Source organism: Anabas testudineus, chromosome 3 (assembly GCF_900324465.2).
Source record: "Anabas testudineus chromosome 3, fAnaTes1.2, whole genome shotgun sequence".
Lineage (NCBI taxonomy): Eukaryota > Metazoa > Chordata > Actinopteri > Anabantiformes > Anabantidae > Anabas > Anabas testudineus.
Window position 1 is genome coordinate 13,252,760 of NC_046612.1, and position 60,448 is coordinate 13,313,207.

Genomic DNA, 60,448 nt, shown 5'->3' on the forward strand with positions numbered 1-60,448 from the left:
GCCTGTGTCCTCGGTGAAGTTGGGATATACTGTATAGGACTAGACTACTTTATATAGACTGAGATGTTGAACAAATTTAAGTGGGCACCTGAAAATGACACCAACTACATGTAGATTGATGTTGCATCTGGTTTCTGCAGGAATGTTCCCCTGTTTATCCTGAAATGGATGATGGGCAATGGTTTGGTGTTGCTTTCAGACCTGCTAATCCCAAAAGTGCTCATTCACAGAAAATGGAAACTATTTCTTTATTGCTAATGACATTGTTATGTTGAAACATAGAAATACACATCCCCGTGGTGTTGTCAACAAGTTGAACGCACATTACTAACTTTGTTTATTAAAATCAAGATTAGATGGAGGTACAGTAGGGACCCAAACAAACAAAAAAAAAAACATAACAATGGATGTATGTGGACATGATTGTCCTTATAACATACTTTATAGCATCCTTTTATATTTATTATCAACTTATATAGGCAACATTTTTCTTCAATGCTCAGCCCTTAAAATTCCCATGATTAAAACTATTAAGTTTCAGGTCAGTAAAGATTCTCAGTCATCCAGGAGAAGTTATGTGGACGTGGAGTCATGGCAACAGAAAGTTTTCCAACCAGAAAAACCTGAAGTTGGTGTGTGAATGTAAAAAGACAGCAAGAAAAGAAAAGAATTTTTATTAAGGGAAAGAAAAACCACCGTTGTTACAGTACTCTAATGATTTACAAGGCCCAAGTTTTCCTGGGAGACTATGACGTCCACAAAAACAGTTCTACGGTCTGACAGGACAAAAACTGAGCGTTTTAGCATCAGACTAGATGCTATGATTGGTGTAAACCAACAACTGCACAACATCACAACAAGGGAAGGGTTGTTCACTCACAATCTCCATGACAGCTTACCTGACATAGCTTTGGCACTTTTGCAAAGTACAATAGGAACAAGTGTCCAGATGTGCAAAGGTGATTGAGCCCAATCCACACAGGCTCCATGCTTTAATTACTTCTAAAGCACATTGAAGGAGGTGATTACTTATGCAATCACTTATTTTCTGTTTTGTTCATAGAATTCATATTGATCACTTTGTTTTCAGTTAATTTTTTTCTGTTGACCATTGTTAGAAAAGACAGTTTAAACAGACCATGATTTAAAGTTGTAAAAAAATAAAAGTGGGTTGAATATTTTATAGGCATATCACAGAATAATCTCAGAAAAGTGCACTGTTGTGCAATCGTAGTGTAATAGACACATTCTCAATCATTTTTTTATGATTTAGATTTATTTTTTATGGTCTGTTTAGTTCCTTTAGATAAAAGAAGACGGGGACACTAATCTTTAATTTAACTTTACTCTAAAGGTCAACGAACCTAAATTACTGTTACTGTCCTGTCCAAACTGTGCTATAAAGCAATGATTTTAGTATTTTTACTACCACATTGTAGAAAAACAAGTAAAAGTCCTGCATTCAAAATGTTGCAAAGGAACAAAGATACTGGAAGTAACAAAAATAAAAGTGCTCTTTGTAAAGAATGGTTTATTCCATATGATTGTAGATTTAGAATGAGTTATAATTATTGTATTATTTATATTTATTCTAATTATAATAAGTTTATAATTATGAGTAAATCCCTTTAATATTGGTAATGATTGAGCCTATTTTAATGACCTTAAAAACATTTTACTGTCTAAGGCCATTAAGTATTGAATTGATTTTTATTTATCATATTTTGAAAAGTAACATTATAAATAATTGTAGTGGGGTGAAAGTACAGTATGGAAACAGGAATTAGCCTAATTGAATGAATTTTGGAGACTTTGCTTAGAGTCACAATAAATAATAATAATAACACAATAAAGTCACTACTAGAGCTGATGACCTGTTGCAATGATTTCAGCATTTTAAATATTTAATTCATGTGTCAATCATTGAGTTAATATTTACATACTTAAACAGTGCAGTCTGGTGTCATCTGGACATTGCAGTATTGATAATGTTGCGTGATTTCCAATAACGTGATAACACATTGTAGATGCTCGACAAGAACAACAACAAATAAACATCCCTGGCACAGAAACTTCGTTATTGAACAGTGATATGTTTCGTTTCAACCCCGCAGCAGGAAATCGTTCAAAGTTCAGGAGGCGTTGACTCCATCGCTCCGTGTTGAGTGGATGAACCATCAACTCTCCCTGAATCCTGATCCCTGATCTCTGGGAGACTCTTCGAGCAGCAGGACGCACGGATTGCGCCTTAGGATGCTTGTTTCTATCCTCCTCGCCACTCTTGCAGGTTTGGCACTTGCGCCTTTGCTGCTTTGCTGGAGAAACCCTCATTTCTTTGACGATGTCAATTACGCGCTCACCACCATTCAGATCGCTCTGCGCCTGAACAAGTTCAAGAAGGGGAAACCGTGTTACAGCATTTTGGATCGTTTTCTGGACAGCGTAGCGAGGCAGCCGGATAAACAGTTTCTAGTTTTCGAGGACAGCTCCTACACTTATCGCCAGGCCGACCAAGAAAGCAACAAAGTGGCCAGAGCTCTGTCGCAACATGCCGCCCTGAAGGAGGGCGACACTGTGGCCTTGTTCCTGGGCAACGAGCCGCGCTTTGTGTGGCTCTGGTTGGCGCTGGCAAAGCTGGGATGCACAGCTTCTCTGCTCAACTACAACATCAGATCCAAATCTCTGCTGCACTGCTTCTCCTGCTGTGAGGCCAGGGTCCTGATCGCTGGGCCTGGTAAGGAATCCTCCACTGTGAAGTGCATTGGATGCTTGTTTATTGCTGTAGTGTGACTACAAGTGTGCCAAGTGAGTTTGTCAGTGATGTTGTCAGACGCCAGTTCAACAGTAGTTAACTTTTAATCCAAAGAAGTAATTCAACATTTCATGAGACATGTGAGTGCAGAGTTATATATTTATATATTAAATGATACTTTTACTTTAGTAATTAGTCTGAGCATTTATTCCACATGTGCTAATTAGAGTAGACATATGTGACACTTAAAGTCATTTCTTTTTAAAGATGACATGACAAATACAGTGTAGTTTATATGGGCTTTTAAAAGTACTCATTCCCTAGTACTAAGGCTTGGTGTGCACCGCTCCAAATTGTGGTCAGATGTATTCTTTTTGCTTTAATTTTTCTTTTGTGTGTCTAGAAGATTTGAGGCTCTCGGAGGCAATTGCATAGGGGCACACTGGGTATAGTTTAGCAACACACACACACACACACACACACACACACACACACACACACGTTTTGTTTAGCTGTTAGCAGCTAATTATTATCAACTCTGCTTTACCATTATTATCTTTACAATAAAACCTTAATCTTGTTGGTTATGATAGTCCAGCCCCCGACACAATCACTTCTTAATTCTAGACAGACCAGATATCCTGGCTGAGGTCCAGTTCTTTGGCTGTCAAAACACAAAGAACTAGTTCAAAATTTAGCACTTGCTTCAAACCAACAAGTCCTGGAACTCCCTTGGCGAAAAAGGAATAAAAGATATCAAAAGGTCACATGGAAGTCTCTGAACACCCCCCCCCCCCCATAACCATTTTTGGCAAGGCATAAAATGTTGAACTCTAACCAGCATGCTGGGGATGAGTTATCTTTTCAGTGCAACAATGGTCCAAAACATACAGTAAAGACAACATGTGAGTGACTGCAGTCTCCTCATGTTTCACTTGTCTTTCCACTGTATTTTCTATGTCTCTCTCAGACCTAAAAGGAGCTGTAGAGGAGGTGTTGCCTTCTTTGAAACAGCAGTGCATCCAAGTGTTCATCCTAAGTGAGAACTGTGATGTCGAGGGCATTGAAAGCCTCTCTGATAAAATTCAGCAGGCCGGAGACCAGCCTCTGTCGCGTCATCTGAGGGCCAACATTAACTTTAAGAGTCCCGCGCTGTACATCTACACCTCAGGAACCACAGGTAATCTGACAGGTTTATCTGACCTTCACCTCTTATCTGTGTTTGCATTTTTAGCGCGCAGGCCTCGGGTGACAGAAGGAGAAGAAATAAAAATATCTTATCTTTTAGGGCTTCCCAAGGCAGCTGTAATAAACCACGAGAGGCTATGGATGGCATCTTTTCTGCAGACTATTGCTGGCGTACGCTCAGACGATATCATCTACGTGTACCTGCCTCTTTACCACAGTTCTGCCTTTTTGATGGGACTCTGTGGAGCCATAGAAAGAGGTAATACATGAGTTTTTCACATAAAATCCAATCTACTTTACAGTATGCTGCAAAAGCATCATAAAACTACAGAATATGATTCCCATGCTAGATCCCGATGATGACATTTCGTTTATTAAAGGTTAAACTAACTGGTATATGACCTCAAATAACAGGCAGTTTGGCTCAGATTTTTCCTGTTTGCATGTCAAAGTCCTCAAGTTCATGCGTTTACAACAGTCTGAACCCTGAGTGCAAGGTTAAATATTGCTGTAATCTCTTCATTTGTAGGCATCACCGTTGTTCTAAGACGTAAGTTTTCTGCATCCCAGTTCTGGAATGACTGTAGGAAGTACAATGTGACCATCATTCAGTACATAGGAGAAATTATGCGCTACCTCTGCAACACACCAAAGGTAAACCTATTTTTTACATTACACAAAACACATAAGGCCATAACTCATAAAGTCTAAGGCAGTGACACTAAAATATGTTTTATTATCATCATAATAAACAACCAGCACCTGCAGCAGTCCGACTCACTGTTTGTACTTTAAACCAAAGGTGGGCATAATGTGTTTATTATCCCAGGCTCATCTCTCCTTCACTCTCCTCTAGAGAGACAACGACAAAGATCACAAAGTCCGAGTGGCTTTGGGGAATGGAATAAGGGCCGACACATGGGCTGAATTCCTACAGCGGTTCGGGGACATTCATATCTGTGAATGCTACGGAGCCACAGAAGGAAATGTTGGCTTTGTCAACTATATTGGGAAAATTGGAGCGATTGGCAAAGAGCATTTCCTGCACAAAGTAAGAGGAGAAAAGGTTTTGTTTTAATTTTGAAGAGGTCAACATTTAGCACAATAAGGTGAATGAGCAGGATTCATTGTGTTGAACTATGTTTCAGATGGGATGTCCCTATGCCCTCATAAGGTACGACACAGAGAAAGAGGAGCCAGTCAGAGACTCCAGAGGATTTTGTATTGAAGTCGCTAAAGGTGAGTCCATCTCCTGCTGAAATACGGCTCTCTCTTGACCTTTTGGCTCCTTCTAACCTGTACCTTGTGCCTGATAATTTCCCCCCAGAGGAGACTGGTTTATTGGTGGCAAAGATCGGAGAAAGGACACCTTTCAGCGGCTATGCCAAGAACAAGCAGCAGACGGAGAAGAAGAAGCTGAGAGATGTGTTTGTGACGGGAGACCTCTACTTTAACAGTGGTGACCTTCTAAAGATAGACAGTGAGGGATTTGTCTTCTTTCAGGACCGCATTGGAGACACTTTCAGGTGTGTGGGTGAAACAAACTGGACAAACTGAAATGTCAATAATAATAAAGTCAAAAGGCTCACGCACTGCTTTAGACGACACTATCACAAGTCAACTGGTTAGAAAAAGATCTATGTATGTCTCTTATACAGATGGAAAGGAGAAAATGTGGCAACCACAGAGGTAGCTGATCATTTGCTCATGGTGGACTGTGTTGAGGAGGCTAATGTCTATGGTGTGAAGGTGCCAGGTAATAATGACATTATTATTATCAATGATTTATGATTTATAAATGACATAAATCATGAGATAACAGTTATTGAACAGCATATCTCCTAAATGTGACCCTGTTTGGTGTTTTAACCTTTGGGAAATAGATAACTTCAGAACTACCACCGTATGAAACACTGTAAAAGCTACTTATAAAAATGTGTATATTCACGTCCTGAAATGATTTGTCTTTGTCTTGATAAGGACACGAGGGAAGAATTGGAATGGCATCGCTGAAACTGAAGGAAAACATGGACTTTGACAGCAAAGCTGCATATGAACATGTCAAAAACAGCCTCCCCAGCTATGCACGACCACGCTTCATTCGCATACAGGTAAACAAAGCCCGGCACTTTGTAATCATAGCTAATCAAAGCTAAAGGTGATCCAACAAAATATGTGTGTGACCTTTCTTTTGGACGGACAGTGTCTTACATAACCGTTTATTTACTCTGGCAGGATTCTCTGACAGTGACTGGAACGTTTAAACAAATGAAGATGAATCTGGCAGAGGAGGGCTTCAACCCTGCCGTCATCAGGGACCCTCTGCTCTACCTGGAGGAAAATAAGGGCTACATACCCATGACCCAGGAGATATTTAACTCCATTGCTGAGGGAAGAATAAGGCTGTGAATGAGTTCAGTGTTTATTATAGAATTGTGAACCTTAAAATGTACATGTGATTGTTAGATATTGATTGATACACGACTCTGAATAATGCTAAATAAGCTGCACATTGAGTGTTTTGTGGAGCACATTTTATGAAGTACTTTAACTTCTGAGTGGAATATTGTGTACTGAAATATTTCAAGGAATCTAATTTAGTTTGAAATACTTTTTAATAAAAATATTTTAAAAACATGATTGTAAATGAGCAGAGCCATCAGAAATCATTGACACGTTAGATATTGACATTGAGTTTGCCAACAACTGACTGGAACTGGCTCAGGTCCAACATGGCCAGTGCAGTAGTTAATTGCTTGGACTACTGTAACCGCTTTCAGGATCATTACAGGAGCGTAGGTGCAGTGACAGCTTCCACTGGAGGTGAGGGAGCTGTGTTAGCTACAGGAGGAGAAGCCATACAGTTCATTCTTCTGCAGGTGGAGGACAAGTGTTTTTGAGCTGCCTGCGAAACCTTCAGGGGGCCGCAGAGCTGGTGCCGACCACACTGCACCCACTGGTTGCAGAAACTGGGTACGCTGTAGAACTTGGTCAGCTTTTTTAGTGCCTGTTTACTGAGAAGATTCGAAGGGCTCTCTGTAATCGTGAGCATAGCACCGGATCCTGTCGTCGTTGGTGTGGGGAGAACACCTGCAGCATCTTTAATACTAGGTCTTGTTTCAAAGTCGTAGCCGGACAGCGGCCCGACGTAAGTGTAAGGCAGAGGTTCACTGTTGCAGCTAAGAGAACGCATTGGTCTTCTGGATCGAGTCCAAGCTTTGTCAATCCACAGCTCCACTTGAGCTTTATCCAGCATGGAGGCAGCATCTGCTTTCTCACCAGACCTGTTGTCTGAGTCAGGGTGTTGGTTTTCTGCAGCTCCTATAACTTCATCTTCCTCTGATTTTGCTTGGTCTGCATTGTTCACAGACTGTGTCTCAGCCAGAAGAGTGGAAGCTGTTTTGGAAATGATGCTCCAGTCCCGCAGGATGTCATCTGCGGTAGTGAACTGTGAGGTCACAGTAAATCGTATGATACGCTTGGTGTGAATGTCTGCAGGAATGAGATACATGGTGCCTGATCGGGTCAGTCTCCTCAACAGCTCCTGGGTTGACGCATTTCCTCCCTAGAATAAGAAAAATATTCATAAAAAATGACATTAAACGTCCTGGAACTTAAGCATTTTTATTTAAACCTCAGATGAGTGGTTCATATCTATTTAGTAACTACTGACACTGATCTTCCATTTACCTGTGCTTGTCAAAACAACTTTACCTTGTTCAAAAACCTTTGAACGAGGTGTGACTGTGACATTTGTACATCTCACTAATGATTAGCCAGAGGAACACATGCACATTGGTAAAAGCTGACCAAACAAACATTTTTATAGCTCACTGTTATAGATAGAACGGATTAGCGCTTTGTACTTTCAGACAGAAGACCACCAGGCCAAGGTGCCGCTCAGCAGGAACCTCAAAGTTTGGGTCACTCTTTATGTGAGACTCCAAGAGCGTTGCCATCTCAATCCCCTAAAAAACAACACAAAAAAAAATAGGCCTCTGAAATTCTTAAACTTTAAATATTAAAATCTGTTTCACATTAACACATTTTCCCTTCTGTAAAAACACTCAAACTCAGTTCTAGTTCCTTAATTGGATGATACAAAGACAGCTCAGTGACATTTACATTTCTGATATGAGCCTGAAGGTTTTTCAGTCCGAAGGAGCGCATGGCAAACCAGAGTTTAAGAGAACGGAAACGTCGGCTGAGGGGAATCTGCCAGTGCTGGACAGGAGTAAAAAAAGGTATTGGATGAAATAATCCACAGTGAAGGTTGAATATTTAAATTGTGGAGACATAACATTATCATACCATAAAGTCAGTGGCTGCCTGCGAGTTTTCATGCCTGAGATAAACAGGATCAACGTTGAAGGTCTGTTGAAGCTTATATTTATCCTTCACCCTGAGAAAACAAAGTTCAAAATATATTTTTTCTCTCTAGAGGTAGAAACGTGTGTAGAGATATAAGGTAAAACTTCAGTGTTGGTCACTCACCAGAAAGCTGTGCAGTCAAAATGGACCATCATCCACTTGGAAGGGTTGAAGACAAAAGAGTCGGCAAATTCAATGCCCTCCAACGACCAGCGCAGCTCAGGACAGAAGTAGGCTGATCCAGCATAAGCAGCATCGACATGGAGCCACAGTCCCTCTTCTGCACCTGCAAATATTGCAAACACTCCTAATGACTTTCCTGATGCACCTGCATGGGACTGCACAACATTTGCTTATATAAACACATTATTGGTATTAATTCTGAAGACGTACACGCTGGCCCCAGTTCAGACAGCTTGTCGAAGGCACATACTCCTGTGGTTCCCAAAGTTGCACACAGCTGAATAACAGAGAAAGGAAATGTAATATTTAATGCATTTATTCTTATTTAGCTCGTCAAATATAATATTTATAGGATACCACCGACCGTTTCTTTTCTTTCATTTCATTTAAATCATTCATTTCTTAGCTCATTTCTTATTTTATTATTATTTCTGTTTCATTATACTGTGACAGTGAACGTTAAGCTATTTGCAATTATTAAAATTATTATTTTTTTATTATTTAAAAATGAAGGTATCATAAGTAGTGGCCTGCAGTGACTTTTCTCCTGACACGCATATATAATTGTATATGACATTATTCTGAAATACAGTAGTGAATGTTTTCATTGTTGCATAAAACAAGAAAAACACTAAACCCTCATGATACGACCAATCCCCCAGTGTCAATACCTACCATGAAAGGGACCAGTCCCCTCCTCCTATCCTCTTGTATGGCTTGCTTCAGAGTGTCTCCCCTCAGAGACAACTGCTCATCAGTGGGAAGAAACCTGATCTTCACCAGGGAGATCAGACCCGCCTTCTCAACCGAGGAGTGGGCCTATAACAACATTTACTCCAAATCAGTTTCTTCGCGCATTTTATCTGATTGATATCTGATCTTCAGCTCACAGTTGCATAAAAAGTGATAAGACTGACCTGATCTGAAGCGTAGGCCACCAGTCTTGCATTTAGGATCGAGTCATCCACGTCCTGGTTGAGCTCCGCTCGCAGCTGCAAAATTTTGTCTTTTCTGGCTGCTAGCAGGGCAACGAGAGTGCTCTCACTGACTGTGCTCTAACAGGAGAGTCAAGTAGAAGAGGAAGAGAATAAGCTCCCAGGTACCACAGAGATCACTAAATACTAAACTGTATGCATGAGGGTGTTGCAAACCTGCAGTATGCCTCCACCTCTGCTGTCTGGATGGTGATGCAGGAAGAAGGAGGGCAGCCCTAGAGCTTTACACAGCCAGTCCATCACATTCATTTCGAGCTCTGTACATGCTGGGCTAGAGGCCTGCAGAGAATATGATTTATCAGGAATGAATGTGTTCTAGGAAGTGTAGTAGGGAAAAGTGCGGGTTCCCTGCTTACCCAAGTGAATCCAACACAGTTGATGGCATCGGCCAGCATGTCTCCGAGCATAGATGGCCATGAAGTCAGACTGGGATAGTAGGCATGCATATGAGGACTCTGCCAGTGAACCACCTGGGAAAAAGAAAAACTTGGTTTCTTGTCATGCTTTCAAATTGCTAATATGATGATAAGTGACAGTAGGAACCTACTCCCGGCATGATGACTTTCTCGATGTCATTGAAGATACTCTCCCAGTCCTCCGGCTCAGTTGGTGCAGCGTCAGGGAGAAGCTCCCTCATGTATCCTGGCTTCACATCTGGAATCACCCTCCTCTCCCGGATGGAGCCCAGGTACTGTGTGATATAGTCCACCAGCTCCTTACCTGATCAGTAACAGACATTGTAACAGCTGGAATCATATTCCTATTAAAATGTGTTATACATGTTTATTCTACTTATAATTTGTTATTATTGGCAGTGAAACACGTAAAAGACACAGTGAGTTAAAACTGTAAAATAGAACCTATATTTACCTCTGCGATTGTATTCCTCAGCCTGCATTGTTTTTTTTAAGATGAGGAGTCTTTGAGTTAATTCGCCGTGACAGGTAACAGCAATGGTGGTCTGTGTATTCAGTAGCAGAGATCACACAACTATATAGACCCTGCTCAGAGGAACACGCCCTTAATGACGCACTTAAACCACAAAACAAACGCTCTAACCCACTGACTCTACAATTGTACTAAAGATTTACTGTACTCTGATACCAATGAACAGTAAACTGTACATCTCTCTCTATCTGGAAAAATGTTATGCATTATGAAATATATCAAGTATATCTTTTAAAACTACTGCAATTTCACATAATAATTCTATTAACATTTAACATATTAATTAATGGACCAGGCTCGGTATAAGTGCCTCAATCTACCAATCTACTCATCTAAGGATATCAAACAATTCTGTTCAGTATATTTAAGGTTTGATCTGAATATTTGACTAAAATCATTAATGTTTAGTAAGAACTTGGATTGCATTGAGTAATTATACTTAAATAATACACTTTTAAAACAGTTTTGTCCTCTCAGATGGTAAAAACAACAATAATATTTTCGTCACGGGTGGCAACCAGTTACCATTCTCTGCTATTTCCTCTTTTTGACTGCAAATAAATATTTATATTAGGCGATGACTCATCACAGACTGTTAGAGAGGTCAAGTACAGGGGACATTAAAAAAATTAATTAGCACACAGGTAAAGTAAATGGTATGATGAGGGGAAACTCATCGATATTATGGTTTATCGCTGTCTTTTTAAACTCAGACAAAAGCTTCAGCACCACCTGGACTGTTCCCACGCTGTACTGTTTACTGTACATTGTACTCGATGTACTATATCTCTTCTGTATCTGGGGAAGCTAGTGGTTAGACGCATAATTCAAACATGCTAAGCACACATCAGTGTTATTGCAAAGAGATGATGAGGCAATCAAATCATTCTACTGACTCAGTGAAACTAATAAAGAACCAGAGGATGTTTGTTCAAGCCATTTGAAACCGTACAGTAGTCCTGTTAATTTATGTAAAAAAAAATCAGATTTTTTACTGTTCATGTTGTATATTATTAATTAAATCACACAGCTGATCCACTGGACAAACTTTAAATATTGTTTTTGTCCAACACCTGTAATAACCAGTATAATTTTTAATGTATGTTTTTGCCTTTTATTTCTTCACATGCATCGTATACTGGATTAAAACAACTAAATGTTTTAACACATTGGACACTTTCTACTACAGTCTCCATTGCATCTAAATTCCAAACTATCAAGTTTGCTGTAAACTAATCACATTTTAAACCATGGACACTATGATTTTTCCATTCTACGTGATTTAAAAGTTTATTCTTTCACATGCTGTGAATCACATTTGAACTTAAACCAACAACTTCTTTAAATCAGAGCTACACTGACTTTTGATCTGACTGAAGGCAGGAAGCCCAGCAGCACGCAATTACTAGTGGTAATTGTGTGTGTAGTGTAATACAGAAATAAGTGTTATGTGATATGGAGCAGAGTACACAGTGACTATTGTGCGCCTTGTGTGCCTTTATGTCTGGGAGCCTGAGCCTGATGAAAGGAGGTTTAATCCTAATTGCGCAACTGAAGTTCGTACTCTGGCTTGTGACATCAAAGTCAGTGTTCATGATGGATCCTATTCTGTTGATTTTATTCAACAAGCTCGAACAGCAACATGACGTCAGCCTATCACATATAAATCCATGGGCTTAGTAATTTTAACCAAAAGTCAGAAGCAATTCATAAAAAGAGAATATTGGATAGAGTTTGACAGAGTTGGAGTGGAAGAGACTTACTAACCATGATGAGACCATGTGAATGAAGGTGTGGAGGTGTGTGAGTGTTAGAGCGGCATTCCTCCAACACCATTTCTCTCTCTTTACTATGGTCTTTCACTTTAATCCATGCAGCACTTAAAGGTATGCATAAAAAGTGCTTCAAAAAGCTATTAAAATACAAAGTTGTGCATAGGACCTGCTCCTCTGAGTGTTTTATACCCATTCTAATATTCTATTTGTCACAGTGCTAAAAAAGTACTTTAGCGTTATTTAGGATTTCACATTGTGTCATGTGAAGGTCAATAAAGGAGAAAACTAATTAAACTGAGAATTTGGTTACTGGATAAACAACTGTGTAAACATGATATCTGATATATTGAAGTGCTGACAAAAGTAATGTATTCTATTTATAATGCAATATCTTTGAATGCTTATGTGTGACTATGCAGTATTGGCCTGTTTCTCTATGTGGTTTTCATCTAGTTATTTCATTTATTTGTGTTTTAATGTTGTTTAACATTAGAATGCACTGATTGCAGGTGAAAACTAATAATTAATTGAATTGTCCCTGGTAAATAATTGAAGTGCTATGATGCTCCAGTAGGTGGCAGCAGTGGCTGCACAAAAAAAAAAAGAGAAGAAGAAGAAGAAGAGGAACAAGGAATCAGGAATCAGCTGTCAAAAAAGTAGCCAAAGTCCAAGCAACGGATCAGAAATAGGTAATTTTTAGGTTTACGTTGTGCAGTTAAATAATTCGCCTCTATATACGTGGGTGGTATGACTTGATGACATCTCCTTACGGCTGTTTTTGATTATAGCTTTAGCTACCTGTGCCATAGCTTGTTAAATAGCCTCCTGTAGCTAGCCTGGCGTTTAGTTAACTGCGTGAGCTCAGAGCATAGCTTGCTAACCAACGTAGCTAGCTGGCTAGCTAAAACTCGAAAGGTTACGAAGCTAAGTTAACATTTAATGAACATATTGGTGTTTGTTTCAAACCAGTGGGTGGTTTATGCTGTGTATTGAATTGAGTTGTCAGTTAACTGGGCAGCAGACAGTCCAGTCAAGGCTGATGGTTGCGGCTAACGTTAGCCGGAAAACTATTTTTGTTGTTGTCGCCAATGTTGACATGTCCTACACCAGCTGAACACAACCACAAGCGGACTATTGTTAGCTAATGCGCTAACAGATAGAGGTAGACGTAACTTAGCATAAACATGTTATGTTTTCAGCTTTCCGTATCTTAATTTTAAGATCTGTTTTAAACTCATAACGATAGTTAAACAGTTAAACGAAATTCTTTCAACACGTTAAGCTACTGATATTTGTAGCTGAACTGTAGCAGGAGCTGGAGTGTTAGTGTTAGTGTTAGCTAACGTTATTTTGTAGAGCAGGCATAGTTGAACAGGGTGTGTTTACTTTATTTTACTGTCACAGACATTTTCCAGAGATGTCCGCAGCTTGTGTACACCACTAACTGGTTCTCTGCCTGTGAGCCATAACTGATCACACCCGCCAAGATGCCTGCAGTATCCACAGGGGTCAAAGAGCTGTACCTGTCCACATCTCTGGGTGACCTGAACAAAAAGGCTGAAGTTAAGCCAGAGAAGACAAGCACAAGAAGGTAACACCAATTACACCAGAATTATAATACATTCACTTTAGGTTGATTATGATAAAACAGCATTAAATCGTCACATTTGAATGCATTTCATTGTTAGTCTTGCAAGAACAAATGGATGAAAGAGAATAAGAAATGACTGAAGTGAATAATTGTTTATTATCACATGACAGTTGCTGCCAACATTTTATATACATAACTTTTAATCTAGTTATTGACTAATAGTTTATTCATGTTTTGTGGTATTAATGCAGTATGACATATGTGACACATATGTGATATAATTAACTTTAAACACACTCATAACAGTGGAAGCACTTTTTTAGCATCACTGAGTGAGGGGAAAGAGGGATGAAAGTCAGTGGAATCAATGACATTGCAAATACACAGTGTTGAAAGTGTTTTGTTGTGTTTTCTTAAATTTTCTGTGTTGCAGCTATGTTCAGAGTGCCTGCAAAATCTTCAAGGCGGCAGAGGAGTGTCGCCTGGACAGAGATGAGGAGAAAGCTTATGTGCTGTACATGAAGTATTTAACTGTATATGACATCATTAAGAAAAGGCCAGACTTCAAACAGCAACCAGTAAGTTCATAGTTATCAATAAGCTAAAAGTGCACTATTTCTGATTCAAAGACTTGCTGACGAGTTAGAATGTATGAAGAATTCGCAGTAACTCTTTTCTATTCCTTTGCACAAAGGAGTATTACATGACAATGCTTGGGCCAACCAGCTTTAAGAAAGCCATTGAAGAAGCTGAGAAACTCTCTGAAAGCCTTAAACTCAGGTTACTGTTTTTGGTTGTTTGAAATTGGACACACATAATTAATGCATGGCTACACAATAGGACATCAGAGCAAGGGTATATAAAAGCGTTTTACTCTTAATCTGTACACAGGTATGAGGAAGTTGAGGTTCGAAAAAAACTTGAGGAGAGGGAGAGACAAGAGGAGAAAAAAAGGCGAGAGGAAATAACAGAGAAAGACGGGGGTCGAGCCTCTCCAAAAGCATCATCAGTAAGCGAGGACAACAAAAAGGTAAAATGTCAAATAATCAATGATTGTAGAATTTAAAGTTAAGCTAACTTCAGTGATGATCACAAAACCTGTAGCAGAGAATAAGTGGTAAATGTTTAAACTGGATGTTCAGATTGCACATTGTTCTGTGCCCTATGAAACCTGATTTAAGCTTTTAAACTTTTTTCTCTGCCTTTATCAGTCATTATAAAGCACATTATAATAGAAATAAATAGTAATAACAATATATTGAATTTATAATTCAGTTATTTTAGAAATATTTAAATTAAGCCAGTTGGAATCAGTCAAGTTAATATTATTAACTTAAATTACTGCATTGCTGGTGTATAACTGTGCCAACTAGTGAAGTTATAGTTTACATGTATGTCTGTCCAGACTCATGCTAAAAAGTTAAATTCAGTTAAAGTCAGTTAAATTTCCCTTAGGGCATTCCTGAGATTTCACATTCTCTGGAATTCACATGTGGTCACAGTGACCATGACTTTTGACTCTTGATCGCCAAAATGTGGACATTTGTGCCAAATTTGAAGAAATTCTCTGAAAGGTGTTGTTGATATATCACGTCTACAAGAATAGTATAGATGGGCTGATGGGTGGGCAACCCGAAAACATAATATAAGAACATATAAATATTATTATATATTTTATATATTAAGACATGATACCAAGATGACTGTTTAACCAGTTCTTCTTTGTGTTTGTATGTCAGGTAAAAGGTGAGCAGTATGAACTGAAGAATGCAACCTCAAAAGGTAAATAGAGAAACACAAAAATGTCTGCCATCCTTTTATAATCCTTTATGAAATATTGGTGAAAATCACCCCATAAAAAAGCAGTGTGCTGCTTTTATTATTATTATTAATCTTAATAATCGTTTTAAACTTGGGATGTATTTTTGACACAATTGTTTTTTACTTTTTCCTTAAAGTCAGGGTAAAGCAGTAAGAAATTTAGGCATCACCAAACTGTTGGTTTTGTATTTGACATGGTTTTCTAGACTGATTAAAAAATTGGTTTCAGGATTCTAGCGTCTAAAAACGGTTGTTCATGTGTTTAGGAAATCAGTGAAATTCTGTGATTTTATTTTGATGATCTTGTCTGATAACTGCAGTTCCAGCTGGTGGGATCACAGCTGAGAAACTTTTTCACATGATGAAGGACCAGACGATTACAATAATTGTCATGGATGCCCGCAGTCACAGAGACTTTGAGGAGTCTCACATTCAGGTGCCAGCCCAGACCTGCATTAGCGTGCCAGATGAGGCCATTAGCCCAGGGTGAGAATGAGATTTGAACCTTAATACCTTGGTAAAGTTTTTTTTAAAGTTTACAAAAGAATGAAAAATGTTGCCACATCTCAACTGGATTGTCATGACTTCTCAGAATTACTGTGAACCAGATTGAGACAAAGCTGCCTGAGATTTCCAAAGAGCACTGGAAGCGAAGAGGATTTGTGGACTACATCGTCCTGCTGGACTGGTTCAGTTCTGTCACTGATCTTACACTGGGCACAACCTTGCAGAGCCTCAAAGATGCCCTGTATAAGGTAACTGTGTGTGTGTGTGTGTGTGTGTGTGTTTGTTTGTGTGTTAGTTTGAATAGCAACAGCTGGATTATGTATGTCATTATGTATGTAATGTCTTTTCGTATTCCACAGTGGGACAGCCTCACCATCCTGCGTAGTGAGCCGCTGGTGCTGGAGGGGGGTTACGAGAACTGGCTTTTGTTTTACCCCATGTTCACAACTAACGCTAAAGTTCGGCCGCCTAGACAGAATATCATCAGCACCCTCCCACAGTGTGAGTGTCACCCTCTCACCTGCGCAGCCTTCCTTATCCCTTTTATCCCTTTATCCTTTTTATTTAGTCTTATTGATTTATTTATGTTCTTTGTGTATTGAACAGTGAACTTCAGCTACCCATCTCTAGAGGAACCAAAACCTCTGATCCCACCTCAGCCAGAGCCTGAGATCGCACCCGAGCCCCAGGAACCCTCACCTCCTGTGCTAGTGAATGGAATTGCACCAGCAGAACCCCCGACATCTAAAACTTCCATGATTACAGACAGATTGCCAGATGCCGTCGACCACCCTGTTACAGGATCCACAATTTCTGGTCCGGACCTTAATAAGAAGGTACCTGCAGCAGGGACATCCAACCAGTCACCTGCAACAGCCAAGGCCTTCCCACAGGTATTGTGTTTACTCTGATAACTATTAAGCTTTAGAGAATATAAGTATATTGATTAGAGAATATAAAAATACTTGGACTTAAAGTATGTGTAAACATCAGTCACGTTTAGTTTCATCTTCTTGTTTTCTTGTCCTAGTTTGACCGTAGAAAGAAACCCAATGTAAGGGTGTCAGATGAACCTAAGCCCAGCCAGAATGGGACAGCGAAGGACTCCACCCAGAACGGCCCTGCTATTCCTGACCGCTCCGCCAAACCACCCTTCATGCCCAGCGAGTCTTTGTCTAAAGAAGAGCAAAGTCAGATACACTCTGAGGTGTTGGCAGTGAAGGAGAAGTCAAGACAGGAGCAAGAGAAACGCTTACAGGAACGTCATTTGGAGGAGGAGAGGCAGGAGAAAGAACGGAAAGAGAAGGAATTGAAAGAGAAGCTAGAAAGGGAGGAAAGTGAGAAGAGAAAGAAGGAAGAGGAGGAGAAAAGACAGGAGAAAAAGAGACTGGAAAGGCAGAAGGCAGAAGAACAAGAAGAGAAAGAGAACCGGGCATGGGAGGAGAAAGAGAAGAGGGGAAAGGAGCAGAACTCTGACATGCCCTCAAAGAGTATGTCTCTGGATTCACCTGCTCCCAACCATATTGTTAATGAAATTAAGGTGAGTCCTCTTTTCAGTGACTGTTTAACGTTTCTGCTTTTGTTAGTCACAACTAGATCAGATTCTTAAGTCTGTGGCTAAAAGGAAAGTTGTGAAATCCTTCGCAGTCAACCTTTATTAAAGACAATGAGGCCACATGTGTAAACATGCAGTTTACACTGCTAAAGGAAAATGGAAGTGGTCCCAGGTTCATTTGGGAAAATAAACCAGAGTTTAATTCAACCAATGCAGGTGTAAAAACATTCTTATGACCCAGATCCACATTATGAACTGTTTAATGGATAAATGCTACTGTGCTTTGTTAAACTTGAAGTTGAACTGGAAACAGTTATTGTTTCTAGACATTCGGTCAGCTTTCCCTTTTAGTATTGCTGCTACCTCACCAAAGGATGATTGGTAAATTAGTCATACAGTGACATTTCTCTCACAACTTTATAAATACACATTTTGCCTCTTACTCTAACCATTAAACTACCTCTGAATTCTTTTTGCTAAGAACTTGGTATTGAAGCCTGTGTGTGTTTCCTCAGAGGGAGCCACTGACCAGAGCAAGGAGTGAGGAAATGGGTAGGAGTGTACCAGGCCTACCAGATGGCTGGATGAAGGTAACAGATGTTTAACCCTGAAATAGTTTCAATCATTTAGATTTTTTGAAGGTAAAGGTTGAATGAAAAAAGATCGATACTCTCTATCCATTTCTGTATAGTTCCTTGATACAGTGACAGGAACCTACCGATACTACCATTCCCCAACCAACCGAGTCCACCTGTACCCTCCTGAGGTCACTGTTCCCCAGACCCCACCATCCACACCTCCAACAGCCAAGCAGAAACCACCGCGACCAGCTGAGCCAGACACAAACTGTGAACGAGAGCGGGAACAGTCTAAACTGAAGCGCTCGTACTCCTCCCCTGATATCAGCCAGGAGCTGAGAGAGGAGGTGCAGAAGAAAGCCACTGCCCAGACCACTGCTGCTGTTGTACCCACCATCAACAGAGAAACCAAGTAAGGCAGACAGATATTTTATGATATAGTTTATCAATATAATAATCACAAGTCACCTTTTAATAATAATAATAATAGTAATAATACTTACTGAAATGTGTAATACTGCATATTAAAAGATATATGTGCTCAATGAGTTCAGCATCCAGTTAATTCCAGGATTTTTCAGCAACTGTGATAGGTTGGTTTCATTTGGATGTAGTACGTATTTCTGCTTTAGTTTCGTATCTGTAGAAATGTGTCTGCTATCTTCTCATTGTGCTCCTCTGTTTGCCAGACCTGCCAGTACAAAAGTATATTCTAAAGTGGATATTGTGCGGCCTTCAGCTGCCAAAATTCGCAGCCTGAATCCTGCGTTTGGAGGTCTGGGAGCATCACTGACTGGCCTTCGCAACCTGGGAAACACATGCTACATGAACTCCATCTTGCAGTGCTTGTGTAACACTCCTGCAATGGCCGATTACTTCAACAACAATTACTACCTGGAGGACATCAACAGGTCAGGACCTAGATAAGTGGAATTACTTTCCATAAATCGGGTACGATGGGAACTTTACCATCTTTTTCTGTTCTCTCCATCTGCCAGGTCAAACATCCTTGGCCATAAAGGGGAAGTGGCCGAGGAGTTTGGTGTGATCATGAAGGCCCTTTGGGCTGGTTTGTACAAATGCATCAGTCCACGGGATTTCAAGATTACCATAGGCAAGATCAACGAGCAGTTTGCTGGCTACGACCAGCAAGACTCTCAGGAGCTGCTCTTGTTCCTTATGGATGGGCTCCACGAGGACCTCAACAAGGTAGGGCAGCGCTTTTATTTTATAAACACCAGTATGGCATAAATAATGTCTTAACCTAAAGGTTTTAATATCTGCTAGGAGCAAAGGAAACAAAAGAGAAACATTTACAAATAAAGAAAAAGGATGCAATAAATATTAATATAAAAATATTACGTAAGTTAATTATCTCTAAGGCTTGCCTTCTAATATCCCTGTATATTGTTGCACGTTTGTCTGTTAACAATAAAAACTAGTCTTTTATCGTTTTCCTTCTTTCTGTTTTTTCACTGGGTTTCATTTTGATGGCAAATTAGAGAGTAAGTAAATAGCTGTGTGTCCTTGGTCCTCCTGCAGCAGTGTGAGTGTGGTGTGTCTGCATCTGTCTGGTCTGATGCTCTGTCAGAACCTCTGTGCATGTAGACCCAAGACATGCCTCATTGCCTGTATAGACTGATTTTACCAGCTTCATGTGCATTTGAATGAGGAACAACCATGACAAGTTGTTAAAAGATAATGTCTAATCTAGTTGTTTATGTTTTTTTTTTTTTCAATATGCCTAAAACATCAGAGCTTGATTGTTTTTACTAGTGAATTCTGGTATTTAAACATCAGAGGACATGTTTCTTAGACGAACAGGGAGCTTGGAGATACTGTTACAACTGTCTCCACCTGGCGATTGAGTTGAAGTAATGCATCCACCTCATTTTATCTGTACAGATTTAAAGGTTGAGATGCCAGTTAGGGTTAGACAGCTGATGCATTTCTCATGACACACTCTCCATCTCATTGCGTCCCTTTTGTGTGATGTTCAGATCTGTCTGCCATAAGGCTGGCCTGGCCCCAGTCCATTCTGTTTCTTGAGCCTAATCAATAATTCAGCCAGACTCATTAAAGAAATATTAATTAATTTAAGTGTTAATCTGCCTCATGTTCTCCTGCACACTCATACTGAGAGTGAAATGGCTGAACTGCATGTTAATGAAGCTGGCAGAGATTACATAGTAATGATTGCGCAACGTATTACATAGAAATTCTATGTTTGGATCTCAGAAACTTCTGTTTTTTTTTTGTGCCAACTGCCGTATTGTAACCACTGTATTCTGTATCTTCTATCAAACACCGAGCTCCAGTTGCATCATGTCCTTTTACTCTCTCTGCTGTCAGGCGGACAACAGGAAGCGGTACAAGGAGGAGGAAAACGATCATCTGGATGATCAGACGGCAGCTGACCTGGCCTGGAGCAAACACAAGCTGCTAAATGAGTCCATCATTGTTGCACTGTTCCAGGGACAGTTCAAATCTACTTTGCAATGTCTGACATGCCATCGCAAGTCACGGACATTTGAGACCTTCATGTACTTGTCTCTGCCCCTGGCCTCCACCAGCAAGTGCTCACTGCAGGTGAATAAGACTTTAACATGTGCAGAAAAGTGGAAGTCAGTTTTCTCAGTTTCTTATCAGCTTGTCAGAACAAGCCAGATTTGTCTTTACTGAAGCACTCATAGTGCTTTGAAAAGCTTTATTTTACAGTACTCTGATCCATAGTTGAGGTCAGCGGAAAACTATTTTCATAAGGTTTAATGATGCACAGCACATCCACATTAAAGTGAACAGTAGTACAGTACACCTTTTTTGGCTGTGCAATATGTAACTAAATGTTTTATATCTGTTGGTAGGATTGCCTGAGGCTTTTCTCCAAGGAAGAGAGGCTGACTGACAACAACAAGGTGTTCTGCAGACACTGCAAGGCCAACAGAGATTCCACCAAGAAACTGGAGATCTGGAAGGTCCCACCCATTGTCTTGGTGCATTTAAAACGGTCTCTAGAAAGTTTTACCTCTTTTTTAATTGTGATGTCACAATACCAGAAATGTAGTAGCTGATATGAATTCATTTTTATTTATTTGTTTATTTATTTTTTATATCAAGCCTACATCCTGTTTTACTCCATGGCAAAAAATAATCTCACAAACCACTTTATTAGGTATAATAATAATTAACTGCTCATTAACGCTAAGTCTAATAGCGAATAGCAAATCAGACATTAAAATGATAGCAACTCAGAGCATTAAGGCATGTTGACGTGGCCAAGATGATCTGCTGGAGTTCAAATGAAGCATCAGAATGCAAAAGAAAGGTGGTTTAACTGGTGTAATGGTGTGGAGGATATTTCAGATCTCAGTCCAGTAGAACACCATAAATGTGCAGGTGACAGTAGCTGTGTGATGCTATCATGTCAATATGGATCGAAATAAAGGTGCAGCTGTTGCAATTCACAAACAAAAATTCCTCCTTTGCTTCCAAAAGCTCTGAGACACAGACTTTTTGTAGTTGATGACTTGTACCTGAGCAGTTGACTGACTATTTTAAAATTTTGCAATATTCAGTTTTGCTGTTTGGGAAATATTTTATTTATTTATAACATTTTGGAAATTTGAATCTGGGCTGATAATTTTGGTATTTAACTAACTGTGTTACCACATTGACATTTGCTTTCTTCAATCTGTGTAATTCTTTCAGATTCTCCTATGAAGGTAGATGGAAGCAGAAGCTGCAGACGTCTGTTGACTTCCCTCTTGATAATCTGGATCTGTCCCAGTATGTTATTGGACCCAAACAGAACCTGAAGAGATACAGCCTTTATGGGGTTTCTGTAAGTAGAAGTGATATTGATTATATTGCAAACTGTCTCTATTACAAACAGTACAAAAAACAAACCACGAGGCTGTGTGCTTACATAGTAGAAACACACTTAAAAACAAGTATGAAAAAAGAGATTCACACAAAATACAATGACAGTATAATAAAAACATTTATTTTTTTCCACTACCAGAACCACTACGGAGGTTTAGATGGCGGACATTACACAGCCTACTGTAAGAATGCCCCAAAACAGCGTTGGTACAAGTTTGATGACCACGAAGTCTCGGAAATCTCCACCTCCTCTGTCAAGTCCTCTGCAGCCTACATCCTGTTTTACTCCACCTTGTAATGGAGCCATAGGACATTAAGAGAGAACACTACAGGCTGTTTTTTTTGTTTGTTTGTTTTTCAAATCACAGCTCTGAGGACCTGGTGCACTCAGTAGTTGCAGGTTAACTAGCCGCGTGTGTGCACACGAGGGCGTACTCGAGCAAGTGGCTACAAGATCCTGTCTGTTCCAGATCGGAGAACTGGAGAACAGCAGGCACACACTGTGCAACGCTTGAGCTACTAGAGGACCCTATAGCTGTACGTAGAGACTAATCAGATGCTCCTTCTACTCTGACTTCTCCTCATTGTTGGTTGCATTGTAGGGCTAGGGACAGCTGGTTCAGATGCTCTTCACTCTCATTTGCATTGCACTCATTTGATGGCCGACTGCCAGCTTTCTTGTACTGTGTATACACCAGGGTTAACAGTTAGATGTCCATACCTACCAATGCTGATGTTGCACATTCAGAAATGTAAATACTCGAGGGCAAGTTGTTTATCTGTTAAGTGACCAAACTATAATTTTTTTTTTTTCTCTGAAAGTAGCAGCCATCATTAGCATGACCATATTCATGAAAACAAAACATGTGTTCTAGGAGTTTGAACTCTATAGCCTTCTGATGTTTAACATAATCTTAAAGAGGATGGGTGAGACTGTGAGTGATGAATTTTGCATTCTTTCTAAAGAGAGGAGAGACTTGAGATTGTTGCTTGTTCATATTAGCCACATTTTTGCACTTAAACGATATGCAGTCAATTTAAGTTGTTTATGTAGAACACAGTGTTTAACAGCAGACATTAATTACTCAACTCGACTACTCGAATGCTTTAAAGATGATCCTGATGCTGAGATCTTGTCCGTCTTGCTCGGTCCAGCTAGTGACAGCTTCTAGTTGTAGACTCTATTCTCTGTTGCACATAGTTAACTCTTTACATTATTATACTCAAACCAAACAACTATTTACAGGAATAATTACCGGGATAAGTCGGCATCTTCTACCAGTGATGCTGCTTCAGTTTCCAGGAGCTGGAATTTAGATTTGTCTGATTTGATTTCTGTGCTCAGTACTGACCTGAGGGAATATGAAGAGAAATTACCTTAATAGCTTTCACAAGAGTGTGTTGTGTCAACATTTGCTGTCTGTCTGACTGACTGACCGACTGACTGACAAGAGCAAGCACAAAGTAGACAGATATTTTTTTCCTTGAATGGACCACAGATCTGAGGTGACAGGATTTGACACTCCACTTCAGTTTTATTGCCTAGCATGAGATCATAATCTGTTTTCTTTTTACTTGTATGTGACAATTTTATTTCTTATCTTCAGTGCGCTAAAAAAAAAAACAGTTTCAGACATAATGATTATATTAACCTCAAAAACTCAACTATTTATTAAAACTGCTTCAGATTAGTGTTTGTGACTGAGTGTTCAGTGTTGCAGCGTGTTGTTAACTGGCTGAATGAAGCCCTTTCTTTCCTGAAGTTATGAGACAATACAGTGGACAAACATGACACACAACTCACTGCTACATCTTTTAATTTATTTGAAGTACATATATGGAGAAGCCCACAGGAGAACAAGCCTCGTCTGAATGCAGGTCTGCTGATGAGGAGTTCTAATCTTCATTAAGGATGGCTCTGATCTTCTGGTTGGACATCTCAGAGGCCATTAATCTTTGGCTTTTGGAAAGGCTTCCGGCTGTACATCAGCATATATGCATTTGGGGATTGCACATGGCTGTCATGTACCTCCATAACCGCTGAGTCGTCAAAACAGTGCCAGGTCCCGGTTAGGGCACTGCGGCACAGAGCTGTGTAGTGACCCATGTTCAGGTTCCCTGTATGGTTCTAGAGAAGGAGAGGGTTCATATGCATGCTGTTATTATTCTATTCTGGTATAATGCATTCTTACTTTGGCCAGCGCGATATAAAGCTGCCATTTGTGTGCGAGCATCATATTAAAAAAAATGGGAAGCAGGTATCACATTCATTGCTATACACATTCTAAGTAAACTACAAAAATCCAAACCGTGATGCTGTAAAAGATTTGTAATAATGACAGTTTGAGCAGTTTTACATTTAAATGTAAAACGGTTGCTGATTAGTTAATCAGTCATAATTGACTGATGGAATTCACTGTACCTTTCACTCCTGGGGCTCTTAATATATTGTGTGTGTTTACTCACCACAACTGCATACAGGCTATACGAGTAATGGGAAATGTTCTCCACTGAGCTGGAAAGAAACGGGATGAGATTGAGCTTCACGGAAAACAAAACGTTTGTTCGGAGTTTCACCTGGTTCTTCCCCTTACAACCGAACCTGCAGGAGATAACACGACATTGATTTAAGATGTTGTTAGTTTACACCTCATATTACTGACAACATAATCTCTCCTAAATCTACTGGGTATTTAGAAAAGCACTGCATAATATAAAACCCATGTTAGTGCATAAAATATGCATCGCTTTTGTTTAATTAATGCATTAATGCTGTTTATAGTGCTCATCTGTTGCACTGTATTAGTACATTCTTGATATCTAATGGGCCGTCACTTGAACTCACAGTTATGTTGTCCATTAAGTTATACATTAGAGTATTTATTTGTCTCTGTTAGCGTCCACCCATCTGGCCATTCTCCCCAGACGTCTGCCATTAACGGGATGTTTCTTGGCCACAGAGCCAACTGGCTCGAATCAACTGGTTTATCAAACTCGGATTAAAAGTCCATGCTCGCACATTTCTGTGACAGCACTTCACGGCGTGTCATGGATTCAGGTTTTCTGAAGCCTGTATCATTATTTGTAAGACCAAAGACAGACTATTCAAGGTCTGTCACTCTCTTTATCAGAGTTTCTTTAGCACAGTTGTACTTTGAACAGGAAGATAAAAATCATTAGCTGTCTTGTTTTTGTTATTAATTAACCACAGAAAATCATTCACGTGATTTTGCTTACATTAGATAGAATACAATTACTGTTTTCAAGGTCAACGGTGAAGTTAACTAAATGGACACTGACTCAATTTCCTAAATTAAAAAAAAAAAGACTTTTAGTCATCTACATTTCAGAGCTAAGTTCATCTCCTTATGAAGATCCCATACATCAGAAAACCTCAGAGCAGATGTTATGTGGATCTTCAGGTGAGATTGTTATTTTTATTAATGATGACAAAAAAAAAACAAGTATTTTAATATGTAACTTTTCAGATGTGTTGCTGTTACAGATGAGATGAGAACATGTTTCTACTCACCGTTTCAGGTGCAACATGAGGATCTCAGGAGGTTTTTCCAAACTAGTAACGACTGCAGTTTCTCTCCTTTGCCCGCAAATCGAACACAACATCTGCTCCCCACCGGTCAGAATGGTGTGCTCAAAAAACAATGACAGACAATCCTTTGCAGGATAGACACAGAATGGAGTGGAGAAAGCACAGAACAGTACAGGCTAGACCATCAGTATGTAAAATATGACACGCATGAAGAAGAAGAAGATGTTTTTAATTGGAGCTACAATCACCTGCAGCCGTTTAAAGGTACCTGAATAGAGCACTTGATGGTTTTTGGAATAGGTAAGGACAGTACAGTGAAGGTCTGTGTGCTGTGTGCCTGGTGATCGCAGTGCATGCAGAGGGTCATGTAGCTCAGCTGACCCTCAAAAAGATGTGAGACAATGGTGGACTCTCCTGCATCAGTGGCACAGCTTTGCTTCTGTCCAGATCTGGGATGCTGCACTGGCGAGTTCGTCACGTGCTTCGCGGCCTTGTAAACATACACAGATTTTTTTTCTATTTCAGTAGGTGTGATTTGCCACAGAGGGATTGCAGTAATTACGGAGGTTACTGCACCTTTTTGAGGTCGTCGTGCAGCGCGTTGAGGAGAGACAGGAGCAATTCTTGGGCGTCTTGCTGAGAGTAGTTGTTAAACTGGGGGAGGATGGAGCACAGCACAGACCGCGCCTCCACAGGTGCACAGCTGGGGCTTCTCCCCAACCACATCTCCTCCAACAGGCGGACAAACACCTCAGCCACACGGCACTTTGACCTGCACGAACACAGATTAAGCCCAGTGGGAAAAAATGACCGCCATTAATTTGACCCTTTGTGAGGGATGTTGTGGTCTTACCTTGTAAGCTCTTTGCGAGTGTCCTTATTAAGCAGGTGCTCTACAAGGGGCACTGTGGAGCACAGACACTGTAACACAGCATTCAAGTAGCACGAGTTGCCGGAGTTGTCCAAACCACACACTCCTGGTCTGCTGCACCCCGTGAAACCTCGCCGCAGGACTCCAGCCTTGTTTCTCATTTTCCATCACCTGACCACAGCTGATCAAAAAATATCCTTATTCCTGGTCAGTGTCATAGTTTTTCCCTATTTGAATTAATTTGATAAACTGAAATTATAACTAACTAAAATTAGTTTTCAGTGCCTGACCATAGTAGTTATTTTGCCAGAGCTTCAATTAAAAACACATTTTATAATAGCAATAATACACATGATGTTTGCTGGCTCCAGTTTTTCAAATGTTTTGATTTTCCCTGTCTGGAAATAATTAAACATATCAGCTTGACTTTAGCCACTAGAACAAGCAGTATGACTGACCTTTGTTTTGAGGAACGCCTCTCTTGGAATGAGGTGCTGTTTAGCTGTGGCATTACTGGCACAGTGATGCTGCTGTCCGTGGCCAGCTGAGAGGCCAAACTCCTGGTGAACTCTGTCAGGTGCACTCGCCTCCCTGACCTCTGGCTCTGCAGAGTGTGAAGCACAAATGTGTTGATCCATATCACGTGCAGTGTCGCCCAGAGGCCCGGGAGGAACACATCGACGGATTCTTTCAATTCAGATGAAAGAAAGAGAGCTGGTCCGGTCCAGCCCTCTAGGTGGGAAACGAGTTGAGACAGGGAGTCATCACATGGTTGATGTGGCGTGATAGATGGAGATGGCGGTGTTGGTTCTGTGGATGACCTCCTAACAGCTGGAACAAAATTTGTATTAACCCCGAAGCCAGAGAAGATGTCTGTGAGTTTACCGTTCATCCAGGCAGAGCTGTCCAGCTGAACAACGTGTCTGTAGCTGTGGAAAGGTCTCAACAGGTGCTCGACCACTTGCTCAATGACAGGTTTCCTGCTTCGCCTCTGCAGCTGCACTGCACAGTACAGATACATATTGCAGATGAACCCTGAGTTTATGTCACAGAGGAGGGCAAGATGGAGAGAGCAAGGCCCCTGCTGGTAGGAAAGCTGGTATTTTTTTACAGCCAGGTTTTGACCAGGTGTGTATAAGGTCAGGTAGCGCCTGGTGAGGTGGCCGCAGAAAGCAGAGAGGGCTTCCAACTTGTCTCCATCGTTCAGTCTGGTTAGAGACAGAAGCTTCGTCTGGAAGCTGTTTCTCTTCAGCACACCCTGCCATCCGTCTAGTTTTAGGGTCAGCTCAGAACCAAAGCAGCAGTTGCCTCCCGCAGACAGGCCGCTCTGGAGGACCACAGAGAACCACGTTAGCACCTCGGCATACTCCTCCTCGGAGAGGTCGACGCTCTGCTCCCTGCTCGGGCTGTGTGGCGCTCGTGGAGGTCCTGCCTTCACACCAGCAGCTCTCCTGATCAGCTCCCGCACAGCCTCTCTGTCCAGCACTTCCAGCACAAGCTCTCTGGCTGTGTAGTAAACCTGGTAAGTGGGGATGCTCCTGGTGAGGGGCTTCACCTTTTTCGACTTGAAGATATTTGGTAAACAAAGGCTGGTCCTCTGGGTATTTCCATGCAGCTCATCCACTAGATGGCATTCCTCTGACATCCAGGTGCACTCTTTCACTGACAAAGCCTTGGCCTTCATCTTGGCCCCGGTGCTTGGTCTAAGAACAAGCCATCTCAAAATAGTGATGGCTTCTGTCAGAGCAGAGACCTCTGATCTGAACGCACCATGACATGGCAAAAGATAAACCACAAAAATGTAATTCCTTTGTGCTAGAAATTCCTCCCCACAGCTTGTTTATTTTGAACAGACACTGAATGCAGCGCATTGTTTCTGTTGTCCTATAAGGTGTCTGACAGATTGGGTGTGTGTGTGCGTGCTCTCAGGTGTAACACACATGAGAATCTGCTATTGAGGTAAATCACTGTAGCCAGCCAACTGTGTCCTGGCAACCTATAAACACAACACTTTGACCACAGTGCAGCTCTCATGACATGTTTTTGTACTCTTGTGACTTCAGGGTTTGGCATGACATTTAGCAAACCATTTACAAAGCAGCAGGGAACCGTATATATGCTGTCAGTTTGCTGCACACTGTAACTATCTGTCATTAGATGAGGTTTAAACTATCTTTCATGTATTCCACTGGATGTGTGTCTGTACAATCATTTTAAGATGTTCATGGACAAAGTACATGTTCTGTTTTTGCCAATAGATACTTTATTATTCCCCAAAGTCAGATTCTTGTGTTGCAGTAGCTGTTTTAAATCCTTTCTCGTAGATTTACCCTCTCTGCCATTTCTCTTCTTCTGCACTAGTCTCACTGCTGCTGCCACTCTTGGTCTACGTGTCACGAGTCATGCAAAGCTCGTAATGTGCTACAGATCCCACCCCACCCCACCCCGCTCCATGTGCATGTCATGACCAGCCAGCAGGAGCTACTACTGCAGCAACAGGGATATGGTTCCCCCTTACTGGCTTCTAGCTTTCCACTCACAAGCAATAGTGTGTCTCCTTTCTTTTCTTTTTTGGAACACAAAGCCAAACCAAAGCTATCAGTAGCCAACTGTACCCAGGTCAGCAGTCTGTTTGTTTTCCTTCTGCCACAGATTTGGTGTAGAAAAATGTCACTGATGGTATTAAAGACGTGTTCACATCCATTCACATGTATACAGCACCGTGCAGAAGCAATCACAATCAAAATCCGACACCGCACCTACCACCACCTCCTACACCTCCTACTCCTACAACTTTTAGGTGAGTAAAAGTATTAGAACATAAATAAGTAAATGAAATCAAATGTTTGGTTGCATACGACTTCACTGCATCACAGAATTGTTGCTTTCTTCTTTTCATATGCGTCTCTTCTCCTTCAGTTATTGTGGTTGTTGGTCTGGTGACTGACTTGGCCGCTACCAGACCGCCCACTTTTTTCCCCTCTGATGAAATGTATTTATTCTGTTGGCAGTTTGTTTGGATCTGGATCATTGTCTTGCTGCATGATGAAGTTCCTTCCTCCGTTTTGTTGCATTTCTCTGTAAAGTGGCAGACAAACAGTTTCTGTACACCTGTGAACTCAACCTGCTGTTAGCATCATGAATTATATCATCAATAAATATTAGAGAGGTAGTTCCTGAAGCCCAAGATGTTGAACTCAAATTTCACCAGTGTAGAGCAAGTACAAATCCTTTAGCCGTGCTTTTTCCAATACTTTTGGGGGGAGCAGCCAGATATTAAACTTAACTTAACTTAGAATATTAATCTCAATATAAACAGCAAAGTTACATTTATATTTGAGTAACTGGGCTGTCAGTCCTGATGTATTAACAGTATATTCCACATTTACATGTAGAATAATCCATGAGGTCTGCAGGAATTAATGTTGGTAGATCATTAGTACAGAGATTGCTCAATTTGTAATCCCTGCAATAAACCACCAGTGCCATATCTGGTTCCGGCCCTCCTTCTCTCCTCTGTCACAATCAACAACAAAAAAAAAAAGACGAAAATAACACAGATTAATGTCAACTGCAGTAACTGTTTATTCTAAAACAATCACAGTGAGAAAGAAAACTCAGTCCTCTAAGTTATGTGAGGTATAAGCTCTCAATAGTGTGTGCAGTGAATGGAGATGTGAAAGATGTGGAAGTGTGTACAAGGGGAAACAAAACCAAGCTGAAACCTGGAAGGTGTCACCATAGGAGGTAAAAGACCCTCCACGCTCGCTGCGGTAACATCTCCAACAGCATGACGCTTGTAGAAACTCTACTCTGTGTTCTCTCCCTCCTCTGAGTGGAATATATTTCAGGTAAACAAACATTTGCAGGTTTAAAATGTAACGCCCTCTGCATCCGTGAACGCTCGGGTACTCAAATAGCATCAAGAAAAAAAATAACAGCTCTGTGTAAAAACCAAAAGATCGACATTCTGTTCAGAGAGTCTGTGTTTACTCAGAAAAAGAAGCAGTGGGCTGATGATATATGGACAAAGCCAGAACAGCCTACATTCAAGATGACAAAACACAAATACAGTGCTGGGAATTAGTGATCTGAAACAGAAAGATCGCTCTGTGTCCAGCAGAGATTTGTTATTTTAACACAATGCTGTTAAAACCGTTTGCTAATGTGAAACAAGGAGGTAGGTCTTATTGTATATATTATAATGTATTGTTATTAATTATTATTCGTACAAGCAGGATTAACCAGGACTACTGATCCGGAGGTGCAGACGTAAGCCTGTGTGTCCAGTTGTCTGGTTCTGGTGCACAAGACAACGGTGTTGTTTTCGGGACATTGACTCAAAATCCACCCAACAACTAAACTCTGACTAAAACCAAGCTTTAGCCAAGATTTTCTTTACACAGATTTGATCTGAGCTGATATGTGAACAGAATTAACTGTTTTTTTTTTTAAGTCTGCATTTTACACAGTTGTAATGTTCCAAGCGATTTGGCTGTGAAATGAAAAATATCTTTGGCAATGAAGACAAAAACAAGATCAGAATGATATAATTAGTATAAATCAACCAAACAACAAGAGTCCCGCTATGACCATCATTAGTCTAAAGCCTCACCAATAACCTCCAAGAGAAACTAGAATAGAGTAGACAATAGTGTATTTTATCATATTGTAAATGTGTGATGTGACACCAACACATTTCTGTCATGCCCAAATAGGACTAAAGGAGAAATTGATGGACTAATAAGATTGTAATGTAGCTACTATCGTGATAATTCCCTTCCTTCTGTCACCGGGGGTGGAAGAACTGCACAAAGCAACAACTGCACCTGGAGGCCTCTGAAAGCGCTCTATCAGAAATCAAAAATACACTGAATATGTGTTAATCCACTCATATTAAACAACACTAATCACTCCTTCGGTGAACTGTAAGATCTACAAATACCACAGTGGTGATTTTATTTCACGTGGGAGTCTCAAGTAAGACATTTGTGGGCAGTGTTTTGCAGTGGCCTCAGTTGCAGCACCAGAGCTGTTCTTCAGTTGGAAGTTGTGCTGGTCAAACTATTTGTAACTGATGAGTCAGAAACCATCAGAAACTCCAAACAGTGAAACTGCTTTTCTAATAATGGAAAACAGATAAATACACATACAGATATCAGAATTTCCTAAATACATAATAATATTAACCTTAACAGACGACAGTAGAAAAAGCTGTTTGCAGGCTACTGTTTTGCCTACCCGGACACAGTATTTCATTCATCAAATGAAGCTTTGGCAAATGTTCAACAAGGAAGATCTTTTCCCTCTCACTGCATTTGGAATTCCAGCTCTATCTGTCCTGTCACTTCCTCATTCCCTCGCTGTCAAAATGATCTTGAATTCATTCCTATCATCACTGCATCTGTCACATAATCACTCTCCCCACCGTGTTCCCCGAGTCAGCTTGGCGAGAATGTTCTTTAAATAACACCCCTCTTCTTCTTCCAGCCGTGGCACCAGCCTGTGGACCCCCCGGGGGGATTCTTCCTGTTTCGGGTCTTATGGGGTCCTTTTCTGGCTTCAGCCAACGAATGCTCGTCTGCACACTCAACTGATCGCTCCCATCACAGCTTGAGCTAGTTTGACTAATAATTGCTGCAGTATTTATTTGCATCCCTGTTTAATTTGACTATCATTCTGTAAAATCAGACAGACTCACTGAATGTAGCATCACACCTGAAGTGATGCTGTTCACCCTGCGTTACCACAGCAGGTTTGTTAATACACGCGCCTGTTATCGTCACTTCACTGCTGGTTTGAGGATGCTCACTGATTTATGAGCAGAGCAAATGTATATGAATAAAAGTACCAGTGTGAAGCTGCATGTCTAATTATAGCTGTGCCGTCTCATGGGAGTTAACTGGAAAAATGGATTACGCAAGACCTCTGCCTGATAATGCACAGTAATGTACAGCGGTTGCTTACAGCACAGTTTGTTCAATATATGTTTGATAACATATATATTGTTTCTGTACTTCAGTCAGAATCCAAACTGTCTTTTTTTTTGGGTGATGCTAAAAATGGAGAATGTCCTGAAAGGGGTCAGCTTTGTTTTGGAAAACACAAGGAATTGTTATTGTGGTGGGAATGTATGCAGACTTTCCAGTGAGTGGTTCTTGGAAAACTGGCCACAGGATGGAAAATGAAAACAGCTGAAACTCTTTTCTTTTTTTCTTCTCTTATTTTTTTGGGATGGTTCATCTAAACACCTGCAGACCTGAGGCCAGCTCCCGTGTGTCTACAGTACAGATCTCAGAGATGATCATCCATCTGTAACGTAAGTATGAGGCACTGGACACAACCATTAACATGCTTCTTTACATGTTTTGATGTGATTTCACTGAGATCACATCACATCACGACAGTGTTGTATCATATTAGTTTGTCATGTTCGTGACTCATGTTTGCTCCTCGTCTCATACATTGGAGCAGGCACATGTTGAAATGTGGGTGGGATTTTAAGAATGTCATATAAATATCAAGTTCACTTGAATGCGTCCAGATATTTTTTTACCCACACGTTTAGCACAGAGTTCCTATTTTCTTACGGCAGTGGACCTGCTCCACCTCCTGCTGGGACGGTCACACAGTTTGTAACTCTGACATCCAAACTGTACGCTGCTTTAAAGTTGCACACAATGATGCTCTGTTGTGATGCCAGTGGTCAGGGCGCCGTGTAACTGTGTCACTAGTTAAAGCTTTCAAGCTGCAGCTCCCTCGCAGCTAATGTCTATTTATAAAGGCACTTTGTGTTCTTAACTTAAAACTCCAGCTCTCCGCACAACTTGGTCTGAAAATGGACGTACATTCTGAAACTGAGGAGCCGTAATGAGCAGCCCCGAGTTGTAGCTATTAGAGGCTTGTGCTTCGTCACTGCCAAACAGGTCACTGCATTTATATAAGTCGCTTCAGCACTTTCCGTTAGTGGAAATTCTGTGAGCTTAAGCAGTTCCTGGTCTTTGCTGAAATCTGTACCGCTGTGTTTTAACTGGCTTTCCAGGAAAGAGAATAGCATTCATGACCTTGAATTAGGAGACAATGGGTTAAGCAGCCGTCAGCTGATGAGTGATGTGTTGAGCTGCTTATCTTGGTGTTGCTGGACTTTATTTTTAACCTGACAACACCTGACATGACCGGGACCTGTGGAAAAGACCTGAGAAGGTGGGCGACGAGTGGCAGTTCGGACAAAGTGAAGAAGAAACTTCAGAAAGTGAAGCACACAGGTGCAAGACTGAGGACTTTAATATGCAGAAGGATGTGCTGATAAAGTTGCAGCACAGAGGAAAGAACCGAGGAGCTGGTCTTATGATGGTTATAATGAGGAACCCAGTGTGATGCTGAGATGCTGACAGTAAGTCACATCCGACACATCTGTACGTAGAAGTGTGAAAGAAAGAGGGAGCCGCACCATGCTGGAATAGACGTTGGAGAGGAGACGGCGTAATGATATCACATTACAAAAATAGCACAAGACGTTTTGATTAGCATTTGACCTACATTCAGTCTTTAGGCACTCCCCCCGTTCTGCCGTTTTGAACGAATCAGGTACCTCAGCTTTCATCTTGAGAATTCCAGCAGGGTTTAATCGCTGTGGCTGAGGCCTCTATTGTTTAACAAAAGAGAAGAAAACACATTGCTGGCCTCACTTTTCCCAGCAGGAAGTAGCAGCAGTGAAAACCCCAAACCCAGCTGTAGCTGATTATAGTGAGACAACCAGCTCCAAGCAGCTTCCTGTAAGGTTTGTTTAAATAACGGCACAGTTTCTGGTCCAAACTGTGCACGTCCTAAATCAGTTTTCCACTTGTTTGGCTCCTTTGAACAAACATTTGGCAAAACATCTGTTTGAGATACAGAGCATTTAATGCAGTTACGTGCACGATTTGCTCCAGAAGCAGTTCACCATGACAACCGAGGTTTGATGGCATTTAAATATTCAGGGGTCAGCCATTGCAGGACGTTAGAAACATTCTCAACTGAGAAAAAAAAAAGTTTTGAAATGTATAAATGCTGCCTGTGGCTGGAAGTGAAATGGTGTTTTATGGTTTCTACACCTTTCTTGTTGGCAAATAAGTGTTACTGTTGCACATCAGTCAAAATGCCGAACATAGAAAATGTACTTTGTAATGAAACAGCATTTTTACCCTAAAGTCAGTCAACAGCTCTAGAATATCATAGTCTAAGCCAGAGCTACATTTAGCTGGTGACTCTCGCAGCTCGGTGTCATTTAGTCTGCCTACGTGAACATTAAAAGTGGAAGCTAGAGGTGGCAGTCAACATGTCTTCAATAAGGATCTCATGGCTGTGCTGTAATACAAATGAAACGAAAACAACACTTAGTGACTCAGTGAGGTCAGAGAGAAATCCCAGAAATAAATAAGAGACACTGGCCAAACTCTTTGCAAGTAAATTTTTATTTTGAGATATTTCGTAGAACAGGGGAACCAATGATTACAAAAAAAAAAAAAAAAAAAAGTCCAGAAGTGTTCTACATGCTACACCGTTACCTAATTCATCATGCTTGCCTGGAAAAAGTACATAGAAATTTAACAAAAAACATACAATTAAAACTGATGTACATTATACTCACCGTTTACTTTAATGTACCTTTCTCTTACCTCCATGCACGCAATTTTTTTTTTTTTTTACATTACATGTAGATACAAAAAAAAATTAAGACTTGTAGGCGGTTCTTTAAACCACAAAGCAGTTTTTCCAATACAGACAAAACACACCTATAAATAAAAAAAAACAAAACAAAAAGAATGATATCCATTAGAACAATCGATGGAAAATGGAAAGCCTCAACTTTTAGAACTTAACAGATGAATTTGCATCCTACCATAAAACAAAGGATTGCCAAAATGAAAATGGAAGTCTGTCCAACTCCTCGATCTTCAATAATCACACTGAAATAACACATTGATAAAATAAATATCGCACATTTGCTAGAAATAAATAATGATTACTGAAACACCTCACTATGTTAAATGCTAGAGTGAGACAGATTTCATTTACGTGACCTCTTCATTTCATGGTATGAGGATGGTCTTGTGTGTAAAGCACTAGTGTGGCTTCGAGTGTCTCTCGCGGCTGTTACCTTGAGGTAGATAACACATTTACATTAACGCCTACGATAATGGTTGCTGCTGGCATCATGTGTCAGATTTACAGTATGAAAGGGCTTATAAAGGAAGCTTTCTTCAGGGGGAGGAAAAATGTTATAAAGTCAAAACATAAAAAAAATTATAATTAAAAAAAAAAAAAAAAAGGAGACCCCATCCCCTTTTTTCTCTGTGTAGTCCCATTGTGGGTAAGGCTGATTGAAAGCACTTTAAAAGCCTACAGCAATGTTAGCGTTTACCATCCTTCCTTGTGTCACACCCAAACCTCATCTCTCCTATCTTCTTCTCCCGTCCATCTTTCTTCTAGCTACTTCTCACCTTCGCTCTGATCTACAGTACTTAAGTGTGCGAGCAACATGCCACTTCAGCGATGAGGTCGAAGACCCATGAAGGCCTGGTGATCAAGGCTCAGAGTGATGACCAAAATCTTTAAATATAAGAAATCACCCCTCGCAACTGTACAAAAAAGAAAAAAAAAAAGAAAAAAAAAGAAAAAGGAAAGTAACCATAATAAAAAAGGTATGAAATGATTCAAGTACAATAATATACCATATTATTAAAAAAAAATCAAAACTAAACTGCCAAGATTTTGCACTGTGGGAGGATACGTATCTTTAATTAAGATGCTTGAAGATGCTGCTGTATGTTTTGTGGGCGATCTGTGGGGAGCATTTGACAGCGCATGGTGTGAGAGATGCCTGGATGGATTTTAAAGGCAAGTCATCGTTGCTGTCAAAGCCAGGCAGGGCCAGAGAGTCCAACTGCACATTAAACACAATCTCTGTGTTCCTGCTGAGGACGCTCTCGTCCTGCTCTCTCCCCTCCAAAGGCTCTGTCTCTGGGTTGGTCGCAGTCTCCGCAACCCCCTCCTCATTCCGGCTGAACAGGCGGTCCAGGTAGCTGGTGTAAGTGCTCTCCTTCTGGAAGTGGTCCTCTTTGCGAACGTCCCAGCACGCTTCATCTATCAAACAGCCATTCTCCCCGACTCTCTCCCCAGACCCAAAGCTCTCCCAGGGGTGAACAGGCCAGGCACTGTCGCTACTGACGACTCCCAACCCTCCTCCACCTAACTGGGCGAGGTTAACGAGGCACTTCTCCTCCTTCTCCTGACTTATGGACTTGGACATGGAGCCTGAGCTGGGAGCTTCTAGCTGGGAAACGGAAGAATTGAGCTCGTTCAGGAGGCCAACCTCGTTGAGCAGCGCCACATCCTGACAGGGCTCCGGCTGCAGACTCAATTTAATGGTGCTGGCAATGAAGGAGTCGAAGTCAAAGCCCTGGTTTTGCTGGCTTTGAGGCCTCTCGGTCTGGTGTTTCTCCTGCTCTCTGTCCTTCTCCACCGGACTCTGAGTCTTCTCTGCCTCCTGCAGCGCGATCTGGGCCTTCACCAGCCCGTTCTTCTCGCACTTGCTCTTGGCCTTGCGGTCGGCCTTCTCCTTGCTCTGCTGCTCCTTCCAGTTGGAGAGGTCGATGATGAGTTTGGGTTCGTAGTAGTGGTTGACTTCACTGTCCCTCCAGATGAGGTTGTCCAGGTAGGAGGGGGACACAGCCTTGTAGTTACAGGTGTGGCTACACTGCAAGTCACAGTATTTGTTTTCATGATGGTCATCCTGCCAAGATCGATTTGGCAGGAAAAGACTAGAGTAGTCAAAGGATGGCTCATCCAGGAACTTCTCATGATCTCCATCTGCATATTTACGAGGATCCACCTGCAAACAGAGCAGTCAACATTTAGCCACTATCAAAAAGTAAACCAGTCAGAAACTAGAGATCATGTCTATAAATATGAAACTTCTGAATACTACTTTCCATTTCTCATGAACATAGAACAATACGCTGATAACCCTTAGAACTAACCTAACCTATGTGTTCTCACATTTACTCCTCACACTGAACTATTAGCAGTCACATTTTATTTTTAAAGTAGAAGCACAAATCTATTTTTTGTCTAATTGCAAACTCACCTGGACCTCCTCCTCATCTGTTACATCAGAGAGTGCCCTTGGGTCAACCTGAACTTCATCTGGATCGTGGGTGCTGTGCAAGTGCCAGTCTGCCTCTGAGAGCTGGCTCTCGTGAAACCTAATCACAGTGTGCAAGGGAGACTTTAATACATAAACAGATGCTCAAAACATTGACGTCAAACTAAAAAAATGACTTTATTGCCATTTAGGGATCAAATGCACGAATGTACCTGTCCCAGATGTGACTGTGACTCTGGTCCATGAGCAGGATATCATCAACTTCATCCTCAATGTGAAAGGGGTGCAGAGAGACAGGTTCATCCAGGGGGAAGGAGTAGTCAGCCATATAAGGGTGGGCCAATGCTTCCTCCGCAGTAAGACGATCCATAGGGTTAAAAGTCAGGATCTTCTCCAGGAAATCAAGGGCTGCAGAGAGGGTGAAAAATGAGATCATCAAGGCTGAAACAGAACTTGGTGTATGACAGGTATGACACTGACCCCTTTAATCTGCGAGTACTTGAACAACAAATGAATCATTTCTGAATGAATCAATAAGTGGCACTCACCCTGGGGACTGACGTCAGGCAGCAGCTTGGCAAGTGGTGTGTGGGGCTTGGACATGTCATTGCGGATGAAGACGGGAATGACGCTGTGAAGCTCCTGTCGATCTTCCTCTCGTAGCACAGGGATGGACTCTAAGATCAGCTGCATCTGCTCTAGTTCATGGGCTCCTGAAACACCAGGCAGACCCTATGTTACACAACTTTCAACCTCTGCATGACTGAGTGAGTTTGTTCTGAGCGAGGCCGAGTGGAACGGAGATGTTATTTGCCTTGAGTTCAGCTCAAGGCAGTTTCAACGAACACTGAGACTGAAAAGCGAGTCTCTCCCAGCTCTGGCTGGATATGCAAATGAGAGCAATGGTGATACTAAAAGCAGACTGACTCTGCCTCTCTGAACAAAGATATGACTAAGAGAATGAACATTTATCTCATCACAGTCAACCAACCTTCTTCAAAGACAAACATAAGAAGCCGAGTTAGCATTTACCTGCAAAGAGGGTTTTTCCTGTAAGCATTTCAGCGAAGATGCAGCCAGCGGCCCACATGTCGATGGCTTTGGTGTAGTTGTTAGGAGAGAGCAGCAGGCGGGGAGACCTGTACCACTTGGTGACCAGACCTTCAGAGAGATGGCCCTGTGGTAGAATGAGAAAACATTTTGTAGGACTGGAAAAAAAACAATAAAATGTACCACAAGGAATAGCTAAACCATATTTCCCCATTCATGGTTACATAAACATAAAGTCATGTAATTAAAGTGCACATTCACGCATAGGCAGCTTTACTGTAATGAACTGCAGAACGAGCCTGTCTGTTTGCTAAATTTCCCAACTACTGTGCCATATCCTTGATGGACCTGCTCTGTGCTGGTCACGTACACAACACCACATCAGACAAAGACCCCAGAGAGAAAAAAAGGGAGAGATCAGACACGTGCAAGGCCTGTCAGCAGTCTGAGAGAGCAAGGTAATCCCCCTGCTCTGCCACACACAGACATCAATGACACCAATCTGCACTTCACTCACACAGTGCCTGACTGCGTTCAGGGTCAGGAGGACATTGAACACAAAGGAGAATGACCTGTAGGTGCTTGTGTACCCACTGGATCACTGGGGGAGGGGAGGTGGTAAAACAACACCATCACTTCCCTCTCTGCCCTGCATGCAGTAGTAGTTTGTGGTGAGACCAAAATGGTCAGCTTACCACTGAGACAGGCTCTTGTTTCTGCCCTAATTTAGCCACAAATACTTTATGTCACGCTATCCTGGAGTGTATCGCTGCTCTGCACTTACTTGTTTTGATGGGCCTATAAATAACACCACACAGACTGTCGATATAATCCCCTCCGTCAAGTAACCAGCTAATCTGGTTGTCTGAGACTAGCAGAGACTTTCACCAAGAAGCTTGTACAGAGGTCGAGTAGAATTAGAAGAAAGTATTGCACACAGGCAGCTTTCACTGAAACTAACAAGGCAGTTCAGCCACCCATTCTGAGAAACCACCTGACATATGTCGAGAAATGCATGGATCCAGTTGAGCACACTATTGTGACAGATGTAGATTAGCCTTAAAGAGCATCATGTCATTGCATAAGGACAATTCTACGTACAATGGACTCTGAACTTAAAAGGATCAGATTAGACTGATTGGCTCCCAGCTGAAGGCCTAAAGTGCATTAGATGAACATCCAAGCATGCTTCTTACTTTACTGATTTCTAAGTGGGTCACTCACCACACACACGCACACACACCTCAGTACTTCTGGCAACAATTGGTGATTACCATAACCATTAGATTTAGTTCAGACCAAGCTGACATTCAATGACTCATATCTTGCACCCGCCGTGCGTCAGGCTATAGTTAGTCACAGCAACCTTTACGAACATCTAGTTTAACCTGATAAAGGTGATTTTGTTGTAGTGTCTGAGACCATTTCTAGCCCAGCTTCAATTTCAAGAACAAAGACGTGCTGCTTCGCAGTGCCTTGTGACTGAAATGCAAATCCAAAATGACATATTTACTGAACTTGTTTTAATATTAACCCATCCACCCACACACGTGAATCATTTCACTAGTAAACTTTGATACTGTAAGTGGAGCATCACTGCAGTTTCATAATACATTTGGACTAACTGCCACATGAGCAGTTTATTTCTAATGTCCAGTTTATGGCTAATCACCACAATTCTTGGCTCTTGTTTGTTGAAAACCAAGAAAAACTGCAACTAACACCAACTTTTAGTCTTGGAAAAATAAGTGAGTCCCCACTTCTGAAATTCATCAAGTCAACTTTCTAGCATTTTTCTTATTTAGTCCTGTGAAGCCAGACAGGCCTGTTGCTGGCTGAAAAACTGGGTCAAATATGTGTGTGTGCTCTTTCAGTTGTGGTTTGGAGCTCTGCATTGCACAGGGCGTTTGTGTGGCAGAAAGGACCTCTGTGAACCCTTTCAGCAGCTCAAATCACTAAATTTTACACAGCCACAGGCAAACACAAGATCCTGCATTCAAGAGTTTCCTCAAGTTAACATTAGTGGAAACAGTTTTCAACATAAGTAACTCATGTCTATGGCCTTGACAAACTTCTTCTTGCACTTCTGTTGATTTTAAAAGACCACACTTAAATCTTCTGTTTAAAGGATTAACTTAAGGCACATATGAGTAAGTACGTGTGACGTATTCACACAACAATGTGAAAACCGGATCGTATTTCTTCTCTAAAAACATGTACAGTCACACTGAGCAAATATGAGGTCACTTAGCTAAGGCACACATGGGTGTCCTAAAGTAGTTTATAGCTTCAGCAACCAACCAATACTAAGCCTGAGTAAGGCTCCTACAACAAGACAAAGAACTGGCTGGGAAAGGGGTAATCAGGGTTGGATAGTGCACGTGAATTCTTGTCATTCCTGATCCCGGGCCACCACAAAGACCCGCCTTAAGGTTCACACAGGCAGAAACAAGTCACTTTTTCAAAACAGTGGACAGCATAGAAACACATGTACTAAGTATTATACATCATATTAAGTAAAGCCATGCAGGATTAATAAAGTCTAAAGGGACTCATAAAAAGTTATTCTGTTATTTACAGAAACAATACAAAGAAGTAGTGTGACGAACAGGTGAATCAAATGCCTTGTGCCTTGTGCCTACACAGATGATGCATGAATCTAGATACAATGTTAACGAAGCTATTGCAGAACCCGAGGTTCATTGGCAAAGAGCACATCTTTATTTAGAAATGACATTATTCAAATAACATGCACTCAGTCACCCAGCTGCTCTGGCTAGCTCTGCCTGCTAATAGCAAAGGGTGGTTGTGAAAGCAGACTTGCCCCTAGTGATTCTGCCCTAAAGTCTAGCCAACATTGAAACCAAGTGTTTTTAATGCCTACACACTTCACTGGTCACCAGTGTTGTGTGGGGGTGATGGGTTCATTTTTAAACAAGTCTCATTTGGCCTGAGACACCAGACAGACAGACACACACAATCAGATGGCTAAAAGAGCCACAGAAAAAAATTGCCTGTCTGACTACATGACTGCAGCATTTGTATCCCAACAGCAGGAGTCTGCTGCAACACTACAGCAGACAATAGTCAAACACAAGAGAGCTGACCCCAGCCAAGCAGGATTTCAGTACCCGCTTGCCTGCATGTTTCCCCATCAGGGAAAGAAATGCTTATGCAGAGGAAAAAAAAGCCCACATGGTAGAGTCTGAAGTAAGGGAGGAGTACAGCAATACTGGCTGAGTGGTTAAACTGTGAGAAACTCTCACCCTCTTCCCTTCCTGACGCAGACACCCATTGTCTGCACCTAAGATATGACTCATATGAGAATACAGAAGTCAGAGCTGAAAATGTGACCAGACTACTAAAATGTAGAGTGTTTCCAGTGGTTGCTGGAAATGAGCAGTTCCGTTGTGCATGTTTGTCTCAGAGCAATGTACGATGTGGCAGGATCTTAAGCTGTGTAAAAGGATGTGAACAGTACTGTGCCAGACAGAGGGATCACATCATGTGAGCCCACTGCAGACCCTGAGATGAGTAATCTGAGACACGTGTAAGAGACTCGGTGCTCAAAGGAGATCCAGCAACCACAGAGAGAGGAAGGCAGAGACTTCCCAACCACCATCACACCACCATATGGCCTTCAACAGGAATTTCCTCATGTCTTTATAAGGTGACAGAAACACGCAAGGGCAATGTAGGACTTACACCTGGCTACAATTAGACGGATCACACTCGCCTCATGCCAAAGACAAAGGCAACCTTCTTTACTGCTACCTTTACAGAACTTTGCAACAAACAGTAAAACACAAGTTAAAGAGAACAGTAAATGTGTGCCATCAACATTTGGTGTGTTACCATCTGTCGTTTAATGCTGGCACCTGAGAAAAAAAAAAAAACCTCTCTGAGACCTAGTATTTTTGATCGAACAAAACAAAACTAGTTAGAGCTCTCTTACAAATGAAACTGGAGGAAATCATGCACTCTAAGATATAATATTTTAATGCAGTATGTCTATAACTAATCTGCTGCAGGCTGTAGTCTTCAACATCATTAGATGCTGACCAAGGGTTAAGCCTAAACAATATCCGTTTTTCCACATACTACATTCAAATATTTGCTCTTCTGTTCACCTGCAAATATGGATCTTTCTCTTTGTTATGCCACATTATCATAAACCCACTCATTTGTATATTTATACTTAGATCAGACCGTTTTCATTTCCAACTATACACATTTGTCAGTGGGCAAAAAAGTTCCCAGGATTGTCTTTTCCCCCCCGTCTCAGGTCTCCTGAGAAGGGAAACAGAGGCGTTACCTAAAGGAACCACATCCCATCTTGTTTACTTCCTGCTGAAAAACTGTCACCCTGGGAAGTGCTACATTACAGGGTAATAATGTAAACATCCCGTGACAGAACAGCAGAGCAGGCAAAAAGTGTGCAAACAACAGAGTTCTGAGAAGAGCAAACATCGTCCGCATTTCAACATACCAATCATGATGAAACCCAATGTAAATCATGATTGGAACAGTTACTCTGAGACGGGTCCTACCTTATGAGAGTAGTGGGGGTCCATGATGCGAGCCAGCCCAAAGTCCCCGACCTTCAGTACCAGGTCTTCTGTGTTGACGAAGAGGTTGGCGGGCTTGAGATCGCGGTGTAGCACATTGGCAGAGTGGATGTACTTAAGGCCCCTGAGGAGCTGGTACATGAAGAGCCTGGCATGGTCTTCAGACAGAAGGCCCCTCTCCAACAGCTGACACAGGTCTGTCTCCATGTACTCTTGCACAATGTAGACCGAGTTGACCTCCGTCAGGGACACCACGTCCTCTGTTAGCCTGCGACCACTGGGGCCCAGTGTCTCAAACACCTAGGGACAATAAAAGGATCAGTTTTTAAAAGAGTTTTTAAAAAAATGGACATCAAGTGTTGATATTATCTTCTGTAGTCCAAAAAAGGAACAACTATGCCCTTTTTGACTCTGAGTAACACATTGCAACTCACCTTGACAATGTTGTCGTGGTCAAGGCGTCTGATGATCTTGATTTCCCGCAGGGCATGCTTCACGCTCTGGGGATCAGTCAAGATGATTTTCTTCACAGCTACACTCTTGTCACAGTCTGTGTCAACTGCTGAAAACACCAGGCCGTTCCCACCATAGCCCAGTGGCTTCAAATCCATGTAACGAGAGCCCAGGTCAAAGCCATGGATGTTCATCAGCGACTCAAACTTCTCCGCCATGATGACCGTTTCAGGTTTAACTTCAGCTATGTCCAAAGTTTGATCTCTGGCCTGTTTCAAGTCCAACTTTAACACTAACGGAGGAATTTATATGAAAATACCTCTAGAGACTAAGCCAACCCACCCCTGTATAGATGACTACCGAGTCCCCCTGTCTGACAAAGGGCTCAGAAGCAGAGCACTAAATTGTAATCAAATATTGTTTCCATTGTGAATAAAGGAAAAGAAATTAAACACCCAATTTCTCCCACGGATCCTGGTTTGGATATCTTTAGATAATTTTTTGTTGGCTAGTGTTTGTAGACTGCAATGGAATGGCCGATTAAAAAACTAAACAAAAAAACAAATAAACACTGATGTTAAACTATAAAAGCATGTAATTGCATCCTCACAGTGCCGATACATTCAGTGTATGACTGGTCCTGAGCAGCTTCATGTGTAATGTGCCTACATGCACTGTTGTTTCCTTCTTTTTTTTTTCTTTTTTTTATTTTGTATTTAAATAATTATCCGTCTGTCCAAATCACCTGAACTATAAAACTGAAATGATTCTGGCCTTGAAGTCTTCAAATTAATGTCCCACCCTCAATGATCAGGTGGCTCAAGTTCGCCACAGTCGCAATCAAAACTATCCTCCATTTTACTTGAGAATAACCTGAAAGACAAGAGGGGGAAACAGAACAAAACGGTGTAAGAAGTGAAATACAGAGGGCGTAGGAAGGAGTTTAAAGTCAATCATCCAACAACAACAACAACAACAACAACAACAGGAAATTCCCACGAATCGTAGCTCGCCCTGCTTGTAGTAGAGCCGGGGATTTTACAGAGGCAGCAGACAAACCTCACACCTCATTTACCGGTTTCTCTTCAACGTGGTGACAAATGGAAACTGACCCTCCCCCGCTGAGAGCGCCTGCTAGTCCGGTTTCTGACTATCGAATACATTGTGAAATAACCTCAGCTTCGCTAACATTAACACCCGATTCGTCCACACCACACACTAGAGACAAACGTGTATTTAGACGTTTAACTACATGTTTATAGCCCATTTTATTTCGGTCCTTAACCCGATTCGGCGGAGGAAAAGCTAAGAATGGAAGCCAGGCGACGGTCCTCCCGACTGACTGTCTACGTGGTTTACCGTATCACATAACCACTGCCACACAGTAACACAAGCATACACAAGGTTTAACACAGAAAACCAACATCTCAACGTGCTGTTTGTTAGATTAAAAGTCAACACGACGTCGAAGTGAAACCCACGGACAGCGGGAACAAAGGCGCCCGTTGTTGGCGGAGCTCGACCAGGCTACGTGGTAACAGCCGACGTCGGATAAACCGTTAAAAACAAAAACGACCGCGAATCTACACGGGAGCAACATGAAACGTAAAGCAACGGCGTACAAAGAACGACTTACAGTCCGTATCCTTCGCATTAGTTTTGTTTTTGTGCTCGATCAAACCAGACGCGGTTCGACGAGGATCAGCTCTGCGGATCTGTTGCAGCCGCCATCGAGGCTGGGCACAGCTATGAAAGGCAGCTTTGACGTCACCAGGCTGCCTTCAGGGACGGTCGGAAAACGTCACCTCTCACAGGTGGTGCTGTAATTTGGTGTACCGTGAAGGGGTTCTCTAATTATCCCTGAGTCCTTGTTTGATTATTTTATTTATTATTTTTTACAAAAGTGCACATTTTAGTGCAATCCGCTGGGCTGCATTTACAACACTATCACCAATTATAATGAATTATGTTGTTTAGATTGGTTGGCATTATATATTGTTTTATCATCATTATTATTATTGTTGTAGGAGCAATTTGTTAGTCTGTTTGTTTTCCCTAATTGTTATTTTTGTGTACAATGTGAGTTAATTCTTCTAATTATTCCTTACTATTGTTTTTTTTTTCTCTTCCAGTTGTTAAATTAATCATTTGAGTTTGCTATTGGGCAGGACTATGTGCACCTCAGGTCTATAGGTACAGCACCTGCAAGCAGGAGGAGAGGGCCTATGTTTGTTTTTTTTTTACTACACCAAGAGAGGCAGCAGGACCAATGTTTGTCTGTTTGCATGCATTGGATAAAAATAAATTATCTCAATGCAAATTTGAGAATGGGCCACAGCCTCTTTTGATTGTACAACTAACTAAGAGATACTTCTAAAAGGTTAATTAACTTTTCGATTTGGTTAACAGATTCGAGCAGTACTTGAAAGCAGCAGGAGTCATTCAAAATTGCTTGTTGAGCTTTGAACCACGTGACAGCGCCAGATTCCACATTCAAAGGTTTATGGATGAGATGTAACATCAAATGCCAGTAATAAACAAGAACTCTGTGGTGGTGAAACGTTTAAAACAAAGTCCATCCACAGCTGCAAATCTGAAAACAAATAGGCTATAATAAACTAGGATATTAGTAATAGCTGTAGGTGAATTGGATATTTTTTCCTGAGTCATTTTTGTTACTAGTGGCACGAATCTTCAATATGATCTCAGTGCTCTCATGTGAACCATGCAGGGAAATACATTTAGTGTTTCATATAAAAAGAGATGGAAAAATCTCCAAACACGACCTTATAGTCTACGCAAAAAGGCGCTATGGCAGGTGGTGATCTTACCTGAATTAGAGATCCTAGGTTATGTGTTCTTCTTTCTGTTTGTTTTTATCTTTTCCGATCCTTTCAAGACTGAGCCGGTAGCAAAAGTGACGTTTTTTGCAAAAACAGTCTCTTCACAAGCCATGTGTTTTTTTTTTTTTTTGGTTTTTTTTTTGCAATAATGCGCGTTTCTGTTTTATTTTAATAGGCTCTGTATATGTGCTCTTTTCCCGATTGGTCCGCGATTTATTTTTGCCTTTGATTTGCACTGTGTTGTTTTCAGATTATGCCACAACACTGTGGCTGTGTGAAAAATCCCAGGACAGGTCACTCACCGCGGCTTGCGGATTTAGAAAGTCCATCTGGCACCGATATGCGCAGGGTGTTTCCCTCTCATTTCATCTCCAATAGGCTCACTCATCCCGAGCAAAACAAAGTCAAGGGATTAACGAAGGCGCTATTTTTCCTTCCTTCCTTCCTCTCATTCAGACTGCGGTCTGTGTCCAACAGCGCCTGGTCCTCCCTCACCGGGGAGGCTGTTGTGAATGGATGGATGGATGGGAGGGCAGGCTACAGCATCACAGCCGCAGCAGCCTGCATCAGCATCCGCAGACAGACCATGTGAGAACCCATGTGCCCGAGATTGCAGATGGCTCTCACAGGCCGGGATGGGCTCTGCGATGGAGAACTGCATGCGGACTGTACGGGATGCGACAGACTGGGAGAGTGACAGTCTCGCTTGTTAGTTGGTCAAGGACAGAGAACTGTTGAAAAAGAGACGATTTTACTCTTATATTTATGGTGCCGGCGTGGTTTATGATGATATTTTGTCTCATTCATCACCGTTCCCAAAGTTATGTAACAGCCCATGCACTTTAATGCTATGCATCTCATATGATTAGCTGGAGAGAGAGAAAGGGGAGATGCTATCTGTATCTAAGTAGACTGTTGTTTTTATGCGAGATAAATTAAATACCTGAATTGAACCTACGATTTTATATTAGATTTATTCATTGCAGGTTTACACAGAATGTTTGTTAAAACTTTCCAGGATAGTGCCCCAGGGTTTTACATAGAGGTCAGAGGTCAAGCTGGTGCACGCAGACTGTCTATTTTCTGACAACTGAGGGAATCACTGCCGCCTTCCATCCCAGCCAAGACACTTTACATTCTCCACAAGCTGCAAAGTAAAAGTGAATCGCATTTAATGAAAGGATGTGCATAATATGATTCCCTTCCACTGCCGCCTGGTGAAGACTTACTGATTGCTTCTGACTGCAGCTACATTACTGATCAAAAATCACATTTGCAGATAAGGTGTTGGCACTTGCTTGCCCTGTCTGTGCCCTTTGCCCTGTGCTGTAAATGAATGAAAAGAGGTCAGAAGGTAAAGCTGCTTCCTATCTCTCCCCCCGGGCCTCCTGGGGTAATAATGTCATCATATCGCATTTGAATGGTTCTGACATATAAAGACTATCAGATGCAGGTCATTACAGACTTTACAGGCCTCCTAACACATTTGCACTTTTGTGCAGATGGAGCTTGATCTCACACTCATGCATACACAGACACACATTTGCTACCTACAGAGCATAATTAGTCTTAGTCCCATTTTTGCATTAACATCATCTAACTCACTATAAGATTAGACTTATCAGCTGTATTTGCCATTTCACCTGTTCTCCTTGTTAATTGTGAAACGAGGATTATCCTCAACATCACTTTATATTTCACATTCACATCTGGTTTTCACTTAAGGAAATTAACTCATCTTGCAACTTACCAAGGCTGAAATTGTCCTCAGCTGATCGGAGCAACATTGTGCAGAAGTTAATAGTCCATTCAGGAGAAATGATTCTGTATATCCAACACAGCCTGACAGGTGGAGAGTTTTCCACACACTGCAAGATCTTCTTGTATATGTGTGGGTATGTGAGTGTATTCTCAGAGCCCTGTCAATGTGTTATCCTACTCCATGTGCCTCTGGTTGTGAGGTGGAGCTCCATGGAGAGTTAATATAGGCCAGGCCGGAAATGGGAGGGGCCTGCTCTGTGTTTGGCTTGGCCTGCCAGTGTCTCAGACCCACCTCTATTAGACTCCACGGCCATTATTTCTCTGTCTTTCCCTTCCACAGCTACTTTTTTGCTCTTCTGTCTTTCTATTTTCTCATTTAAAGATCTCCACTAACATTTTATTTCTTTTGGCTTAGCCCAAGCAAGACTCTGCAGCATGCACTGTAATACTATATTCTTGTTTCTGAGACGGACAATTGCAAATCCAATTCCAGTGATTCATGGTTTTTATGTTATTTCCAATGCACTGAAATTCTTTGTCAAGTGAAAGTCTTCCAAGCACATGGATAAGGGAATATTCTGACACCTTGCATTAAATAGGGGTATTTTTGGTCACTTTAAGAGCACGCAGTTCTTCTTCTGAAGAGGACTCTTTGTGTTTGCAGGGCTTTTTGTAATGGTCAGCATCAGTGCGGGGTTTGTGACACTTGTTCAAATGCCAGACCAAATTTAGTGCTAAGGAGGATATCCTGTAAGGGTAATACTGGGCTCAGCTGATAAACACTAGTAATTAATGATTCACAAATTATCCTAATCAGTGCAGTAAAATAACATTACATAACACAATTTACAGAAGTGATATGACATGCTCTCAATAATCATCAAGAGTAAAGATCACTGATGCTTCTGCTGTGTGTGCTCTTGAAAGGCATGTATTCTTGTATCCTCATTAAATTAGTGATCATTTGATTGTTTTAAGAACTCTGATAGACACACCAATGGCACTGCTGATATCACATGTAACTCAGATAGATTTCTTGCACATGAAGAAAGTGATTTTACACATTGATCTTTATGACTGTGGCAAACATGTCCATATAGTGGCATCTTTATGTGGTTTGATCTAGTTTTGGTGATAACTCACAGGACTATGTTTGGTTCCATAGCCTCTCTGTGTTCTCCTACTCATGTATGACTGCTTCATTTTTAAAGTTCTATCCTCCCCTCCTGGAAAATTTGGACAAAACCTCCTCCACATACCAATTAACTGTGATAGAACTGGATGTTTCATATCAGTTCTTTCTGTTCCAAGACGCTTTTTACTTCCTGCGTCAGCACAGAGGACATCCATGCACCACCAGGCACAGGTAAGGAAAGATTAATACATGAAGAAACAAATCCGCACATATTACCGCATCTCTATTACGCCTACCAGGACAGACAGGATCTCATCTAGCAGTCTGAATGATTTACGCTGAGCGGAGTATTAGTGGGGCTTGAAAGTTTTATTATGTAACACACAATTAACCTGGAATGAGCCTTTTTATTTAGTGGGTGATGTACAGTTTGATAATTTTATTTCAGTTCTGGGATGAAGCCAGTTTATCTGTGGAGTATCTGCAAGGTAATTAATTGTACATCGTACAGTATAAACACAATGAACAGATGTTAGAGCAGAAACACAGCATCTAATCTTCAAGAAATCAACACATATTGCTAATTTGCAGTAATTTTGCATTATAAAGTGACAAGCTAGCAGAGGGGATGATATTGTACAAAAAGTCTACTGATGTGGACCAAAAGTAGGTCACAACTAAATGTCTCTTATGCATTAAATGCAGTTTTTGAAGAATAAAGAAAATCCAGTTATCGGTATGGCTGCAGATCTTGAATAGTTGACCTGTTTTACCAGCACACCTGCATTACAGCAACCTTGAAAGCAGGGATAGGTAGAGGAGAGGAGAGGAGAGGAGAGGACCACCTGCCTTTGCTGTCCTCTCACCATCTGTGAGTGGGGGTATCCTAACACCTACAGGGCTCTTGTTGTATATGTGTGTAGTGTGTTCGTGGTATGAGCAATCCTTTCTAAGATGTGACGTAACCAGTTTTGTCTGCCTCTTGCTCTCAGACGATGCAAAATCCTATCAATTCTCTGGATATTCTGCAGAGAAACGACTCAGTTATCTGGCAGGGTGGGTGCTTGTTGTGTGTGTGCTGTGTGTTTGATGTGACTGAATTTGTTTGTATGGGGTCAGAGATAAAAATGGGAGTTTGGTGGTGATGTAAGAGGATCAGAAGCTTTGGATCTGAAAGTTTCTAAACAGGACTAAAAACTGAGAAACCTTTCACCCGTAGGTGCCTGTGTGTTTAAAATAACTCAACATGCCGAAATAACATACAGTACATGTTATCAAAGTCGCCATCCCGGTCAAATTTCCTAGATCGTGACAGGGTGTTTTTGGATCCATGAATTATCTGGTTTAAATTTAGCTGCAGCCCAAGTTAGACTGGAGAAACATACCTGCACACATTTAGACAACTGAAGCAACAAGATCTTACTGTTAAATATTACATATTATTGTTCACTATGAAAAATTTTATATCATTCAAATAGTACACGCTATCTTCTCCTGGACAGGTAATACCAAGAAAAAAACATCAACTTCCATGTCTTGAGTTGGAGTTTCCACGTAAAAAGTAAAATAAATCCAAGTCTGATCACTTGCATCACAGCCATAAAACCATAAAGATAAAAAAAAACAAGGTCAAAGCTTCCTGTGATTTCTTCCACACAACATATTCTTGCCAAGCTCACTGTTCAATGTCTAAAAGAGCCATAAAGCTGTTATATTTACACAAAGGACACACTGTCCACGACATTACAAAGGAGGGAGACAGAGATAGACAGAGATAGATAGATATGAGACGGCTATAATTTGAAATGAGGTGTGTAATATCTGTTATCTAGCTGTGTGGTAATTTTACCACCGCACCTCTATCATGTCACTCTCTTTTTACTGTCTACAAAGTCTCGTTACTCATAATATTTGGATTTCAAATAAGACCAAGGACATCCTGTGTCATTATTATCAGCACTGTGTTGTCTGAGCATGTCTCATCTTCTTTGGTCTCCCTCAGTCTGTTTTGTATGTGCCATTAGACCTATGTGGGACGTATATTTGATGTTTCCCCCGTTTCATTAGATGTTTGCAAGTGTTTTTTGTATAAAAGTGTTGTTCCAATCTAGAAAACCTGGGACGTCATTTTCAACACTTACACAGTTATTCTCTTTCCTGTCCTCTCAGACACATTTCCAGTGGCTGACTTTCAGCAGCTCTTGCCAATCCCCATCAGCTGCAGCATCAAACCTTTTATCTCACGTCGTACCACACCAGCAGTACATACAGGGTTGATTGGTCTTTTTTTCCTCAGAGTGTGTTACAGGCACTGAACAGCACCACTCTTCATTAATCACGGCTAAACCTGGAACACAAACACATTGCCCAGCATGATGGCCTCCATCCCTCTTCAGTTTCCCATCAACTAAACTGAGGAGAGCTGCAGAGTGGATGGTGCATTGATGTGCACAGCCGGCCAACAGTATTAAGATTACCATCATAGGTCAGACCCATCCTTTTCAATGTGGCAGCAGTCAGTGAATAGTGCTGCAGCTGCTCTGACTGCCCTGCTTCCTTAGCCTCCCTTGCTTCGGCTCTGTGTGTCTGTCACTGTGGATCGATGCAGCAGGGAAAAAGCACACAATGTTCAGTTCCAGTGGCGGAGAGGCAGAGGTCTAATGGGAAGCCTGTTTGGCCAATCTTTGCTTGACCTAGCCAAGCTATCACTGGAATCAGCCCCTGAATACAAATCACGGAATAAAACTGTTTTACAATTCTGTGCTTGGTATCGGTTATTTACACATATCCAGGATGACATCACAGGACACCTGCTGCACAAATGCAGAGGCTCCTTTTCTGAGATCAAACCTTCAAAGATGAGCTATTGACTTGAATTTCATGTAGCTTGCTTTCCACTGACAATCAACCTGGTTTTGAAAAAGCATATTCCAGCCACACGACATGCAGGCCTGTAAAAGTCTGTCAACTGGCCTGTGTAAAGTAGCAATCATTACCTTGTACTACTATGGGATAATTTGATAGGACAGGAAACGTGAAAAAAACACCTTGCAGGTCCACTGCACTGCATCATTCATTTATCAGGGGACACTGAGCTGAGGGTTGTTTTGCAATAACATGTAATCCTGTACCATGGAATGCTACAGCTCTTGGACCAACTGAGGTGTGTATTCAATGGGTAATCTGGCGACTGGTGTGTGTGCGTGTGTTTATGTGCGTATGTGTTTTCCCAGCTGCACCACATGCTCCACAGTACACCCTAGTGTGGGCTGATAGCTTGGAGCTCGGTTTTGTGGTGGATAGGTCATTACAGTTCAGTTCATCTTATGCTCCTCTGCACTGCTTAGAAATATATTGCATAATAAAAAAAAAATGAAAGGGGATTACAGTTCCTCTTTGCATCTGCTGAACACTTCTTTGCAGCCTGCATAACTCCTATCAAGAAGGATTAGATTTGGAGATTGGCCGGTGCAGAGTTCACCCAAAAATCCCATTTAGAGCTTGTCAGAATTTGGAATAGAGGGACCGTATCATACTTCACTGGTTACATAAGGATAGATGACAGAGGAGACCCTAACGCCTCTCTCTCTCCTCTACAGCCTGGTGAACCATTTCTCTTTGTGTCTAAATGAACACACTTCCTGTGATGTCACAGCGTAAATGTTCCAGAAGTAATGATACAGATCATTAAATGGGGTTTGCTACGACTGTGTGTGTTGTGGTTGTGTATGTGGACATGTGTGGATGGATATGTTCTATTTATAGTTGCTATAATGAATGGGTGACCGTGTGCTCACACACGAACCCAGTACCACAGACTGAGGACAAGCCGAAGACTGATTCTGATTCCCCTTGGCCACTTAAAAATGCGATCAGAGAAATTACAAATGATTTATCTTTGGCATTCTTTTGATCACCACTTTGCAAACCCCTTTGTGTCCATCTACAGCTCAGCTCAGGTGACATCATTAATAAAACAGACAAACAAAACAATTAGCACAATCCTGTCTCCTAGAAACATGTATTTATTAAGTGCATAGTTCGACATTATTAAAAATATGCTCATTCTGGACTTGAGTACAACAACTAGCAGCCAGATAACATAGTGTCAGTACAGCATCAAGACTGGAATCAGGAAAACTGTTAGCCTTAGATAAAGTTTATACAAATTATTCAAAAGTCTAATTATAAAATGCACAATTTGTGGTTTTATAAAAGTTACAACTCAAACTATTTCATAGATTAACACAGTTATTTCCTGGATTCCTCACATCATGAACTTGCCACACAACTTTGTTTTATTTATTAATATATCGATGATAAAATGGATCACACTTTGTTTGCTTCAAAATGCATTTATTACTTCATCATATAAACTTAATATCTGAGACAGAGTTGAATAATTATAGCACTGCATCAATTCCCATGATAAGAGACAGATAGGAGAGAAATCAATGTCTGTTTTTGTTTAATTGCATAACTCGTCTTAGTCATGCATGAGCAGCTCAACTCTGTAGGCTGTGTTCCTTTTCAAACTGCAGAGGAGAGGAGAGCCACACACAAGTGTCTGATGTAGAGAGGCAGCTTAGTTTACTATGGAAAGTACAAACAGGCCGAGTGAAAGTCCAAGCTGAGAATGATAATCATTTAGATACATATGCAAATTAAACAGGATAGTGTTTTGAGATTCAGATGCATCTCCTTCAATCTGTTTACTCTATTTCCTTCTTTGGTTCTTTGTTAATAGGATAATAGGTACATGTTGCACCACAAATTTCAGCTGCTTCAGGCGTTATCAAAATGCTTTATATTCATAATGACACCAATATTCTCCCCTTTAGTGGTATCAAATTTGAAGGTGAACGAGCACAGACACACTATTTAGCTTTTTCTAAGTGAGGCCTGGGGCTTTGGTCGCATGTCTTCTGCTTATGTGTGTACTGGTCTCTCTGACTGTGCATGAACAAATATCACTGAATCCCTTTTGTGAGAGGAGAGGAGAACATCTGTGGCCTAGAGACTGGCTCAATGAATAAATTTTACTTGGAAAAGAAGTAGGAAAATGCTAATGTCAAAGGGAAGACGCAAATAAATGGTTGACAGAGTCGGCTGAAGGGAACAGGGGAAGATTTAGCAGATAATTTAATAATTTAAATGTATGAATTGACATTTCAGATAAATTAGATTTGTTTTATATAGAAGGGACATTCATGTGGAAATATCACTGTAGTGTCTTAAAATATTATATTTCACTATAATACAAATAGAGGCCATTCAGTATCAATATATATCGATGTGCTGATACATCAGGTGCTGTGTGTTATGGCAATTCATGCTCTGGAGTATTAATGAGAGCCGGGGGGGGGGGTCCAACAGAGGAAACGCTAAGAGACAAAAGAAACTGGTTGAGCGAGCGAGGTTATGAGAGGGATGCAGAGTCGAAAAGTGTGGAGAAGTCTAGCATCTGTTGCGAAGACTGCATCATCCTCTCTGGCCATCATGTGATGCAGTGAGTACTGCGTGTACACATCTGCACAGCACGGCATCTTCTTTCTTGCTGTAAAATAGAAAACTTCAGCAAAGCCCCGGCCTTAAATGAATAGATAATAATTTACTCCGATGACCTTTGGTGTTAATACTAGTCTTTATGCAAAGGTTGTCTCCTCAGTTATGAGTTATACAGACCTTTTCACATGGTGTACTGCATCACATGCCTGATGTCTGAAATGTCTAATATTAGACAAGTCGAACACAGGAGAGCATTTTGCAGGTTTGGAGCAGCCTTGAAATAGACTAGATAGAAAAGTATTTTTTTCCACTGTATCTGACTTTTCCTTCTACTTTATTCAAGTTAAATGCCTTCACCTGCCAAATGATTAACTATATGAGAGACTAAATAGCTTTGTAAAACAGATTTTGCAGTGTTGGAGACTCACTTTAAGTATTCACTGCACCAACAAGCAAACAACTGATTTGAATCCTGTTTTAGTTTGAAGATTTAGTTGTACTTTATTTGTCTTCTTTCTTTGTAATTATACTTCTGTGTGAAACCTCAGCTTTATCAGACTAAAAACAACAAGTAACAGTGGTAGAAATGTGTGAGGCTCGTTTCCTTCTCTCTTCTGAGTGCTTATGCTCCCATGCGTGATGATAGAGCAGACACTTTAATCTGTTCCCTCCCATGGCTATGTGACCCCACAGCTCCTATAGCTTTTTTCTCTTTCAGTATGGCTCTCCTTTGAGAAGCCTTCCCCATACATGCCATACTACATACTGTGAGAACAAGAGGATGTGAGTTATTCTGAGAAATAAAGTGAAGCCAAATTACGGCCTGGCTGTCAGACCAGACAGACCGAAAGGTGGTAAAGTAGAAAGGAAAAAGGCTTGTGGGAACTAATGAAGGGTTTTCATGGAGGAGGAGGCTGCTTTAACCAAGGAGACATGTCATGGCCCACAAGAATGTGGTCTATCTGATTAATCTGAGAACAGGCCAACAAAGGCAATGTGGAGTTTTGTTAGCTTTAAACTGACGAACAGAAAATAAATATGACAATGTTGAGGAAACCACTTTTATAACTTAAGAATTGACCGGGACAGGACATTTGATTGATGAATTGTAAGAGAAGAGAGACCATATCGGGCTTAGATGTGAATAACACCTACGGCGTAACACCTTTTCTAGGAACTAAAACTGCCAGTTTGGCACTGCCCATTCTTAACAACTTTCCATTTGCATTATACTGTCAGCAGAGATAACTGAGATAAGGTTTCATGGGAGCAACACTACACATTGTCATCATGAAGGGACCAATAATTATATATAAAAATCTAAATAGTAAGAGACTTGAAAGGACATTTGAGGACACATGAAACCAGCAGACCATACATGTGAAGCCTCCTGCACAGTTCAGCAGCACTGAAACCATCCTGATCTGTTGTCCTCTGTTCACATTGTCAGTGCTTTTATCACATTATTACACAAGTGAACTATTTTCTCTAGTGTTTTGCACAGATGTTACTGTTCACTGAGGCTTTGTTTCAACTTTTTTTCTGTCCTTTTTCCAAAGTCTGTGTTATTTTTATGAGATTGAACTCACTGTGGAGATGCTTTATGTGACTATTTGTAGCAGTGAAGTGATGAAAAACTTATTATGAGTGAGTGATGAGACTCTCCTCATGGTGTGTTGTTCTTCCCTCTGTACTTCGACATGGATTGGATGCTGACTTTTGCTCCCTCTCTCCCTCTAACGTGTAACATAGGCATGTAAATTGTTCCAAGAGAAGTGTCTGTATGTAACCATCTATAGATGAGCCACCTGGAACAATCTGGATTCAACACTGATTAGGGACATTACAGCTGCTGCCATCTTTATGCTAAAACTTATCATTGTCATTACTTTTTTCTTGTGTGTGTCTGCACTTTTCTGTTACATCACAGTTAGAGACTGAAAGTGGGTCAGTCTGAGTATGTGAGGGGCCCTGAAAGGAGACTAGAGCAGGCTAGATCACTGTCCCCTCACTTCAGATACGAAATTTGTGTCTGTGTTCGTGAGCCTTTGGCCTCCTTCTAATGCAATGGGTGTAATCATTCAACTGAACTCCATTTGTGGAAATTCATGACGATAATAATTTGCAGACATGGAAAAGGGACGGATAGACAAGTAAAGTAGGTATTGTAGATACTGTACCTCCACACTGCCTGGCCAAAAAAAGCGACTACCTGGACTAAGCAAATAAATAAGAGCCTACCACTGGCTAATTACTGCAGTGATGAGTATGTTTCAGCTGGCAACAAAATTAGGTAATGTGACTACCCGAATCTACTAAATGGCCAAGCTTTTCCATCACTGAAATAATCCTTCTCTATGACATGGGCATATTCAAAGATGACAATGCCAGGATTTACTGGGTTCAAGTTGTGAATAAGTAAGAAATCATTTTGACACATGGGATGTGCAACAGAAGACTTTAAACAGTGGTCCATTGTCATCATCAGGCAAGAATGAGTGCAACACTGGAAGGAAATAAATGTGGTGACATTGCTTAAGCTTAATAAAACAATGGTGGATGTGTGCTGTGATTAGAGTAAAAGGTGGTGCAAGAAATGTTAGGGTGTGCAACCTTTTTTTGCTACACATGAGCTCATGAGTGTGAGGGGAGTGGGTAGTTCAGGGATAAGTGTTATGAGGGTAAAGGTCAGTTAAAACCTCCAGAAAACCCTGAAGAATGAAAGCAGGAAAAGGTGGAGTACATAGAGTTTAGAAAGTGATGATGAAACCAAAGGGCTCATAGAGAGCTCCAGTCAGGCTCCAGAGCAGTTCAGCTTTGCAATGAGACACGTAGCTGTGCATGACTAAAGCTGTTACATTGTGCTTTTCTTGCTTTACTACAGTATAGGCCATTACATAACCAGCAGCCTAAGGCATTAACAATGCTGTTTACAAAACATTTACAGTAAAGAGCTGAGTATCTGCACACCAAACACACACACAGTACAAACCCACAGAGGAAAATTCCAGCGTTGTCAAGTTTTTAAAGAAAAAAAAGTGACTGGATGGACCATTGTTTGTGCATTGCTGTTGCAGACACAGAGGGCATTTTGAGCGTGATAGAGGGGACACAGTGGGGAAACAGGTAATTAGCTGGAAGTAATTGTTTCTTGGAGACTACGAATGATGGAGACACACTCATGCACTCACTTAAAATGACCACATTGTATTATTCCCTGTCTGTTGGGGGCCTGTTTTGAGCAGGGATATTTTGTCAGCTTCAGCACAAACCATCTCCTTTCTCTCTGAAGCAGCATGACGCTGTGATTTCACAGCTGCAGTCCAAAAAGGATAACAACAACAGAGACCACACCATCAATCATCAACCTACCAAAGTGGATATTTAAATAAAAGTGTAACAGTGAGGATCTGAAAGTTACCTGTGGTAACCAGGTGTGAAGAACCTGTCACAATAAACTCTGATACTGTAAAGTAGCAGAACAGTAGTTTCAGAAGTATTTTAGAGAATTGCAAACATCACTCCAATGTAGCAACAAACTGAAGCTATTAAAACAACTTTCTGTCTCCCAGATTTGGCAGTGAAGTGAAGCAAGTTTCCAGGCAATCAGGAATTGATTAAAGTAAAGTGATCACTCATCCAAAGACAGTGCAAATGCAAAGATGGCACATTAGTCATGTGTCACGCTTCACCAAATGCCTTGGCTTGTCTCACTAGGCTTGTGAGAAAGGGAGAGATGGCAAACATAAATAAAAAAAGAGCTTTGTGCAAAAAGGGTGGACAGATAACTGAAGGTCATAGAGTGCTGTGGTCAAGGTCAAGTCGCAGCAGACTCTGAAATATCGCAGACTAGGGAGACTGGGCAAGCTATCAGACCACACCTGACATCAGCATCTTTCTTCTGTCCACCACTTATTTCCACACCACGTGTCTTCTCTTTCTCAACCTTTGGGTCTTTACTCTTCTCTTCAATATTTTGTGTTGTCCCATTAAATAAAAGGTGAATAAACACGGCAAAATCACACTGTGCAACCAATTTCAACTCAAATTATGTGACCCTTTCAAGCACTGTGGAGGAAGATTGAAGATCACTACTGCATGGCTTAATGGAAATTTTGAAAATGTTACAGTCCTACCCCTTTTAACAACCTATAACCCAGGTATTGCTCAAACTGACCTGCTTGGGACCATTTAATATCAAACCTGATGTCCCATGATGCCTCCACATGCCAACTGTTTATGCAAGTGGCATACTCCATGTGTAGTCACACGGACCATGTTAATAATTTCCCACAGAGTATTGAAGTCCTTTGCTTAAGGAAAAGTGCCAGTGTGATATAACCTTACTCATAGTTAAACTAAATGTATGCACATTTGGTTCCAGCAAGAGGTCAACCCTTTTGGTAGGAAGGTCATCTAAATGCCTTTCTCACGTGTGAAAACATTTTTTACTCATACAATGTGATGGGAAGGGATTTGAAAATGCTAGGGTTGATGAATGGCAAATAGATACAGTACACATACAGTAACTGATGATGTACTTATATATGGTGCACTTGGGGACTAACTACGTTTTGAGAAGCTGTGCCACAGAGGGTCACCTTGCCTCTGTTTTTTTTTTTTGTTTGTTTGTTTTTTTAAATTGTTTTTAAGTGTTTGGAAAAGCTTAAGTGTAATCTGTGTGCAGAGCAGCTCACAGCTGAAACCCGTTGTTTACAGATTAAGTCCTGTTCCTTTAGCAGAACACGCTGACCGAAATTGTTAAGGTCAGGAGGAAAAAAAAAACAGATGATGCTGAATTGTTACAGTCGTGTTTGTGTGTGAACAATGCACACCTGCTTGTGCGTAAGGGAAAATGTTCCCGCTCTCTGGGCCAGTGTCATGTGTAAGTGTGAGGATCCTGTGGTGAGAGTAGAGTATTGTGTTTCTATTTTATTTATTAGCCTCTTATATAAGCACCAGCAGGAGGACGGGACATACTGAGACGGGGGTAAATGGCACTGGGGTATGAAATTCAATCAGGGTACACAGAGTTAGACAGTTAAACACAGTTAGTTAGGTAGTTGATAAAATAAATACAATTGAATTACGTCATGGATGAAATTCAATGAAAGAGACACACACCCCCCAAAAAAAACCTAACAGTGTAATATAACATATTTAGAAATGAATAGCGATTATTTCTCATAAATATTTTTTTCTCTGAAAATATTGAATAAATAGAATTAATGAAATGGGACAAGCTAGAAAAAAATAAACAGAATTTTTTGCCTGTTTCCTGTAGATATAAAAATTAGTCATTGTTGTAGATATGTAGATATTATTTGTTTTATGGTTATGTCTCTATACACCAACGAAAATAGAGCTGAACAAAAAGTTCTCAACCGTAATATAGTGGAAATGTCTCGTCAACAGCG

General features: G+C 41.1%; 4 protein-coding genes across 6 annotated transcripts; 2 read left to right on the forward strand and 2 right to left on the reverse strand.

Annotated features, from left to right (window-relative positions):
* Positions 1–2,147: 2,147 nt before the first annotated feature.
* Positions 2,148–6,580, forward strand: LOC113174856 (very long-chain acyl-CoA synthetase-like). Its single transcript, XM_026379028.1, has 10 exons — positions 2,148–2,734; positions 3,723–3,932; positions 4,041–4,199; positions 4,470–4,594; positions 4,797–4,991; positions 5,089–5,179; positions 5,268–5,466; positions 5,599–5,696; positions 5,921–6,051; positions 6,176–6,580. Exons 1-10 carry the CDS (start codon positions 2,254–2,256, stop codon positions 6,347–6,349), a joined length of 1,863 nt encoding a protein of 620 aa, XP_026234813.1. The 5' UTR covers positions 2,148–2,253; the 3' UTR covers positions 6,350–6,580.
* hdc (histidine decarboxylase) lies at positions 6,350–10,438 on the reverse strand. Of its 2 annotated transcripts, none has more exons than XM_026379026.1 (12): positions 10,360–10,438; positions 10,037–10,209; positions 9,846–9,959; positions 9,646–9,768; positions 9,412–9,549; positions 9,170–9,313; positions 8,705–8,771; positions 8,435–8,597; positions 8,252–8,342; positions 8,066–8,164; positions 7,807–7,908; positions 6,350–7,505 (listed from the first exon to the last, which is right to left on the reverse strand). In XM_026379026.1, exons 1-12 carry the CDS (start codon positions 10,385–10,387, stop codon positions 6,726–6,728), a joined length of 2,022 nt encoding a protein of 673 aa, XP_026234811.1. In that variant the 5' UTR covers positions 10,388–10,438; the 3' UTR covers positions 6,350–6,725. The 2 variants fall into 2 exon arrangements, with proteins under 2 accessions (XP_026234811.1, XP_026234812.1); XM_026379027.1 differs by having other exon boundaries at positions 7,419–7,505; positions 7,775–7,908.
* Positions 10,439–12,787: 2,349 nt separating this feature from the next.
* Positions 12,788–23,837, forward strand: usp8 (ubiquitin specific peptidase 8). Its single transcript, XM_026378398.1, has 19 exons — positions 12,788–12,901; positions 13,617–13,803; positions 14,237–14,381; positions 14,498–14,583; positions 14,695–14,833; positions 15,543–15,585; positions 15,945–16,110; positions 16,217–16,379; positions 16,491–16,632; positions 16,738–17,024; positions 17,162–17,671; positions 18,202–18,276; positions 18,378–18,676; positions 18,954–19,175; positions 19,263–19,473; positions 20,617–20,853; positions 21,129–21,271; positions 21,973–22,105; positions 22,286–23,837. The coding sequence occupies exons 2-19, from the start codon at positions 13,700–13,702 to the stop codon at positions 22,442–22,444; spliced, it is 3,264 nt and encodes a 1,087-aa protein (XP_026234183.1). The 5' UTR covers positions 12,788–12,901; positions 13,617–13,699; the 3' UTR covers positions 22,445–23,837.
* A 12,071-nt stretch (positions 23,838–35,908) lies between these two features.
* Positions 35,909–48,566, reverse strand: mapk6 (mitogen-activated protein kinase 6). Of its 2 annotated transcripts, none has more exons than XM_026378137.1 (8): positions 48,378–48,566; positions 43,766–44,657; positions 43,314–43,631; positions 38,746–38,890; positions 38,262–38,426; positions 37,926–38,121; positions 37,696–37,813; positions 35,909–37,440 (listed from the first exon to the last, which is right to left on the reverse strand). In XM_026378137.1, the coding sequence occupies exons 2-8, from the start codon at positions 44,000–44,002 to the stop codon at positions 36,346–36,348; spliced, it is 2,274 nt and encodes a 757-aa protein (XP_026233922.1). In that variant the 5' UTR covers positions 44,003–44,657; positions 48,378–48,566; the 3' UTR covers positions 35,909–36,345. The 2 variants fall into 2 exon arrangements, with proteins under 2 accessions (XP_026233922.1, XP_026233921.1); XM_026378136.1 differs by lacking the exon at positions 48,378–48,566 and adding an exon at positions 45,421–45,570.
* Between the last annotated feature and the right edge of the window lie 11,882 nt (positions 48,567–60,448).

Bases quoted from the DNA above. Each gene is read 5' to 3' on its own strand.
- LOC113174856 (XM_026379028.1), top strand. From the start codon at position 2,254: ATGCTTGTTTCTATCCTCCTCGCCACTCTTGCAGGTTTGGCACTTGCG. The intron at 5,467-5,598 runs GTGTGTGGGTGA...TCTCTTATACAG, and splicing joins CGCATTGGAGACACTTTCAG to ATGGAAAGGAGAAAATGTGG. The intron at 6,052-6,175 runs GTAAACAAAGCC...TTACTCTGGCAG, and splicing joins CACGCTTCATTCGCATACAG to GATTCTCTGACAGTGACTGG.
- hdc (XM_026379026.1), bottom strand. From the start codon at position 10,387: ATGCAGGCTGAGGAATACAATCGCAGAG. The intron at 8,598-8,704 runs GTACGTCTTCAG...CAATATTTGCAG, and splicing joins GTCTGAACTGGGGCCAGCGT to GTGCAGAAGAGGGACTGTGG. The intron at 8,165-8,251 runs GTATGATAATGT...ACTCCTGTCCAG, and splicing joins AGGCAGCCACTGACTTTATG to CACTGGCAGATTCCCCTCAG.
- usp8 (XM_026378398.1), top strand. From the start codon at position 13,700: ATGCCTGCAGTATCCACAGGGGTCAAAGAGCTGTACCTGTCCACATCT. The intron at 16,633-16,737 runs GTGAGTGTCACC...TGTATTGAACAG, and splicing joins CATCAGCACCCTCCCACAGT to TGAACTTCAGCTACCCATCT. The intron at 22,106-22,285 runs GTAAGTAGAAGT...TTCCACTACCAG, and splicing joins ACAGCCTTTATGGGGTTTCT to AACCACTACGGAGGTTTAGA.
- mapk6 (XM_026378137.1), bottom strand. From the start codon at position 44,002: ATGGCGGAGAAGTTTGAGTCGCTGATGAACATCCATGGCTTTGACCTG. The intron at 38,122-38,261 runs GTGAGTGCCACT...CCCTCTCTGCAG, and splicing joins GCCTGACGTCAGTCCCCAGG to CCCTTGATTTCCTGGAGAAG. The intron at 37,814-37,925 runs GTACATTCGTGC...CACTGTGATTAG, and splicing joins CACAGTCACATCTGGGACAG to GTTTCACGAGAGCCAGCTCT.